This window comes from Vigna unguiculata, chromosome 10 (assembly GCF_004118075.2).
Source record: "Vigna unguiculata cultivar IT97K-499-35 chromosome 10, ASM411807v1, whole genome shotgun sequence".
Lineage (NCBI taxonomy): Eukaryota > Viridiplantae > Streptophyta > Magnoliopsida > Fabales > Fabaceae > Vigna > Vigna unguiculata.
The window spans coordinates 3,512,235-3,584,323 of NC_040288.1; the positions used below are offsets into that span (position 1 = coordinate 3,512,235).

The 72,089-nt window shown below is 38.5% G+C and overlaps 2 protein-coding genes and 1 pseudogene across 7 annotated transcripts; 2 read left to right on the top strand and 1 right to left on the bottom strand.

Moving 5' to 3' along the window:
* Positions 1-17,871: 17,871 nt before the first annotated feature.
* On the top strand, positions 17,872-22,685 carry LOC114166973. The gene is made up of 4 exons (XM_028051856.1): positions 17,872-18,147; positions 22,106-22,291; positions 22,403-22,468; positions 22,629-22,685. The coding sequence occupies exons 1-4, from the start codon at positions 17,872-17,874 to the stop codon at positions 22,683-22,685; spliced, it is 585 nt and encodes a 194-aa protein (XP_027907657.1).
* Positions 22,686-23,110: 425 nt separating this feature from the next.
* LOC114167342 (DNA-directed RNA polymerase III subunit RPC8-like) lies at positions 23,111-37,821 on the top strand. Of its 6 annotated transcripts, XM_028052405.1 has the most exons (13): positions 23,111-23,301; positions 23,413-23,497; positions 23,773-23,904; positions 25,812-25,891; positions 26,109-26,170; positions 26,351-26,466; positions 26,567-26,662; positions 27,202-27,289; positions 28,072-28,159; positions 28,279-28,317; positions 28,456-28,516; positions 28,798-28,887; positions 29,178-29,525. In XM_028052405.1, exons 6-13 carry the CDS (start codon positions 26,356-26,358, stop codon positions 29,250-29,252), a joined length of 648 nt encoding a protein of 215 aa, XP_027908206.1. In that variant the 5' UTR covers positions 23,111-23,301; positions 23,413-23,497; positions 23,773-23,904; positions 25,812-25,891; positions 26,109-26,170; positions 26,351-26,355; the 3' UTR covers positions 29,253-29,525. The 6 variants fall into 6 exon arrangements, with proteins under 6 accessions (XP_027908206.1, XP_027908210.1, XP_027908209.1 ...); XM_028052407.1 differs by lacking the exons at positions 23,111-23,301; positions 23,413-23,497 and adding an exon at positions 37,803-37,821 and having other exon boundaries at positions 23,670-23,904; positions 29,178-29,254; XM_028052406.1 differs by lacking the exons at positions 23,111-23,301; positions 23,413-23,497 and adding an exon at positions 29,966-30,387 and having other exon boundaries at positions 23,670-23,904; positions 29,178-29,254.
* Positions 24,821-25,791, bottom strand: LOC114167344 (annotated as a pseudogene).
* Positions 37,822-72,089: the final 34,268 nt, after the last annotated feature.

Sequence of the window (72,089 nt, forward strand, 5' to 3'; positions counted from 1 at the left end):
CATTGGAAGCTAAGCCACGATCATATTTGTATTTCATTATCAATTTATATTAGGGTTTAATATGTTTTTGGTCCTTTAACTTTAAGTGAATATTGGAATTAGTCAATCTTCAAAGCTTTGACCCAATTTAGTTCCTTAGCTTTATAAATGTCTGGATTTAGTCTTTTTAACCAAAATTTATTAAGTTTATTTTGATGTTTCAAAAGTGTTTCTTTGTTGACATTAAAGTAGAAATGTATCAAATGGTGTAAATACCTCAGATGATATCATGAAACATGTTTGAAACATGAAATAAACTTAATAAAATTTGACAAAAATGACTAATTTGGTTAAATCCACGCATTTTTACAATTGTGAAACTAAATTGAACCAAAATTTAAAAAAAACTATTTCAATTTTCCCTTGAACCAAAAACATATTTAATCATTTGTATTATTATATCTTAGGTATGTTTTTTTATTATATACTTTTTAGTAGAGCATTCACAAACAACGTGACCATATTCCAAACATTTTAATAAATTGATGGAAATAGATCATAAAAGATATAAGCTGTATTAAACTAATGTTTTTCTTTTCAATTATTTTATTATTTTTTAAAAGTTGAACAATTTAAGTGTTTTCTAGTTTCCTCTCTCGCATTAGCTAACTATGGTTTGCACTAATCCAACAAGTTTTCATAATATAAATTTCATGATCGTCCCACTGCATAAATTGATTGTATCACTATAATGTGACACGGTTGACGAAGATAAGCTCTTGAAAGATATAATTCTAAATATTTGACAAAGTTTTTATGTATAAAAAAAAAAAAAACATACTTTCTTACTTTAATTTGATCATGTTGGGCCGAACTAATGGTGAGATGAAGTTTTTGGGATTTATAGGCTAAGTTTTTAGGGGCTTTCTTCATGCACCTCCAAGGATTTCTTCAATGCCATTAATTATTTTTTTTAAATCCCAAAAATATTCTTCTGTACCGTATAACAGTAAGTTTTTTTTTGTTTGTTTCTGTTTAGTTGTATGACAAAAGCATATATAAGTTGTTATGATAGTAAGATATTGAAAGACCACCCAAAAATCTTAAATACCAAATAATATTAATAAATGTAATAATAATATTGATATCATTAAATTTATTTTATAATAATAGTTATAAACTCCTCTCTGAAAGTTTGCTGGTTAGTGCAAACTGTGCATTAACCAACCAATCAAAAGTCACCATTGGGTCTCTCTTTTGATTCAAGATTGAATTGAATTGAAATTGAATATAATATTTTTTTATATAAGAAATAATAAAAAGCAATGTAATTGTATTTTTTATATAAAAATTAATAAATACTAACATTATAATTAATAAATACTAACATTATTATGATTTGGGTTTATACAAAACTGTGGCGGTAAAATTGAAAAATTATAATTATATTAAATATTTATTATGAAGTGTTGTACTATATTACAATTAATTTTAGTTATATTAATTTTTAATTAAAAAATGATTTTTAATTATATTAATATTTAATGAACATAGAGTATAACAAAAATTTAGAAGAAAAAAATAATTTACTTTGATTCGACAATTTTATTATTATAATTATAAAATGTTACGATTTTATGATTAAAATCTTGATTTTGATTATCGAAATAATCGACTGGTGTTCTTTTGTGCAACACCTTCTTACGTTTAAAACATGAACTCATGGGACCCACTTTTGGGATTAATGCTCTTTGAATATTGAAGTGGGAGGCAAGGAAATCACAACGGTGAAAATTGTTATTCGACTACATGAGTGGCTCATATAATTTAGTGTATTTAGTTCTATGTATGATAGGGATATCAAAGAGACGGGTAGTAATTCTCCCGTACCCTACTCATTGAATAAATATTTGTCCCGTATCCGTATCCATATCCGTCGGGTATCCGTTATACGGGTACTCGTCTATTTTTTTCATATCCGCGGGTATCCACGGGTATCCGCGGTTATTTACAAAAATATTTTAAAAAATAAATATTTAACCATAATTAGTGTTTAGATCAACAAGTCCCCTTTCTCCAATTGATTTTTGAAAAACAAACAAATAAAAAATCACTACCAATTTATATTGTAGGTTATTTTTGAATAAAATATTAAAGAAATTACTAACTTCATCAATGCCCACCTCTTGCAACATTCTATAAAGTTTCATGTTATCCAATTTTAATCTAGAAGAGCCTTAAAACATAAGAAGTTCAGTAAAAATTTCTAACAATCACTTAATTAAAATATCTAAGTAAAATTAATTTCATTACCTTCCATGTTGGTGAATAACCAGTCTTAGAGACACATCAATGTCTCCACGGTATATGGAAGTAATTTACTCATTTGTGGGGTAAGAATCTGACCACCATTATTAAATGAAGACTCATAATGTTGTTTACTAATATATATATATATATATATATATATATATATAAGGTAAAGTTTAGCGGGTACGGGTATCCACGGGTATGGATACTATGATACCCGTATCTGCCCCGTTAATATGCGGGTATCAAAAATACTCATACCCGCGGGTAGCGGGTATCCATTTTTAATATCCATTTCCTACCCGTTGCGGGTTTTATCGGCGGATACCCGCGGGTACGGATTTTTTTGACATCCTGATGTACGTGTTAGTTAATGTTTTTGATAATCTTACACTCAATTTTGTTGAAATAAGAAATAAAATTTTAACTTTGAAAATAATTAAAAGAGAGAGAAAAAAAAAGTGAACATTTATTTGAGTATGAACATATTCTTACTTTTACTTAACTTTTATTTAATTTTATCTTATTTTATTTAATTTTATCTTTTTTATTTAATTTAAATTTTATATTTAAATTTTTTTAATTATTTTTTGTTTATTTTTCTTATTTATTTCGTTTTATTCTTTTTTTCAAAAAAATATAAAATCGAAAAATGGGAGAAATGAAAGTCAAGCATATGTTCACTACTCACTACCTGTCCATGCAAGAAGATCAAATCTTCATTCTTTATCCTGTTTTTGAGTTTTGGCACAAGAAAGGAAATTTTGGATATTTGTATCACTACACATGGCAGGCGTAGCATGGCAGCCCTGCGATGATTATTATTATAGTGCTTCATTTAATCTTACATAATTTAAAATTGTGAGATGTAATTCTTTATTTGTTATATAAAAGATTTATATAAAGCTTGAAATACATCAAAATAAGAATACTTCATCTAAATAAAAGTAGTTTCTAATATAATCATAAATATAGACATATATTGTATATCTAACCTCATTAAATTCTTGTGTCAGTTTTTTTCTTTCCTTCATCACAAAATTTCTAACCGCGGCTACGCTCATGACAATCGTGGTAGCCCTGGCTACTTGCTTTTTGGCGTCTTTCAAAAAATGGAAACAGAGGGAAAACGAAGCAACTAAAAGGGGGGAGCTCGAGCAAGAGGAAGAGGATTCACATACTCTCTGGATAGACCTCAAACACATTTTTTTCATTTACAGAAGGGAGTCTGAAATACACATTTAAATGGAGAAAGAGGAAGGAAAGGATGGAAGCACTGAAACCGGTTGGAAGAGTAACTTCAAGAGATCTACAAGAGGTAAACACCGATACTAAGCTCTAATGAACATAAAATCATCTGTTTGATATGATGTTATTATGTTTTATTGGTTGTTGATTTATGATTCTATGTGAATGTTGTCACCTTCATCCATATGCGCTCATATTACCTATACCTTGGTCTTGCAGCCGAATAAAGAGAAAGGAGAAAAACCCAACCATAGCCACTATCATCAACATCACGCTATCAGCTTTCATTATCACCAACCTTCATCTTCAGCCCCCTGCATCCACATATATAATACAAAAACTCTCACCATACTCTCACGTTTCCTTCCAACATCGATTAACCTTCATCTTCATCGCTCACCTGCATAAAAGCCAAAGAAAAATAGTGACCCGACACCACCATCCTCTCCATTTTACCATAATTTTTAACCCAACAAATTTTCATCAGTCGAGCATAATCATCACAAAATCCCAAAATTCTCAATCGATCCATGCCCTCAACTAACCAATCAAAAATCATCTCCCACCAACACATAACCACACAAACACCTCCTTCTCCTCTAAACAGAACCTCAACACCATCTTCACTTGCATAAGCTCTCCTATCCACTCACGCACACAACAATTAGACAATCACAAAGCAAAAGAGTAACTGAGCAAAAGAGTAACTGGAAACAGGGAGCATGTGCGAAAGAGTGAGTACAAGCATCGCCGACGGCGATGCCGTCGGCTAGACAGAGTTCGAGCAGAGGAGTGTGGCCTTGCGGCAGTGGCGAACTCAGCGACGATGGCTTTGACTGGGAGGAGGCGTACGACGGCTGGAATTGGCGCTTGGGCGAATGTCGTTATGGGAGTCACGATCAGGCTCTCTCGTGCACGAAAAAAAACGAAGAAAAAGAGAAATCGTGAGGTCCTCATCCGCGTCGGCGACGGTCTCGATCACGAGCATTGCAGAGGCGGCAACACTGGCCATCCGGAGATGAGCGGCGGTGAGCTGCAGAACCTGCTATGGCTCGCGCGAGAAGGTGAACGAAGAGGTGGCGACACCTCTAATGTTGTAATGTTGGTGACGTCGCCGACGATGCTCTTGAACAGCCATAGGGGTGGTGACGACTCCAGTATGGATCGGAGGTGATGACGTCGACGTGGTTGTGCAGTAGCGACTGGTTTTGTGCTGCGTTGGAGAAGAAGGGCTCTTTGGATTTGAAGAGGGAACCTAATGATTAATGTTTGAAGAGTTGGGCTCAGCCCACTTTTACTTGTGCACCATTTTCTTTTAAATCTTTGCACCCCTTTATTTGATTGGATTGTTGTGCTTGTTTTATGGATCAATTTGATTGTTTTGTTCGTCACACCTTTGTTTTACACTGCATGTACCACCACTTGTTTCAATTTTTATCCTGCTGGGCCTCTTTATTTTTCCTTCTCGCACCTCCACATTTTGTTAACTCACCAACCCTATGTCATGTGATTGTTTTGGACTTGTTTTGTTTTCTTCGTGCACCCCCTACATTTGATAATCATGCACCTCTCTGTTTGTATTTGCTATCTCTGGACCTATTTTGTTATTATGTTGTTGTACTCCCGATATTTACTAGCTCTGCACCCCCACATGTTTGTTTTGGACTTGTTTGTTGTTACTAATTGCAGCCCATGTTTCACTGTACACAACTCATTTACTTCATGCACCTCACACATTATTCAGCACCCTCATATTTTTGTTTTTCACTTTTATTCTTACTTAAATCCCTTTTTTAATTTTTTTTTCTAAAATACAAAATATTTAAAAATTATAAAAACTACAAAATAAAAAAATCTAAAAAATGAAAAATGTTTTCTTCTACCTTATTGTGTTTGTTCGGTCACTCGCACCGTGTGAAACTCATTTTCAAAAATATCGAAAATAATTTTCTCTCTCAATTTTTGGTGTCTGTCTCACCGTTTGAGTCGTGTGACACTGATTTTCAAGTAATTCAAAAACACCAAAAAATATAAAAAGTTCAAAATATAAAAATGCCAACATTGTCCAATAAATAGCTTCATTAAGAACTATGTGATCCTTGATTTTCCACTGTAATATACGTAGGAACAAGCCCTTTCTAGGTTCACCTCCAAAAAATCAAATCATTTTTCAAGTAGTTTTCCAAATATATTTTAAAAGAACTACGTAATCCTGATTTCTCATTTTGAATGAAAATATGTAGGACCAAGGTCAATCCTTGTCGGCCCAAAAAATAAAGAAATATTTTATTTCTTTTTAGTATTATTTGTCTTATTTTTTTGGGAAAAATTAACATTTTGAAAACAACATCAACTTGCATATTTAATAAAGGTATTATCATCGGGCGGGTATTGTAGGGTGCTAATACCTTCCTTACTCGTAACCGACTCCCGGATTTAAAAATATGTTTTTTTTTGCAAACTTATTTTATCTTTATGGTTTTCCATAGTTTTCCAGAAATAACTATGGTGGCGACTCCAAATCTTTTTTCAAACCCGTATCTTTTTTGGTTCGCTGCCACGTCGCGATTTTGGTTGCGACAATAATATATAATGGATGCATTTGGGAGGGGCTAATCGCAGGATTATAATTGCATTAATTTAAACCTTGAAAGTTGATTGCATGAGATAATGCATTCAAGTGTCTCGTACAACATTCACATAACATTGGCTGCTTTATGGTTGAAAATGATATAGTGACACATCAATTTTTACAAGTTCTCTCACAACCTGACGTGTCACTGTCAATTTTTATTTTTTTATTTTATTTAAAAATGCATGCTAGTTTTGTGTGAAAGGCAAAAGGGTTTCCGCTTTCTATTTTTGGTTTGAATGGCAGCGGGAGAAGCATGAAGGGAGAAACCCGCGAGTTTCGTTGTTGAAGTGGAGAGCACGTTCTTGTTGTCCTCAATCGCGACAAACAGACTATTGAAAAGGTGATCAATCTTGTTGAACTTTTATTCTTCCTCTTGCCACCGTTCATTCCAAAACCACATTTTTTCCTTTGTTTTTTGTGTTGGTGTTTTTCATTGCAAGTGTGTGAGTTTACCCAATGGTGGAAACCTTTGTTTGTTGTGTCTCGATATCCAATGCCTTGGAAAGGAGCCATATATTTTTGTTGTAGTGGCGTGGTGAGCTTCGTCGCGTTAGTGTTTGGGGGTTTTGTCTTTGTCGCGGAAGCTTATCAGGGTCCCTTTTTACAGAGGAAGTTGTTCTTGGGTAAGTTTTTTTTTTCTACATTTTGCTTTTGATTAATACTTGTTGAAAAGGTGAGGTGGAAGATTGTATTTTGTTGGGAATGTGGGTTGTTGGGAAGGTGGATTGTTTGGGTTAAGGTTAATTTTTTGTTGTTGTTCGTTTCTAGCATTTCTGTTTCTGAAATTGTTCGTTTTCCTTTGAAAATGCTTTTGCCGAAATTCGTATATGGAAAAAATTGTTGGATTTTGTGTATTTGCTTGTTGTACTAGAATATTTGATTGAGTGCTTGATTCCTGATTGTTGAATGTCTTTTGATTTTGTTGTTGGCATGAAGGTGCATAGTTTTGTTGATTACTATTCTATTACCTTACATGGCTGGTAAATGTAAGCGTCAATCATTAGTGCAAAAGTTGGAGAAGGAAATCAAAAGTAAAGTTAAACCATTAGTGACTAAAGTGAAGACATCAGTGGAGAAGAATGTGAGTGAAATATTACTATGTAGTCATGTATTAGATGGTGCTTGAAGCTGGAGGAGGAGTTGAACATTAATTGTGCACTGATAAGACAGGTTCTAACTCGATGGGTTCAAAATGGTGAATCCTAAAAATTAGGATACACTTGGTACAATTAAGTTGTGAAGATGTGTTAATTTGTTTGGGGTTGACTGCAATAGGTAAAGATGTAATTTTTGGTAATGATGTTTGTGGTGAAGTGGGGTTGTTGTTCTGTAATAAGGAAATGAAAATAAAGGACACGATCGAAAGGATAAAGATGTTAGTTAGTAAAGAGGATCATGTTGATAGTATTAGCTGTCTATATGTGTTGTTGTATTTTGCTGTATTTTATTTTCCTGGGACCTCTAGGATTGTAACGAACATGTCATTTAGGTTATTAGATAACCTTGATAATCTGAATATGTCGTTTAAGAAGAAAAATGGTCAAAAGCAAAAGAAGTATAGACGTTTGAAAAGTTGGGATAATGAATTAAATCAAAAAAGAAGAAAAGTGAAACCTTCACAACTTTAGTCAAGTTAAGCACCTAGACAAGGGACTGAGTTGATAAAGAAACCACCTATGAAGAAACCCCTATGGTTGAGTGCCAAAAGTTGGGCTGAACACTGTCAAAAAAATTCTAAAATAAAGATCTTGTGTCCTCATTCTTAGCATTGAGTGGAGAGTTAGAAATGTAGCAATATAGTAGAAAAGGGTATATGAGGCACGAGAGAGATCTCTTTATTGTAAAATCTGTTTAAATGTTGTTGGAGTTGTATTGCAATATTCTATGAGTAGTTGAACTCTCTCTTGTCCGGGTATGATGCAATCAATTCTAATTCTATGCACTTCTATTTCTTGGAGATTTATCTATGTTTTCACTCAATAGTTTGTGGTTTGATTTATGCTTAATGATAAATTGACAACTTGTATATTTAACTGGTTTGGAAAACTAGTCTCAAACTGTGGTCCAATCAAATCATCCCACTCTTGCTAGGGACTACCATAAGATCTAAAGGGTGTGCTGAATGAAAGACTCTTGCATAGTAAAAAGTATTCGTTGAATCAGAAGTGAAAGAATCACACTGAATTTGAAGTCCTTAGATTCTAGGCTGCAGGAATAAACCTAAATTTACATAAAAATAATAATAATACTCTTAAGACATTGAATGATCAGTGATTGATTAATCACATATAACCCTTTTTTCTATCTTATGTCAAGTTTGAGGCCCAAAGGTTGTGATCAGGCTAGTTTGATGTCATTTCTTTATCTTTGCATCTGACTTTTTCTGAAGACTTGTGCCTGATGATAGATGATTAGAATATAAGATGTTAGATGGGGACACATTTTACTTGAGAAAAATCTACATGTTCCACATATGTAAAGGTATCCCAGTAAAATAATAATAATAATTATTATAATAAAAGTAAGAGGATTCCTAATTTATTCAATGATCTTTAATTTGTAATTTGAGTCTAAAGACCAACACGCTTAACCAATGGCAATTTATGCTTGCAAAGAGATGTCGACAATCTTCTCCTCGCTCGTCAAAAGGACGAGGAATGGATGGACGAAATGGTTAAACAAAACAAGACCCAATCGCTTGAGCTGGAAACGAACGAGCAAGAGGTGATGGTGCAAACATGAAGCCGGTTTGCAAAAGGCTCTTGACCAGGCATCATACTTTTACAATTTCCCGCTCGATGAATGAAGGTTCAATTTTTAGAAGGTTTTCTACGAAGGAAAGTTGATGTACCTTCAAGAGATGTCGGTTGAAGATATTGATCCCGAAGTTCCTCATCTTGACCAAACTGTTACCAGCCAGAACATTCTGCAGGAAGAATCATAGTTGTTTTTCTTTTTAGTTGATTATTTTTTGTTTGTCAATAGATAGTATAACGATCAAATTTTTGATATTAATCATAGTGATAAGGCAATCATTTTGCATCTTCCACCACACCAAGTTTCCTTCGGTGAAACTTCTCGGCTTGATCTTATTGTCGTATCTTTGCGCGACCATTCGCTTGCAGGCTTGACACCTGTAGTAGGACAGAGGACTTATCGCGATGCCCGCAGACCAATTTACGATGTCTCCGTCGCTGACGTTCGTCAAGCAGGCCACGTGGATTGGCCACCGGCTATGTTATATAACTCAACTCGCAAGTGATCAACATTCATGTTCATATTCTGCATTTATCTTGTAAGAGTGGACTCTCCTGCTTGTAGTGTAATTCTTATCTTACTTTCATCTTACTTTTGTTAATTCCCTCCACTCAAAGTTTTCAACTTTGAAACTGTGTAGAAATACATTAGATTGGAGTCTATATAATAAAACATGCATTGTTACAACTAAGTTCAGGTTGGAAATGTTGCTAGCACTATTAACAAATTAGCAATAGCTTGTTATCTCCTTAAAAGAAGGTAGAATAAAAGAGTATGCATTTTGAAGGGATGCTGATGGTATTCTAAAAATTGAACAAATATCATTATAAATAGATACAATAATTTTTACATTCAACAAATTTTTACATTACTTTATATTTATTATTTTACTCTTCAATATCTCTTTATCTTTATAAATTTAAAAATTAAATTTTTAATAATATAATACCCTTATAAAACTAAATTATAAACCGGTGCAAATATATAAAGAAACTGTTTCGGGTGTAGGGACCAAGCACCTACTAATACCACTCCGATTTTACTCTTTTCCTCTCGATACTTTCTCTCCAAGTAATAGGCTAAAACCTCCACTCCACGCGATCTTCTTCCTTGCTCGATCGGCTGAACAGACGATCGGTGTACCTGTCTAAAAGGCTTCGATGCTTAAGTAAGATAATGGACCGATCGGTCGATAATCGTAACTGCTGTAATAAATGCAAAATTAAGATCCTCACCAACCTACCTTTGGACCCTATTTATAGTTTTCGGTGTGGGCCTATAATTAGGGCTCCTTAATCACGGCCCAATGATCCCTTAATTGTGATTACTGACTTGTTTAATTTTAATTAATTCGGCTGACTGGTCCAGGTTTTTCGTTTGGTCAATCGACCGATGGTCGCTTGGCCCGGCGGGTTATCTTTTATGAGTTAGCAGCTTTAAGCAATGAAACGTATTTAATCTGTGTGGCCGATCGACCGATGGTCCCTTTTATGGGTAAGTAGTAGCCAAATGTATTCTATCTGTGTGGCCAATCCACCGATGGTCCCTTTTATGGGTAACAACCACGTGTTTCAACCGTGTAGCCGATCGACCGATGGTCCCTTTTATGGGTAACAGTCACGTGTGTCATTCGTGTGGTCGATCGACCGATGGTCTGTTCAGTATGCAAGCCTTCCCAGCCTTGTTCGATGGACCAGTGGGCTATGTGATGCCGATGGTCCGATTGGCCATACAGTACACAAGCCCTCCCAGCCTTGAGCGATGGCGAAGCTGAAGGGAGAAGGTTTACAAAGATTGCTGTGCCGTGGGTCGTGCCTGTCAGGTGGAAGGCAAAATGTCGCGATGCTTGGGCCGTTCATCTTCGTGTGATCGTTTGGTCCTAGTGTTGCCATGTGTCCTCGTGACCTTTCTATAAATAGAGGTGTGTGGCTCTCGTTATTTTCACGCTCTCTTCTCTCTTTCCATCCGAGTCACCGATCGTCTTTCTCTTTCTACAAGTAATAATGGCTTCTAGCTGGTCGAGCTCAGACGGATCCTCCGGTGGGGTAGTCAAAGTCTGTGGGGGCGGCAGGTCGATCTCCGCCCTGTTCAGTTTGTCCGAGGCAGGAACGTCGCTTGGTGGGGCGTCGTCTTTAGCAAGCTCTCCTGTACATAGCAATAATGGCAGTCCGACCGAGGAGCCGATCGACCTTGCGGTGGAACAAACCAACACTCCAGTGGAGAGTGGGGATGTCATTAGCATCTACGTTGTCGATGAGGGGGAGGAAGCGAACTTACCGATCGTGCAGGGGTATGACTGGGCACCCTATGAGCCACGTACCCATGAAACTAGGTTTCGATGGGGGAACAACCTTGGGGATCTGGTGGAGCGGACCAAGGTCTTTGGAGACGATGTGGAGGATGGGTTCCTTCGCGTAAAAGTCTGTGCGGGCAATGAGAGGGTGTGCCACGGCAAGGGGGGAGGGGCGAAGCTAGATTTTTCTATGTCTACGCTTGCTTCTTCTAGGACTTGGGTCTGACCGGGCCGTTCGCTGATTGGCAGATGGCGGTGTTGCGGGAGATCAAATGCGCTCCTACCCAGATACATCTGAACGCCTAAGCGTCGATGCAGGCCTTCAACGTCCTTTGCCGAGTGGCCGGTCTGACCGCCACCATGCCGTTGTTCCTGCACTTCTACAAGACTCGACCCACTACATCCAAAGGTTAGGTCTCGTTCCTAGGGGCGAACAAGAGTTTGTTCAGCCTTTATCTTACGTCGTATAAGGGCTTCAAGATCGGTTTTTTCAAAGTATCGATTCCCGCTCGGGGTAGGAAGTTCATCTTTGATGAGGAGGATCGACCGAAGTTCCCCCTCTACTGGCGCAAATGCCCCCACCCCCTCGATCCTTGGGCATAGGACCGTTTGACCCTTGTCGAGCGGGCCAATCTTGCCGTACTCAAGACTTTTCCTGACAAGATCCCACCAAGGCCGCTGATCCAATGTCTCCGCTCCCCGGACTTACTTGGGACGGTTTATGGTTAATTGTTCTGATCTTCCCTATCGTCTTAGGGGTCACTATTAACTTATCTAAATTTTTTGCTTGTTTGCAGATATCATGACTTGCACGACGATCTCCAATGCTGATTTCATAGCCCGGGCAAAGACTCGACGCAGGGCAGAGGATTCAGCAGACGATGCTGCTGCCCGCTCGAGCGTCCAAGGTGATCCTTCAACGACTCCCTCTCCTGCAACAAACGCACCGACCGGGGCATCAGGCGTCGGGGATAGGCCACAGCCCCAGATACTTGTTATTCCCCCCATCACCACTGTTCCTGCCACCGCGGGGGAGAACGGGAAGAAGACAAAGAAAGATGACTCCCCTGCTGGTCGCTCGTCTAAACGAAGCAAGAGAGCGGAAGCTTCGGGATCTTTGGCCACTGCTTTCCTCGGTAGCGAGGTTCGGCTAGACGAGGAGGTCTCCTTCCACTTGGGCCCTCGCGTGAAAGACATGTTGAAAGATGTGTCTGAGGAGGAGGCGTTGTGGACGACCGGGGAGCTGAGCCTGAGGCTGTCCGCAATCTGCACTAAGTTTCCCAGGGCCGATCGGAGCAGGGTTGAGAGTTTGGAGAAAGAGCTCACAGCGACCAAGGTAGAGCTCCAAGAGGTGAAGGCCTCTACTTCAGACTTGAAGTCTGAATTCGATCGGCTAAACGTCATGAAGGCCGAACACGCCAAGTGTGCCGACCTGCTCAAGGCGGCGGACGATCGCGTGAAGGAGGAGCAGTTGAAGGCCAAGGAGGCGACCGACGAACTACGCAAACTCCAACGTCGCTTCGATGACTTGTCGTTGGAACACATAGCTTCCGTCCGATCGACTGGGGATTGGCAGAAGAAAGCAAAGGAATATGAGGCTGAGCTGCGCATTGCTGATGAGCAAGTCTATGCTCAGTATGAGACAGGCTTCCAGAACGTCGTTGATCAAGCCATCTACTATTATCGCTGCCCCACCGACCGGTTTGACGTCCACTTGGGGGTCGTTGTGGGCTAGCTGACAAGGGTTTACGAGGCGCTCGATGAAGTGACCATTCCTGCTCCCACGTCGGTCCCTGCCCCTCTTGCAGCCAATCCTTGACTTTAACTTTGTTTTTTATTTAGTTGTACATTTTGATATAACCGATCGGGTTCGATCGGCCTTGAGGTCGATCACGCTCGATCGGTTATTATGCCATTTTTGTTGAACAATTATACATGTATGGCAAAGTATATTTTCTTCTGTTCTATCGGATTATACTTGATTATTATTTGCTTATGGCGATCGGCCTCGTGTGAATGTCTGGGCGACCGGCCCATTTTTTACCTTTGCATTACTTGCGTCGAATATTTAGGGCGATCGGCCCATTTTACTCTGATTATGCTCGTGTTGATACGCAGGGCTATCAACTCTTTTCTGTTTAGATAATAGTTAGGGCGGTCGGCCCGCTTTTACTTTAGTTTGCGTTTAGGCGATCGGTCTTTGCTTTTTGTATTCGTTTCTTTACTTGGCTATTCGTTCCTTGTTTTAGCCGTTTTTTATTCTCATCGGTCTCTCGGACTTTGATGCTCGTCTTAATTGCCTTACTTTAAGCTCGGACGATCGGGTTTTATCCTTTTCATGCGAGATTTATTTTCAACCCGTTCTAATTATACCGATGGTGTTAATTACGATCGGCAGTTTATTTTTGACAGCGCGTGTCACTAATTTTACCTTTGGAGTTAGTTTGGTCGGTTGGACCAGTGCTGTTCGAACGGGGCTTCCTTCTGGAAGCTCGCCCTTTGATCGATCAGGCTCGTGTTCGGGTCCCGTAGGGAGCCCCGTCGGTTAGTTGGTCACTGTTGTTTGACACGCTTGTTTTATTGATGGTAACGCAATCAACTGTAATACATTTTCAAATGCGAAGCGTTCCAAGTGTTTGGTATTTCCTTTCCGCTCAAGTACTCCAACCGATAGGCTCCATTGTGTAAACTTTCGGTTACGCGGAACGGCCCTTCCCAGTTTGGTGCTAACTTTCCTTGAGCTGACTTCTTGCGGGCCTCGTTGGTCTTCCTCCAAACCAAGTCTCCCTTGACGAAGCTCCTCGGCTTTACTTTGGCATTGTACCTCCTCGCCACCATCCTCTTGCATGCTTCAACTCGCACGGTCGCTCTCTCTCGCCGCTCGGTGGTCCAATCTAGCTCCTCTCGAATGCGTCCACAGTTCACATCGAGGTCTTGCATTTCCCGTCGGAGCGTCGGTTCTCCCACTTCTACTGGCAGCATAGCGTCTATCTCGTATGTTAGATTGAACGAAGATTCTCCGGTCGTCCCGTGCGGGGTGCACTGATAGGCCCAGAGGATCTGCAGCAGCTCGTCCACCCACGTTCCCTTGGCTTCTCCCAGCCTTTTCTTCAGCTCGGCCACTATGACCTTGTCCATGGCTTCGACTTGGCCGTTGGTTTGAGGATGTTCAACCGAGCTGGTGAGGTGACGTATTCCTACCTGCTTTGTAGAAGTCCCTTAGCTTTTTGTCGATAAACTGTCGACCGTTGTCGGTGATGATGGTATGAGGTAGGCCAAACCGACAGACGATGTTCCGCCAGACGAAAGAGTGGACCTGCCGAGCGGTGATGTTGGCCAGGGCCTCTGCTTCAACCCACTTGGTGAAATAATCTACTGCGACTAATATGAATTTTTTCTGTATCTTGCCGATAGGGAATGGACCGACGATATCCATACCCCATTATGCGAATGCCCAGGGGGCCGTTAGGCTATGCAGCTCAGTGGGGGCTCTTCTGACGTCGTTCCCGTGCGCCTGACAACCCTCGCATTTTCGTATCATCGTTTCATAATCTTGCTCCATGGTCGGCCAATAGTACCCCGCTCGGAGTATCCGAGCCTTCATCGTTCGTCAGCCGGTGTGCATCCCGCAAACGCCATTATGTACCTCAGTCATGACGTAGGCTGCTTCTTCTTCTGATAGTTATTTGAGGAGCCGCGCTGTGAATCCTCTCTTGTACAAATCCTCTCCAATTATTATGAATCGGAGCGCACGGCGCCGCTCGAGCGGTTTCATGTCTTCCCCAACGTCATTTCTTCTTAGAAGCTCTCGAATTTCGCTTATCCAGTCCGTCAGCGATGGCTGAACATTCTCCTGCCGAGGGCTTCATCAGGGTTTGCCTGATGATGGTCTTGAGCTGGCCCTTCTCCTTTCCTTCCGTCAGTTTGGATAGCCTATCAGCCCAAGCATTTTCCGCTCGGGGTATATGGTGAATGGTTACTTCTTCAAACTCCTTCATAGCTTCTATCACTTTGTTGTAATACTGAAACAGCAAGTCGTCTTTAACATGGTATTCCCCTTGCACCTGCCCGACCACCAGCCGTGAGTCGGTGTTGCATTTCAGCCTTCGTGCCCCCAGGTCCTTCGCCAGCCTGAGACCCACGTTCAGCGCTTCATACTCTGCCTGGTTATTTGACGCTTTGAACTTGAATTGCAGAGAGTGATCGACCGAGAAGCCGCTCGGTCCCTCAATAACTATTCCCGTTCCCGCGTTACGCTTGTTTGACGAGCCATCGACAAAGAGTATCCATGTCTGCTCTTGAGGGGAGATTGATCCGTGGAGTTCTGCCTAAAATCTGCCAAGTGTTGTCCCTTGACAGAGCCCCTCAGCTCGTACCTGAGGCCAAATTTCGATAGCTCTACCGACCAGGCTATCATCCTCCCAGCCAGGTCAGGTTTCCTAAGTATCTTGACAATGGGATGATCGGTACAGACGATCAGCTGGTGACTTTGGAAGTACTGACGTAGCCGTCGTGCGGCTGTTAATAGCGTCAGGGCTATCTTTTCTACCAACTGGTATCTACTCTCCGCGCTCTACAGAACCCGACTGATGAAGTATACCGGTCGCTGCTCTGGGCTTTCCTGCACTAGAGCTGCGCTGATTTTGTCATCCAAAACAGACAGGTATAACTGAAAAGAAAGTTCATCCACCGGTCGGCTCATGATCAGGGGACTGCTGATCATCGCCTTGATTTCTTGAAAAGCCTCTTCACACTGATCGTCTCACTTATTGGTTGTCTGTTTCTTCATGATTTTTAGGATCGGCTTGATCCTCTCTGTTAATTTGGGCAGGAAACGTGCTAAGGACGTTAGACGACCGACTAGCCGTTGGATCATCGCCTTGATTTCTTGAAAAGCCTCTTCACACCGATTGTCTCACTTATCGGTTGTCTGTTTCTTCATGATTTTTAGGATCGGCTTGATCCTCTTTGTTAATTTGGGCAGGAAACGTGCTAAGGACATCAGACGACCGACTAGTCGTTGGATTTCGTTGAGATTTTTGGGGCTCCTCATTTCCATGATGGCGGTGCATTTATCGGGGTTCGCTTCGATCCCTCGAGCGGTCAGCATAAAACCCAGGAATTTGTCGGCCGGTACTCCAAACACGCACTTCTCCGGGTTGAGACGCATATTGTACCTGCGCACCTGGTGGAAGACCTCCTTGAGGTCGCGAACGTGATCCTCGATCGTCTGTGATTTCACCACCATGTCATCTACGTACACCTCCATGGTCCGACCGATCTGTTCCCTGAAGATGCGATCCATGAGCCTCTGATAAGTCGCCCCAGCGTTCTTCAGGCCGAAGGGCATAACTTCGTAGCAGTAGTTAGCCCGATCGGTGATGAACGCTGTCTTGGATCTATCTGGACCATACATGGGGATCTGATTGTACCCTGAGTATGCATCCAGAAAGCTCAAGAAATTATGCCTGGACGCTCCATCGATTAGCCGATCGATGCTGGGCACGGGGTATGCGTCCTTCAGACAGGCTTTGTTGAGGTCCGTGAAGTCTGTGCACATTCTCCATTTTCCACTCGCCTTCTTCATCATCACTACATTCGCCAGCCATGTGGTATACTTTATTTCCTTCACGAACCTAACTCCCACCAGTTTCTCCACCTTTTCATGGATCGCTCGTCGCCGCTCCTCACCCATCTTCCTCTTGTTCTGGGCAACCGGTCGGGCCTCCTTGAAAATCGCCAGCTTATGAGACATAATGTCGGGGTGGATGCCCGGCATGTCGGCTGACGATCACGCCAAGAGGTCCCTATTCCCAACGATGACCGCGCTCAAGAGCTCCTCCTCGTCCGGTTTCAGAGCACCTCCTATCTTGGTGACTTGGCATGGCTGCTTCCCAATCGACATCTCCTTGGTATCTCTGCCAGGCTGGATCCGATCCTCTGTATTCGTTCGGGGGTCCAGATCGGTCATGGCCACCTCCGAACGGTGCTGTTTTTTGGGACGGCTGTATGGGGTGATCCTTAATCCAGCAGTGTAGCATTGCCTTGCAATCTGCTGGTCCGCGTGTACGGTGCATATTGTCCCTTTGTCCGATGGGAACTTCATGGCTAGGTGCAAGGTGGAGACGATCGCCCCAAAGACGTTCAGGCATGGCCTCCCTAACAAGACATTGTAGGAAGTGTTAGCTTCAATTAAAATGAACCTGACCCTTACCTCCCGTTCGTCACTCCGCGAGCCGATCCTTGTGCGGAGGTCTAAGAATCCCCTCGTATCTTCTCGCTCGTCCGAGAATCTGACGATTTGCTCGTTGTATGGGATGATCAGGTCTTCGGACAAATTCATCTTCTGAAAAGTTTTCCAGTATAGGATGTTGACCGAGCTTCATTGATCTACTAGGACCTTCCCGATCCCATACTCCGCTACTTCGATGGAAATCACCATCGGGTCATCATGATCCTGGTCGGGCACCTTGAAGTCTTCATCAGTGAAGGTAATGGGGAGCATCGATCGCACCTTCTTCTCCACCAGGTGGACTGATTTGAGCGCCCTGACGTGTCTTTTTCGAGCGGATGAGCTCGATCCTCCTCCGGCAAATCCTCCCGAGATAGTGTTGATATAACCCCTTAAGGGTTTGTCTCTGCTTCTGCTATGGCTTCTCGGGCTTCGATGTTCTCTAGACGATTCCCCCCTCTGCCTATCGGGCTCTCGTTCTCGTCGCCTCTCCCACTTCGCTGGACCTTGCCTTCAGACCTAGCTCCTGTTCCTGGCTGGGCTTCGTTGGGGGCGATCTTGCCGGATGTATTTCTTAAGGTGCCCCTGGCGGATCAGCTCCTTTATCTTATCCCAGAGCGTGTGGCATTCTTCAGTGGTATGGCCGATCGTCCGATGATACTGACAGTGCTTGCTGCCATCGGCGTCGGGGAGGTGGGGGTTTTTTCCTGGGAGCTGGAAGTGTGTCGGCGCTGAAGGCCACCTACAAGATCTTCGTCCTAGGGATGACCAAGGGGGTATACGTAGTGAATTTGGGTGCTTTCTTCTCGCTAGGCCGAGTGAGTGGTTTGCTCGGTCGGGGGGCATTTTTTTGCGAAGCTGCATCCTCCTTCTCTCTCTTTTTTCACCCGGAACTCTTGCATGTCCTCCATCTGAATAAACTTGGCTGCCCGTTCCCTTATTTCTTCCATCGTTTTTGGTTTCTTGCGGCTTCTCTTATCTGCGAAGACGCCCGGCTGCAGGCCGTATGAAAAGTGATGTCGGGCGATCTCATCACTAAGGTCCTTTATCTTGATCGACATGCGGTTATACCGATCGAGATAACTCCGTAGGGATTCTCCGTCTTCTTGGCGAATGTTAACCAAGTTGTCCACCGTCAGTATGGCCGGTCGTAGAGGGGCGACCTGCGTGCTGAATCAGGCTTTCAGAGTGGCGAAGGAGTCGATGTTGTTGCCCGGCAACTCAGAGAACCACTCCAACGCTTCCCCTGTTAGGGAAGTCGAGAACACGCGATACCAGATCGGGTCACTCACTGCATGAAACATCACCTGGTGTGTGAACACCCGCATATGATTGTCTGGATTGGTCATGCTGTAATAAATGTGAAATTAAGATCCTCACCAACCTACCTTTGGGCCCTATTTATAGTTTCCGGTGTGGGCCTATAATTAGGGCTCCTTAATCACGGCCCAATGATCCCTTAATTGTGATTATTGGCTTGTTTAATTTTAATTAATCCGGCTGACTGGTTCAGGTTTTCCGTTTGACAGATCGACGGGTTATCTTTTATGAGTTAGCAGCTTTAAGCAATGAAATGTATTTAATCTGTGTGGCCGATCGACCGATGATCCCTTTTATGGGTAAGTAGCAGCCAAATGTGTTCTATCCGGTAAGTAGGAGCCAAATGTGTTCTATCCGTGTGGCCGATCGACCGATGGTCCCTTTTATGGGTAACAGCCACATGTTTCATCCGTGTGACCGATGGTCCCTTTTATGGGTAACAGCCACGTGTGTCATCCGTGTGGCCGATCGACCGATGGTCTGTTCAGTATGCAAGCCCTCCCAACCTTGTTCGATGGACCAATAAACTATGCGATGCCGATGGTCCGATGAACCATATAGTACAGAAACATTTTCCTTATAATAATAAGAGGCCAATTTCTTTGACCATTGTAAGGCAAAGGCACATATACAGAACAATGTCGTCGATAATTTTGGTCTCCCTGTCGGACAGAGGAAGGCCCCTCTATCCCTAAAATATATATATAAAATATTTGGTACTCTTTTTTTAAGCAAACTCTGCACTTGTGCTTATAAATTGAAGCAAAGAAGAGAAAAAGAGAGAGAGAGGAGAGTTTAGTCACATTAGGTAAGGTACAAGAAAGACTGATTTGCTAATAATTTAAAATAATAATAATAATAATAATAATCTATAATAATATATTTGTGTTGACATTTTGTAATTTTCGTTTTACTCTTAATATTATTTTATAAATAGTTTATTTTAACTATTATTCTAATATTTTTTATTTTGTATTTTAAAAATTTATCATATTTTACTTTTCTAATTAAATAATTACTTTAAAAATTAATTATTATTTTTTATTAACTTTAATTTAAATTTTTATGAAAATTAAAAAGTACGAACAATAACTTTTCGTTAATAATAATAATAATAATAGTAATTATAATTGAAAAATAATAGAAAAAAAGTAGATGTAAATGCATACAAAAACATTTAAAATGTGAACAGTAACAAATTTTGCTTTCTTCTTAGCTCACTAGTTATTTGAGGAAAAGGGATCTGGTTATATAGGTATCTAAAATAATTGTATTGTAGTTATATGTTTTAGTTATGGTTCGAAGTTCATCAAACCATAATTCAAACATTTTACCTCTGCATTGCATTCCCTCCAGCTTAACTTATTTACTTGCTTTGAATTCATCTTACTTTTTCAGACAATGACAATAGATTTCCTTATACTGAAAAATGGAAATGGTGACAATCCTGTAATAAATAATGTTAGAATTAAAAGTTAAAATCAAATTACATAAAAAATTAAAATAACTTTGAAAAAAAGCACAAATACCTGTGGTGTCAAATGGAAAATCGCCATTTTTCCATCAACAAAAGCAATGGACCACATATATTTCCCCAAATACAAATATGACTAGACAATCCACATAATTAATGCTTCCCGTAGTTTTTAGTCTCAGATTTAACTATATATTTAGTCTCGTAACAAAATTTAAGGTACTGAAATAATTTTAGTTTCTAAACAATAAATTTAAGTAGAGGTCACAAATAAATTTTATTTTCAATTATAATGAATCAGATAATATAAATCCATTAGTTAATTCATTAAAAAATGAAGTAATAATCTGATCCAAATGAATCTATTTAATAAAATTCTATCTAATCCATTATGACTAGCTTTACTGGAACTGAGGATACCAAATTTATATTAACAATCAAATTTCTTACCCTTCTATACTTCTTTCAAAGACAAATTCAATCACAGTACACTTCGATCGATCAATTTTATATTATTTTAGTAATATATTAATCACAATTAGGACATATTTAAACTGAGCTTCATCTACAACATCATCCTAAATGAACAAGATCAAGAGAAACAACAACCATTCAATCAACAAAATAAGCATGAACAACATCAAGATGAAGTTACTCATTATGCAAATTATTAGGAATTTAAAAAAGTTTGACTTTAGATTATGTTTAAATTTTATTTACATTTGGATCACTAAAATTTGAGTATTGGATCTTGGGGATGACTACAAACAAAATGTGGTCCAACATCTTTGCTTTTCCTAAACAAAATGGTATGAAAGTCTTTGAAAGATGAGTCAAACTCATAGAAAGTAAATTTTGAGTTTACAACGTTCTCGAATGAAAATGTTGAGACCGAATGTAACGTGACTTTAGTGGGTCATTTTGAAGTGATTTGGGAACACCCATTGAGGACAGTTCATTCATGTCATAAGAAATTCAGCAAACAAAGAATCTAGAAATATATATTAGATTGGAGATAAAAACATGCATTGTTACTACTAAGTTGAGGTTGGAAATGTTACACAAGGACACAACTTTCTTTGAGCATTCCACAAGGCAAAGGATGCATATTAGAACTTTGTTATGCCTGTGACAGTGACAGGGACAGAGTAGGGGCCTCTCTGTCCCTAAGCAAAATCTACGTAGATACTGTGCTTATATTCAACCAAATATAGAAAAAGGAGTGAGTTCATTGATATAAAAGGAGGATTTGCAAAAAATCCCTACTTTTTTCCTTAATTCCTTCTTTTAAATTTTACTTTCTATGTTCTTTGGGGTTTGATCAAACGTATCTAGCTTGCACATGGCACATGCACATGTAGTTATCTGTTCGTAACGCCGCTATGAATGGCATAAAATCTTCACAAAAATGTAGGACATACGTGTGTGTGTGTGTCTGGCACACATAACAAGAACAAGAACAGCATGCGGATTTTTGATTTTCTTTTTCTCCTGCAATTCCGCAACTATTCCTCTCCTTTTTTCTGTGCCATACTATGACAAAAGCAACTGTCATGAGAATACAGCAGATTTATGTCAAGGTGCACTGTTTTCTTGTCTCATATTGTCTTTCCCATGAACACCCCTTTCTTCATAAACCTTTTTTCTGCGCATACTATAACAAAATCAACTGTCATGAGAATACAAGTGAGTTATGTCAAGATGCATTGTTTTCTTGTCTCATCATAAACCCTTTTTCTTCACAGAGTCCAACTTGTCTACTGTCTAACTCAATCTTTTGTGTGGTCCTTGACAGAACAATCAGATACATAGAAAAAAAATACACATTATATCTAAAATCATAAATTTTTCCAACAGAAGCAAGATTCTTGGCAAGACCAAGTAGTAAACATAAGACAACCAGATATCAGTAATTGTAATAAGAACTCTGCTCGTGGATTTGAAGTGATCGACAAAATGAAATCGGCTGTGGAAGAAGTGTGCCCGGGTATAGTCTCATGCGCTGATATCTTGGCTCTAGCTGCAAGAGATTCAATTCAAATCGTAATGTCCGCCGTAATGTTACCTCTCTTTGCTGTCTTACAGCTGCAAATTGTTTTACTATTTTTCTGGTAAGTGCGTTCAATTCAATTCCTTGCTCTTTTTTTTTTTCAGATTTCTTGTGATGCACCTGTTTCCCAGGCTCTGGAATCGAACAAAACCATTTGTAATGAACCGTTGGTTCGTTAACACAAACGGAATTCAATACATGAATAACGTTAATGTTGTGTTTTGCCAACAATACGACCACTGTTTGAAGTTCAACGTGGGTGGTATCAGTATGTTTGCCCACATTGCATTTCCTTTCTATCTGTGAAAAAGACTGAATTTTTCTTAGCAGGGAAAAAGACTAGCAGTGATTCAGGTTCAACAGTTGTTTCTGTGGCTCCTCCATTAACCTCCTCGTCGGTGGTGAGTTTTCTGTTTTACTCTGGTTATCATCTCAAAAACAACCGTGAATTTCATTTGGTGTTTTCAATATTGTTTTCCTTTTTACTTATCTACATTCATATCTCATTTATTTTTATATTCGGATTACATTTAGTCGTATACCAAGATCTAAGAAACATTTTCATCCAATTATATTTTCAAACAAAAATAAATTTTATTTGCTCTAAAATATTTTCTGTTTCTAATTTCTTATGTTTTGCCATTAAATCTTAGTAAGATCAGTTCAGAAAAATATTTTCTTTTATTATATATTAAATTTTTATCGTATTTGAATATCTTACTCTAAATTATTAAATTTTGAATGACCTTAGCTTTAAAATATTCACCTTGAGATAGTCAGTCTTTAAGAAAACTAATATATTTTTATTCAACTTAGAAAGTCTGGAAAGACCGAAGAGAGGAGACATATTCCGCCAGATCTGATAACAGGGTTGACATCAGATCTGATAATTGTTTCTCATGAACCCTGGTTCTTCGTTCCCTCGCTTCACCCTTCTACTAATAATGGTACCGATCATCGTCATAGCTTTCTTACACCTGCTAAATCTTTTACTTCTTTATCGGTAAGAGCGTTGCAATTCCCTCCCATGTCTTTCCTTTGTTTCAGATCTTTTCTGATATACATGTTTCCCAAGGCTCTGTAATCGGACTAAAACTGTCAAATTTGATTTCAGCGGTTGCTTCGTCAATACAAATGGGATCCAATTCCTCAATAGCTTATTTTGCACAAGGCGGCCACTGATCGAAGTTTAGGGGCTGGTACGTCTGTTCACATTACCTTTTATTAATAATAAATTTAATTAATAGAGAATTTTTTAACTTTAGTTAAAGTTTCAAAAGATTATTTCAAAACTTCAATAAAATACACATGTCTTTTTCGAACTTACCAACTTTTTTATCATTCTTAATTTCTTTCTTTCTCATTTACTATTTCACTCTTCTCTAACCCTATCTTCTCTTACACTACATTTATTATGTGGTTCACTCGTACCCTAATTCCTCAATTCCTATCACTTACACTTTCATTCCTGAAGGGCCGGAACCTCACTTTATCGCTCATGACCGCGCCGCCCCCAGAACTCACCCTATTGCTTGCGAACGTGCGCCTCCTGTACTCTTGACCGTGAGCCCTCTGGAGATCGGGGAAGGAAAACAACGCTAACCAGGTTTACTTTCTTCTAATAGGAATTTATCATTCCCGTCTTAATTAAGTAGAAACTGACTCACTTTGTCTCTTCATCCATCATTATTTAAAAAAATAAATTATCAATCTTGTATTGTTAAATGTATTGAATCATATCTTGAAATGAAGCATTACAAACTGTCAAATCTGGCTTAAGTATTGGGTTAGGTTTCTAGGAAAATTGAATTTCAGAACATACAGAAACTCCAGATTGAGATTTCGATGTTATGTGAAAGGAATCTTTGGTCCCATTAAGACATACTTCTTTAATAGTACTTGTATGTATAAATAAGAATTTACTTCACATGAAAAAAAAATTTGTATAAATAACATTCTAATTCAAATAAGGTCACAAATAAAATTATATAATGTTCACTATCATCTTCATCCAACTCTTTTTGGGATGAAAGTTAAACATTCTGATTACTCGATCTCGTCAACAACATCATCTGCCTAGTTACTCATTCATCACCTGATCCAGTGTCATCAAAGGAAAGATCCAAAGTCATCAAATGGAAGAGTAACAACTTTTGGAATTTTTCTACTTTTCAATTTCAAATTATACATCACATAAACTAAATCATTCATTTGTAAGTCTAAAATGAAATATAAAATTTTAGTAAAGATATAAACATAATAATAAAAATTATAAATTATAAATAATTTAAATTGTCATTTCATATGAGCTCCACTGATGTTTATATCACGAAGAGTTACAAGTTAAATTTAGAATTCGTAGCAAATATCTTTAATTTCTAAGTTCTATCCCTTAATATCTTTCACTATTCCCTTAAATTTAATGTTTTTTTCAATCTTTTGCATCTTCCATTCCAAAAAGTCCGGTAGCAAAATGAAAATCAATAATTTGCAAATTAATGTTTTTCTTTTTGCCAAATTTGTTACCAATCTTCTCATGCATGTATACAATCCTTCTTTCACCTCTCCACCACCATCATAAGATGATTATTGTGGAATTCTGGTACATTACACTCATTCTTCATAATGGATGCCAACATAGCATTAGCATGCCAAATATTAATCAGACTACATTAACTCTTACACACTTATAATAACATTTCAAATATTACCACGTTGGTACTATTTTACAGTGTTGATCTTATTGAATAGTAGCAAGTGATGAGAGTCACAATCGACCCTTTAGAAAATTGACGCATAATGTTTTCAAATTGTCCTTGTCTGGTTTTAGTAATGCCGCCTTATCCTTTGCATCCAAAGCAAAAGCTTCCTAAAATATTCCAAACAAAACACCATAAAACTCAACCACATAGACAGATTAGAAGAAACAGTGCAAGACAAGACAAAAAAAAAACATGAAATACCTGGACCAAATTTCGGGTAATAATACGGTCTATAAAGTGGAAGAGGATGTCGTGGGTGAATTCTGGGTGGCCTTGGATGCAAAAGATGTGATCTCCATAGTTGAACATCTCAATTGCAGTCATTTCTGAGGAAGCAATGAGGTGTGCTTTAGGAGGGAGCTCTAGAATCTGCAGTTCAACATAATATATATACCATAATTCGAAGAAGAAGAAGAAAAATAAAAAGTTACAGAGACACTGACCTCGTCCCTGTGGCATTTGTGTATGGAAAGGTGTTATGGGAGGTTGAGAGAAGAGAAAGAGAATGGCAGAGATGATGAGATGTTTATAGATTTAACACCAATGTCCCAACCCTTCGGAGACCTGCCCACCTTCCCTCCCAATGCACGCCCAATTCTGTGAATGGTATTGAAAAATGTGTTGTCACCGCAATATTGTGATTGTGTTGCTTTATATTGCTTTGGGATATATTCATGACAATCATAATTGTGTTTGGAGTTGCAATTTAAAAGCATGGTTTAACGTTATTCAGTTGTTTACATTTCCACAGGTAGAAGTAGACATTGAGGTAGAGTCAACCGAGTCCTTCCCCATCTCAGAAGAAATCAGAATCAAAGCACAGAGTTTAAGGTTTATAACCTTGCTCACTATTTTCATAGAAGTCGTTAGTTTTTGTTCTTTGTATTATGGGAGCAGTTGCTTTTTGTGACATATTGAAATTGTCTAACAAATGGTGAAACTAAAGATAATAATTATTTCATATGATGCTTTAATTTGAACCTTCCAGCAAATATTTTTCTGTTTCTTCTGTCTGCTTCTTTTCCTTACTAATATTTCGCTGTTGCAGGGAACAAGAACGTAAAAGGAAAGAGCAGGAAGAGAAAAAGATTGGAGAGAGAAAGGGAGAAGGTATATTTTTTCAACTACAGTAGCTGTTTATTTCTAGCTTTTTTTGCTTTGTACTCCTTACACTGCAGTGGACAGAAATTGCAAATAAGAAAAATATATGTAAATCAAATCACAATGTACACTTTCATTCTTTTTTGGTTGTATTTACTCTGGACCTTAATATTCTGTAATTTGGTTCAGGCTCAATGTTCTATCTCAGTCAAATTGAACACAAATTGCCCCTGCCTCCTCCTCGTCTTGTTCTTCCCATTCGAGAAGCCATTCACATGGAGCTTGAAAAACTTTTCTTAGATAAGGTTTTTTTGTTGCTACTGTTTTCAGTTTCCGTTTTGAACCATTATTGTGTAATTGACTTAATTTGCTGGGCATCATTTTTGTTTCCTATAATCATGCCAGGTTATAGCAAACTTGGGCCTTTGCATCTCTGTCTATGATATCAGATCAATTGACGGTGGGTTTATCTTCCCAGGTGATGGGGCTCCAACCTATACGGTATGAATTCATGGGTTTGTTTTGAACTTGTTGTCCTGCATTTGATGAGAGTTCAAAGTTTGAACGCAAACTTTTATGTTTAAAAAGTCATCTTTGCTTCTCTTAAAGTTTAATCCTTAAATTTTGATTAATGGCCACAAAATTGTTGATATGCTATTGGGTTGTATTGGAACCTGCAAAACGATTGTACTTTCTTAGCACCCCTTATTTACTATTTATGGTGTATTTTAAGGTCATATTTAGATAGAATTTTCTGTAAGTATTTATAACAAAAAATATGAGGTAAAATGAGTTTAACTCCAGTAAGTTAAAGCCAACTTATGCACTTTGACTTATAAATAAGTTCTCATCTAATTGTCCAAAATTAATGTGCATAAATTGATTTTGAATTGTGGAAGAAGTTTGATTCATCATACTTTTTAGTTTTTTCTCCTATTGAAAAGTTTATCCAAACAGTGCCTAACTTAGCAACCTATGGCAAAAATGATGATATATTTAATTGTGTCTATGAAATAACTAAATTCCAATATTTCTGGCAGGTTGTATTCAATTTAATTATGTTTCGTCCATTTGTGGGGGAGATTATCACTGCAAAGCTTATTTCATCTGATTCTAATGGCTTACAATGTATGTCTCTGTTTTAGCTACTTGATTTTATTTTTTTCTGTTGAAATGCATGATTTAGTTCCTCAATAGTTCGTTGTTCTATGATGCATATTGCTGGGAGGAATCGCTTTTATGTCATACTTCTGTTTCATATATTTGTTACATTTTACTCACAGCACAATACTTTTAGATACCGATTAGAGAAGGGAATTGTTTAGTCAATATTGCCTGAAAACTTTTGTATTTTCTTCCTTTTATGTTTTGGTTTGTTGGGTTGGGCTTTCATCTTAGTTTCTCTTTCTCTTTTAATTAAAATCATGATATTAATATAATAATATTAATAAAAAAACAAATATAATAAACTATTTAAAGTGTAACATATAATATATAAACTAAATAATAATAATAATAATAATTAGACAAAAGATTAAATAAATAATAACAAATAATACAATAAATTAATTAATATTAATAATAAAATAATTTCAGAATGTCAGTCATCATGCTATTCTATTCATTAATTTTGGCTCAGCTGCTCCCTGCTCCTATCTAGGAACGATAACTATGAATTCAATTGAAGCTAAAAGTGTGTTCTAAAAGAATAATGTGACTTTTCTATGTAGTTGTTACCAAAGCTAGTTTTTGTATTTCTGTATCTGTAGTGTGACACTGAAAACAACCTCTTTTTTGCTTCATGAAACAAAACCATCCACTGTTTGCATTATCTGAAATATTAACTGATTGTCAAATATTGATTTATTCAAGATAGTCCTGCTTAATAATTCTGAATCTGTGGCTGGCAGTAAGTCTTGGATTCTTTGATGACATTTATGTCCCTGCACATCATATGCCCTACCCAAACCACTTTGTTGAGGATGAACAAGGGAAAAGGTGATGTTTCCACTCTCTAGTTTGACTTTTTGAATTATATTTGAACTGAATACAAGCAATCTTTTATTATTGTTGTTGTTGTTATAATTATTATTATTATTATTATTGGTTGAATATAGGGTATTTTCTAGCGAAGAGTCAACAACTAACTCTGTGAGGTACTGAGATTAATTTTAGGGCCAACATCGTCCATCATCAGTAGTATTCTTTACATCCTTTTATTATTTTTATGTAATGCATACCTCATTATGTATGATCAACATTATGCTTATCTGTTCTTACTGAAATTACATCAGGAAAGGAGTATGGTTTTGGGATTTTAACGAACAAGAATATCCTATTCAAGAAACTGACGTGGTTAGCATTCTTTGCCTCTTTTGTTAAACTATATGATTGGAAACAGGCCCGCAAAATAACCGGTACAAGTATATCTTCTGTATAAAGCCTCCAATAAATGAGGTTTCCAGATTTTAAAAGTCCACAAATTTGTACCAGCCTTTTATTAAAATTGTGTCTTTACTTTCAAATATTAGGGGGAAGAGGGGCTGAATTTTCATGATTAGTATAGAGGTCCACAAATTTTAAGACAGGTCTGACTGGAAAACAAATAAGCTAAAAATTTGTTACCGATATGGCAGATCAAATTCCGAGTTCAAAATGTGAGTTATCCACAAATTCCGGTTGAGCAACCAAAAGAATCAAAGCCATTTGCACCTATGTTGGTTACTGTAAGTATTTTATTGATCATCAAACCATTCTTTGCCTATACTTTATTCATTACCTTGGTTCATGAATACTTAAAACCACATAAGATCGATGTGATGTATAGTCGAACTGTACAACCTTTCTAGTTTTAAGCATTCACAGATATACACGACAAAGGTTGGGCATATACAAATTGTTATGGGAAGAGATTGGCTGAAACCCTATTTAATAAGCAGTATTAAAACAAATAGTCATGCCTGACTAGTATTACACATTAATGGTATAGTGACCTATCATGATTTTTATTTTGTAGGGATCGTTGGATCATGATGGTCTGGGTCCTGTTTCTTGGTGGTGTGCAGAAGAGATTGAGGTTGATGATGAGTGAAGGTGAGTTCAAAAGGTGGTGAAATTTTGGTCTGAGTGAAGATGTCAATCCTAAGTCTTTTCTTCAGCCTATAAGATTAGGTTTAGAAGCTGGTTTGGTCTGATAGAAGTAGTTTGCTTATGCCCCTGAAGATTAGGTCTTGTTTAATTTCTTTGCTTTGTAAATTGTTTAATTTAGTTCAATAGAATCATTGTTTGTCTTTGATTTCACCGTCCTGAATTCCTACAATGCTGGAGGATGAAATGCAATTTATACATCTATTTTTGGGATCCATAATTAATGACTTGCATTATATATTTCACAATTAGTTTAAGACTTATGACTGGGTATTTAATTAGGGATTTAAAGTAATGTTTTTATAAAGCTCATATTAGGTATCATTTATGAACTATGACATGACATCTTAGCTAGATAGACATTCCAGAGTTCATTTATCATCTACCATCTCATGAAAAATATTGAAAGGAAAAAAATACAATATCATGGGAGGACCAAACCAAACTCATCATTTAAAAGAAATACAAAGAAAACTTCCTATAAAAAATTACACAAAAGGAAACATAGGGAGTTGATACCTATAATGAAAAAGAATCTAAACTGATAAAATCAGGGAGGTAAGTAAACCACTTAAACTCAAGCCTCCTATCAATGTAAACATTAGCTAGTTTATTAACACACTGATTCCCTTCATTTTCTCCATCTATCTCTGACAGAGCAAGGAACAATCACAGGAGAAGTAAAAGCTTGACACAACAAAGAAGAATCACATTTTAGCCAGACACGCCTATACCCAACACCCCAAGAAAGCTCAATGGCTAGAATGACTTCCGTGATTTCAGCATATAAGGAATTGTGAACACCCAAAAAGAAGTGTAGCTCCCATTATACTCACCACAGCTACCCCTAAAGATACCACCATAAGCCGCATACCCTTGGCAACCTTCAAAATAGAAAAGTGAGTCATATCATTATTCATGTAATTCTTATAAGCAGTACGTGACAGTCTGATGTAGCCTTTGATAGTGTGAATGACAGTGTCTAAACTTATACATTGTTGAAATCTAGCGTAGTTTCTCACCTTCCAAATCATCCACAAGGAATAAGTAGCAGCAGCTATACCAGAAAATTTCCTGCAGCCAATACTAAATGTATACATCAATAGTACATTCAAAAAATAAGCGAGAAATGATTTCCTCTTGCTGTCTACACAAGAAACACACAGAACACAAATACAGTCCCCTAAGCTGGACATCGTTTTCAGGTGGTAACCTAAGATGAAGCAGCTTCCAAAGGACGTAAGATTTAGCCGGAGGGATGGTATCAGACCATATCAAATTCCCCCAATCACAAGAACCATGAGAAGTGGAAAAAAACTCCTAGCCACCTTCTGACTGAGCATACCGGAATCATCCAAAATCCAATTAGGAATATTAAGAGCATCTGTGGCAACAATTTTCTGCAAAGCCTCCAAACCAGGAATACTGCATAAAGGAGAAGAGACCAACAAGAGCCACTCCAAACTTGAGAAACCTTAGCACAGAGTTGAAGTCTCTCTTCATAGGAAACACCAGAAAGCAAAGAAAACACCTCCTGGAATACCATTGGTCATTGCAAATATTTATCTGATTACCTTCACCTACAGTCCAATAAGTGTTTTCCAGAACAGTGTGATACCAATTATTAATACCAGGTCAAATCGAAGAGGATTTATATAAAGCAATTTTTGGGTATTTGGACTTTGAGAACCTTGATCTCATTAGAAAAATCCAAGGCATAGAGATATAAGCAAAATACAAGCCAACTGTAGAAGATAACCTTTATTCTCCACAATTGCTGCCCCCGTTCATATATGCTGGCAAGAGAGCTGATTCCAATTAACAATGACAAGACCATGCTTACTAACATCAGCAGTCCATATAAAATTTTAACCATTTATCCACCTCTTTTAGCAAGTTAGCTGGTCATTTATAAACTTGAAAACTATAGGAAAGAAAGCCAGTAATGATAGAGTTTACCAGCTGAATTCTGTCCATCATACTCAAAGTTTTCCCTTTTCAAGAGGTAAGCTTGAGCCTAACTTTATTAGCAAGAGGTTGAAGGAAGTGAGATTTAGGAGCCCCCACAAAAGTAGGCACCCATAAATAGTTAAATGGTATAAAACCTCTATTGCAGCCAAGAATACACTTAACTCCTATTAAAGGCAGAAGAATCATCAGCAAGAAAGTAAAGACTCTTAGTGAAATTCATCATTGGCCTGAGGCTGAGAGTAGTTTCATGAGGTTAGTCAGGGTACTCTTATTAGCTCTGCAGAAAACAAAGATGTCATCAGCATAAAGAACATGAGAAGGAAAAGAAATTATTTTAGGACCAACCATAGGGCGCATGTTCTGAGAACTGATAAATTGAGAAATCCCTCTACTCAAAACTTCTTCAGCAATACAAAACATAAGGGAGAGAGGGTCCCCTGACCAACCCCACAACTGCAAGAAAAGTGACCAACAAGATTATGATTAATCCTAATTGAAAGAAGAACAGACTGATGAATCTGTATAATCCATGGATTGAAATTTTGATGAAAACCAAACCGCTGAACCACAGTGTCAAAGGTTTTCTTGATGTCAGTTTTATAACATACATCTTTCTTATCTCTTCACTAGAACGGCAACTGGTAGATAATTATTTTCATCTTCAATAATGAGCAGAAATCAGATTAAACATGGAATCATTGCGAAGGGGACTATGCTAGAAGCAGTATTTAAATCCTTGTAAAAAGATAAAACGTGACATTAAAGCAGTTTAAAAGATTTTATTTATGCTAAGAGTTATCATCCTATTCAGTCAAAACTTTTAAATAATTGGAAAAAAAAAAAACTTGGTTAATCAATTAGAATATTTATGATTTTTTAGGGAGGACAACGAAATATGTTTTTATTTAATTAGGATTTTTCGCATCTGTAAAAAGTTTGTCAGCATTAAATCTTATACAGGTATAGAATTTTTTATGAATATTAATTTCATGACATTCTATAATGATGTACAAATAATGTACTTATCAAGTGATGTACAAGTATTACAATATTTTAAGTTGTAAATTTTTATTAGGGTATATATTTTAGTGAGGATATGAAGTATTTTATGATATAATATGTTAAATTGGATAGTAAATTTTAAAATAAATTGAAAATTTTAAATTGTATAATAGTAATTAGATTATTTAAAAATATTTTGTTTTTAAATTTTTACTTGAGAAAATGGATAATTGAAATTTTTTATAATTTTAGATTGAGGTATTTTTTTTTTTGTATTTGTTTTTCAATTAAATTTGATTTGGTGTTCGTTGACTTGATTAATTTAAGTACTTTTTGGTTATTTTTGTATTATTTTTTATTTAAATTCTTATGATTACTTTTATTGTGATGAACCACTGATACATTAGTTGGAATTTTTGAATAGGAAGACTATTTTTTATGGCTGTGAATTATATTTTCAAATTGACGTCTCGTGATTATTTCTTTATTTATTCTATGTAATGTTTTTTTTTATAATGTTATGTTTTTGTGAACAATTTATTAGGTTTTTTGTTCGAATGCTAAGTAAAGTTTTGGCCAATGTTTATAATTATTATTTTTTCTAAATGCCAACTCATTTAAAAGTTGATGATTTGTTTTTTATTCAGCATTAAAATAATTCTTAATAAATTTTTATTGGAAAATTACATTAATTAATATAGACAAAAAGTATCAATATTAATATTTTAAAATTATTAACAATTATTTAATATTAAATAATTTATTATATTTAATTGCAATTAAAATACATAATTTAATTTTTTTAATATATCTACTTTTCTTATTTAAAGAAAAATATTTAAAATTGATAGAGGGTTATCCCTACATTCTATACAAGAAGAATCTGAAGATGAACCTTTACAATTCAAAGGATCTTATAACAATGATAAGGAACAAGAGATTGGAAGATCAAATTTATTTATGACTTTTAATGCTACAAGCAACTGCAAATTTAAAGGATATAAAGATAATGACATGGAACACATTTGAAGGATAATTTTTAGAAAAATTAGTTTATATTTTAGAACTTTAAGTTTTCCTTCAGAAATTAGTTATATTTCCATGTTTGTGGACTTTCTTTTATAAACTAGTTTTTTTTAAGGCTCGGGCCTTTTATAAGGTTCTCAAATTTTCTTAAATTTATGTGCCTGTATATAGAGGGTACTAAAAACTGATGTAAACACTTTTGAGTCATATTATATGTATTTGTATTATTTGAGAGAGAATTCTATTGGTTATTAGATTAGAACTCTAATTCTTATCAAAGATTCACATCTTTGTGGCGAATCTTCCATTGGCTTATCAATATGCTAGATTGTGGCGTCCTCCATTTATGTCTTATTATACGTTATTCTCTTATTTACTTTTGTTGTACCTCTTAGGATTCAAATTCAGACGTGCAATCCCGATATCCAGACAAGCTCGACGACCCAAACGATGATCGAAACAGGCCCGATGATCTAGACTGACCCGACGACCAGGACGGGCCTGACGCCTAGGACGGACCTAAGGATCCAGACAGGCCCGATGATCCAAATAGAATTGACAATTCAAACAGACTCGACGATCCAAATAGAATCGACAATTCAAACGGACTCGATGATTTGGACGGCTGCACAACTCGAACAAGCCAAACGACCCAAATGGGCTTGTTGACCCAGACGGGCCCAACAACTCGAATGGTCTCTACAATCCAAATGGACCCGACGATCTGGACGGGCCCAACGATCTAGATGGGCTCGAAGACCCGAACATGCCTGACTACCGAGACAAGTGCAACAACCTAGACTGACCCGACAACCAAGATGAGCCTTGACAACCAGGATGACTGGGACGACTTGGATGAGCCTAACGACCCAGATGGGTCCGTCGACCTCGATAGGCCTGACGATTCAGACGGGCCCAATGACCAAGACGGGTCCAACGACCCGAATAGTCTCGCTAATCTAGACGGGTTTGACGACTCAGATGAGCCCAACGATTCAAATAGAATCGACGATTCGAACGAGTCCGACGATCTGAACGAGATGGACGACTGGGACGAGACCGATGACACGGACGAGCTAGATGACCGCGATGGGCCTGACGATTCGGACAGGCTCGACGACCCAAACGGTTCTGAGGATCCGAATGGGCCCGATGATCGAAATTGGCCCGTCTAGGTCCCCAGGCCTTTCCTAATCTTTGGCACCATTCTTGTCGACGTGCTCGTCCGTGTTGTCAGGTCCATTTGTGTCGTCGAGCCCGTCTCGGTCGTCGGTCCTGTTCGGATTTTTAGGCTTGTCAGGACAATTCGGGTTGTTTGGTCCGTTCGGATTGTTGGGACCGGCCAGGTGTTGGGTCCATTTGGAATGTCGAGCACGTTTGGTTCGTTGAGACCATTCGGGTCGTCGTGCTCGTTCGTGTCGTTAGGCTCGTCCGAGTCGTCAGGCCCGTTGGAGTTGTCAAGCCCATCCAGGTCGTCTAGTCTGTCTTGGTTGTTGGGTCCATTTGGGTCTTTAGGCTCGTCCTGGTCGTCGGGACCGTCTGGGTCTTCAGGTCCGTTCAGTTCTTTGGTCCTATCGAGGTCGTCGAGCCGTTCAGGTCGTCGTGCCATTCAAGTCATCGTGCTCGTCCAGGTCATGGGACCCATTTGGATGGTCTGGCACGTCTGAGTCTTTAGGCCCGTCCGAGTCGTTGGACTCGTCTAAATCGTCCTGGTAGTCTGGTCAGTCCCGATCGTTGGGCCCGTCTAGATCTTCGGACATGTCTTGGTCGTCGGGCTTGTTCTGGTAGTCAGGTCTGTTTGGGTCTTCAGGTCCGTTGGGGTCGTTGGGTCTGTTCGGGTCGTCCATCCTGTCTACGTCCTCTGGGCCATCTGGATGATTAGACTTGTCTGTGTCTTCAGACCCGTTGGGATCGCTCAACTTGATCTTTAACTCTGACTTAATGTAGTATTTTTAAGGGGCCTAACCCACCTTAGCTCCGACCCCAATAGAGTAGGAGCTTTGGGGGCTGAGGCTTTTGTTTAGCCCCCTCATTTAGGAGCCCTAAAAGGGGACTTAATGAAGAGTGAGTCAGGACTGACTCATGGATTAGGGGTCAAATTGACACATTTATCTCTCAATGGTTTTTTTGTTTGTTTGTTATAATAAATATATTTAATTTTATTTAGATATATATTAGATTACACGAAACGATAATAAGTAAGATCAATAAACATGCAATATTATATTATAATAATATATAAATTTGTCAAGTATACGTAACTTATATTAAAATTTAATACTTGAGTTGCATGGTGATTTTTAACTTTGAATACCTTTAACCAGCTTTGAAATTGTTAGGTTCAAAGATTACAAAAACAACAAAAAAAGTTTGAAATAAATCACACAGAACTGGTAATAGAAGTATGTATATGCAATGGACCAACCTATACAACGAGTTTAGTTCAGTGAAACAGTAAAATCAGTAAACTGTAAGGATAATGCAAAATACGGATGAGGTGGAGTCCGTTATTAGCAAGCCAGTACAGAGAGGCCACGTGGATGAGGGTGTGGAAATCATGACCAAGAAAAAAAGCACACGATCCAAGAAAGAAAGTGGGTGGCTGAAGGATTACGTGAAGAAGTAGTTGGTATAAATAGAATAAATGTAAAAATGAAAAAGAGGGAAAAACTTTTCGTTAGACTCTTTCTTCTCTCTCTATCTCATATACTGTTTTCTGGAAAGTGGTACGGATATTCTGTTTGGAGAGAAATTTTCCTTGTTGTCATGGAATGAGAATATTTCCTAATTTCGTTGCTCTTATTCTGGCTAGTATTGCTTTTGTTGAGTTAATTCTATCTCTTATTTTTGTTGAGTGCTTACATTGGTGCTTTCATCTTCTACCATGGCCGAGAATACTCGATTGAAAGAGTTGCAAGCGGAGATGGCTCGTATGAAGGAAGCGGTGGTCAACGTTAAGCAATTAACCACTATAGTGGCTACTACAAATCATGAGTTGCAGAGTCTAATTACATCTCTTAACGAACGTCAGAGGGGTGATTCTACTCGTTTTGAGACTTTGGAAACTACTATGGATGTAGTGTTGAAATCGATTCAAGCTCTAGGCACAGGTTCGCGTGCCTTTTCACATTCTCCTTCATTTCAAGTACGTAATGTCAAATTAGATTTTCCGAAATTTGATGGATCTGAGGTATTGCAATGGATTTTTCGAGCGGAACAGTTTTTTGATTACTATAATACCCCGGATGAACAACGATTGCTCATTGCGTCGGTGCACCTAGACAAAGAGGTGGTACCTTGATTCCAAATGCAGTCCTGCAATCAAGCTTTTTCGAGTTGGGTCGCTTTCACTCGTGCTTTGGAACTGGAATTCGGACCTTCACCGTATGAATGTCCTGCTCAGATTGTGTTTGGGAGTGCTAACTTTGTAACTCATTTTGGTGTGAATTGTGTTTGGGAGTGCATTAACTGCATGATTGCTTGTTTAATTGATGTTTGAGACTGCTAATGTATGAAATTGAGTGGGAATGGTCTTTGAGCGAGTTTGCATGTGCAGAACAAGGAGGATTTTCTGGTAGTTTCGCCTAGGCGAGTTGGTCTCGCCTGAGCGAAAATACCAGAAGCTCACCTCTGTCATTGTGCGAAATCTCGCCTAGGTGAGCTGGAGTCGCTTGAGCGAGATAACCTCTCGTCTAGGCGAGCCAGCTTCGCCTGAGCGAGAATTCGTCCAGAACTTCTTTTTGCCACTGTAAGGGCTCTCGCCCAGGCGAGGGTAGCCCGCCTAAGCGAGATAACCTCTCTAGCTTAGGCGAGACCCTCTAGCCTAAGCGAGATTCCCTGCAGAAGATTGGTTTTCCCACTCTTTTGATTTCTTGGTGCTTGGTTGGTTGCTTTGAGATGATGATGGTTGATAATTGCATGTGATCCTTATGTATGTTAAATTATATGAAGGAATTGAGTGTGAACTTGATGTGAATGGAAGTATGTTAGAGTTAGGATTTCAAGGGAAATCCTAAGGTTTGTGGTCTAGTAAATGTAAGGGCATGAGGACTCAGATTGGTGATATCCTGACGCTTCCAGTAACCATCAAGACTCAAGTAGAGTATGATGGATTACGTCGGGGGAAGTAGCAGGAGGTCCTGGTCTATGATTCCGATCCATCATAGAGGTGATGGGATTTACCTTGAGAGTGGTTGGGTGAATACCCCTTGTGCCAAAACTCTGCAGAGTTTAGGAACCATCTCAAGTGCAAGTCACCGAGAGCTCCAATGCCGCTTACATAATCCGGATATCGAGTCTAGAATGATGAGTGGTGTTGTGGTCATGATTAATTTGATGATTTAATCGATTGTGTAATAAAAGTCTATTTCCTGTCTTAGTATAAAAATTTGCATGAATTGCTTTTTGTTCAAGTTAGCTTACCCTTCTAGTTTTTATGGTGTTCTGTGTGTCTTCTACTTTTGCTATGATCGTCCTTATCGAATGGCGTGAGCAGATAAAAATGCAGGCGAAGATACACCTTTCCTGGACAGGCGTTGAATGGGTTTCCAGGGCGTTTCCCGCTGTAGTAGTCACCCGTTTTCCTTAGTGAATGTTTAGGATATTTTATAACCTTTTAGTGGTGTGGACTGTACATGTTGATCAGCGTATGTACTTCTTTTTGGATGACTGTATTAGATTATGCTGGCCTATGACATCATCTGCTCTAAACTATTAAAATCTAAATGTTTTGTTTAATGGTTTAAAAGCTATAAAACGGGATGTTACATCAAGACCAAGAAAACAAATTTCCCATTGGCTCAAATATTACTTTAGTGCACAAACGCATGAAAAATGGTGCCCAAAAAAGCCTGGTGCATCTTCAGTTCTCCGGAAACATGTGATTTTATTATTATTATTATTATTATTATTATTATTATTATTTTAGATTTTATTTTTGCCTTTATGATTATTAGTATGATCTACTGTACTAAACATCGATAGTTGTTTACGGGATCCTGGTAGAGGATTTAATCAATAATCGATGGCATTGTGGAATCACTTACTGATTGAACAATGAAGTATTAGGACTGAAATGTGCAATGTTTTTGTTTCGTTTGAATCCTTGATTACAATATGAACTTTCTGGTTCATATTCTTCTCCCTAGCCACCATGTTATATGCTAAAACCACATATTTATGCACTGCAAAAGCAACTAATAGTTGCCTTACATTACTACATAATCATAATCAGAAGATATTGGATCTCCTATATGTTATGCACTCCAAAAGCAACTAATAGTTGCCTTACATTTTATTTTATTTTAACGACATTTCATATACATTTTATTTTAATATAATATATAACTCAAAAAGTATAATTTAAATTTTAATCATGTAACTTTATTATGAATTACTAATTAATTAGTATCTTATGATTCAAAATAAATAAAATCATATTTAATTATTATTTTTTAATTTTATTATTTTTAATATAACAATAATTATATTAATTATATAATAGAAGAATATAATTACATAAATAAATAATTGATTTAAATATAATAATTATTATGTTAAATTTTTTATCTGCTGGCCACTACGCACGGTCTCATACTAGTGACTTACTGAAACACAGAACAGGTGCAAAATTTTTTCACATCCCTCCCTCAGACACTGCGCCAGACACATTCCTCACACACTCTGCGGCTCTTCGCGACTCTCTTCTCTGCGCCATACCCGCGTTTCTCCTCCACCCACGTCGCCGCTGGCCACCACGAAACACGAAGGCAGAGTGCAGCAGCCCATTCACGGCGTCTCGTTTCTCCTCCACCGTGACATCCACCACGTCGCTGGCAGCAGCGAGTAAACGCAGCGCAGTGCACGGAGAACGCAGAGCCACCATCGGACTGCGATTCGCGGACGATTCCGACCGCCACGACTACCACGAAGACAGGTTTGTTCGTAATTTGCGTTCTGTTCCCTTCTTCTCGATTTGTAACCTAAACTTCTGATTTTCGACGTAACCCTAAATTTCTGATTTTCTGATTTCCGACCACCACGACCCATTCTGTGAATTTTCCCCCAATTGTGCTGTTCATCCCGTTCATCCGTTAATCGCTGTTCATCCTTAAATTTTTCCCCCAATTTCAATTTCGTAGGAATATTAATTTAGTTCTGCGCCTTTTATTTCGCAGGAGATTCTTATAAAATTTTATTGAAAAGATCTGGATTCTCATGTTAAATTTAATCCTCACGTGTCAAAGGAGTGTTTATTCTCAACTAAAAGAGAATAGGATGCTATGGATTCCACCAAAAAAGAAGGGCTTAATCAGCGTGGGTGGACTTGGCATCATTTGTTGATAACGTAAAATACTAATAAATTTGAAGTACTAAGAAGAAAAATTCGGATTTACCTAAGATGATTATTGTGGAATTCTGGTACATTACACTCATTCTTCATAATGGATGCCAACATAGCATTAGCATGCCAAATATTAATCAGACTACATTAACTCTTACACACTTATAATAACATTTCAAATATTACCACGCTGGTACTATTTTACAGTGTTGATCTTATTGAATAGTAGCAAGTGATGAGAGTCACAATCGACCCTTTAGGATATTTTATAACCTTTTAGTGGTGTGGACTGTACATGTTGATCAGCGTATGTACTTCTTTTTGGATGATTGTATTAGATTATGCTGGCCTATGACATCATCTGCTCTGAACTATTAAAATCTAAATGTTTTGTTTAATGGTTTAAAAGCTATAAAACGGGATGTTACAATTTTGGTATCAGAGCAGTGATTTCTCTAGGATCTGTAGGTGTGAGCTTGCTTAGCTTCTGTTGTGTGTTCCTTATAGTGTGTTGGTTTGAGTTGTACCTGTCGACTAATCTGATGGTTCCTCCTTTGTGTGCTCAGAGCTATGGCACCTAGACCTCCTCCACCCCCTGTTCCAAACCCAGATAATCCTCACTGGGTGGGAGCAATCGAGGCGATGATAGCAGCCATGCAGCAGTAGAATGCTAACATGGTGAATCAGCAAAATCTAGCCTTGCAACAGATGGAGTCTGCAAGACTAGCAGCAGAAGCGGCTCAGCAAAGGCACATGGAAGCTCTGCATCAGATAGGGGAAAACCGTTTAGCCGTTGGTTCTTCCCAAGCTTCACTGCCCCGAGTTCAAGAGTGGAGTTTGGAGGATTTCCTACAACACCATCCATCCCGCTTTGATGGCAAAGTTAGTCCGGATGGAGCTGACCAGTGGATGCGGGACATGGAACGAATCTATGATGCTAAGAGATGTCCTGCAGAGAACAGGCTGGCATACACTGAGTACCTTCTTGCTGGAGAGGCCGTGCACTGGTGGTCCAGCATGAAGATGATGCTGGAGGACAGCCATGAGACCATCACCTGGGAACTGTTTAAGAAGAAGTTCTATGCGGAGTTCTTTCCAGACAGCGTGAGGTATGCGAAGGAGGTTGAGTTCTTGCAGCTGATGCAAGGAGACATGTCAGTGTCTGAGTACGCTGAAAAGTTTAAACACTTGGGTAGGTTTCACACCCTGAAGATGGCAGAGGACTGGCAGTGTAGAAAGTTTGAGAATGGATTGAGGGGTGACCTCAAGCTCATGGTGGCCCCACTCTCTATCAAGGAATTCCCTGCCTTGGTAGAGAAGGCAAGAGTGATGGAGAAACTTAAGGCTGAAGTTGAAGCTCAGCAGAAGCCTCAGCTGAAGGTGGGAGGACCATCTGGGTCCACGAGCAGACATGATGACAGAAGGAAGCCATACTCTAGGCCTCAACCCCAGGGGCCCAGAAGATTCCCGCCTCAGCCCCAACAGTCCCAGCCTTTTAGGCCCCAGTGCTTCCACTGTAGGGGGCCTCATCTGAGGAGCGCCTGCCCCCAGCTTCCTGATAGGAGGACATGCCATAGATGCGGCCAGGTGGGCCACTTCATCAAGGATTGCCCAGTTGATAGGAGCACAGTGTCGAGGCCTTCATCACAGCCTCAATCACAGCCATCGAGGGGAGGTGCGAGACCACAAGAAGTGGGCAGAGTGTATGCCGTGACGGGTGCAGAGGCAGCTGGATCAGGTAACCTTATCATCGGGTCTTGTGTGATAGCTGGTAGGAGCTTGCATGTTCTGTTTGATTCGGGGGCGACACATTCTTTTGTGTCGGAGTCTAGAGTAGTGGAGTTGGATCTTCCGGTGAAGGAGCTCCAGTATGACCTGGTGGTGTCCACACCTGCTTCTGGGTTGGTCAGGACCTCGACCATGTGTGCTAGGTGCAAGATCGAGGTTGAGGGGCGCAAGTACCGGGTAAACCTCATCTGCTTGCCCTTGGTGGGACTAGATGTCATCTTGGGGATGGATTGGCTATCTGCCAATCACATTCTCATTAATTGCAACGAAAGGAAAGTGTTGTTTCCTAGCTTAGAAGATGAAGACCTGTTAGTGTCCTCACAGCAGGTGGACAAAGCAATAAAGGAAGGGTCTCAATGCTTCTTGATTCTGACCCAGTTATCCGTGGAGACTGAGGTTGGACCCTTGGAGGCGCCTGTAGTGGGAGATTTCTCAGATGTGTTTCCTGAGGAAGTGCCTGGCCTACCCCCTACTAGGGAGATAGAGTTCTCCATTGACCTGGTGCCAGGAGCAGGACCAGTGTCTATCGCACCCTACAGAATGGCTCCTGCTGAGTTGTTGGAGTTAAAGAAACAGATTGAAGAGCTGCTAGAAAAACAGTTTATCAGGCCGAGCGTATCACCTTGGGGAGCGCCGGTGTTACTGGTTAAAAAGAAGGACGGTAGTTCCAGACTCTGTGTGGATTACAGACAGCTGAATAAGCTAACCATCAAGAACAAGTACCCTCTGCCAAGGATTGACGACTTGATGGATCAGTTGCACGGTGCGGCAGTGTTCTCTAAGATTAATTTGAGATCAGGATACCATCAGATTCGAGTCAAGTCTGATGACGTGCAGAAGACCGCTTTCAGGTCCAGGTATGGACACTACGAGTATGTGGTGATGCCGTTTGGTGTGACTAATGCCCCCGCTTTGTTCATGGACTACATGAACCGAATCTTCAGGCCATTCCTAGACAAGTTTGTGGTGGTTTTCATAGATGATATCTTGATTTACTCGCGGACTCCAGAGGAACATGCGGAGCATCTGAAGATAGTTCTGAGCATACTAAGGGAGAAGCAGTTGTATGCAAAGCGGTCAAAATGTGATTTTTGGATGACTTCAGTTCAGTTCTTGGGGCACATGATATCGGCTCAGGGCATAGCAGTAGATCCGTCTAAGGTAGAAGCTGTGCTAAATTGGGAACGCCCTAAATCAGTGACTGAAGTAAGGAGCTTTGTGGGGTTGGCAGGTTACTATAGGAGATTCATTGAAGGATTCTCCAGGATAGCAGCCCCCTTGACCCAGTTAACCCGCAAGGATCAACCTTTTGCTTGGACCGACAGGTGTGAAGAGAGCTTTATAAAACTAAAGCAAAAGTTGACTAGCGCTCCAGTGTTGGTGATTCCTAATACCAGTAGACCCTTTGAGGTTTACTGTGATGCTTCTCATCAGGGTTTGAGATGTGTTCTGATGCAAGAACGGAGAGTGGTGGCCTATGCCTCCCGGCAGTTGAAAAATCATGAGAAGAACTACCCCACGCACGACTTGGAGTTAGCAGCAGTGGTGTTTGCACTAAAGATCTGGAGACACTACCTGTATGGTGCACAATTTCAGGTTTTCAGTGACCATAAGAGTTTGAAGTATCTGTTTGACCAGAAAGAGTTAAACATGAGATAGAGGCGGTGGATGGAGTTCCTGAAAGACTTTGATTTTGAGTTGTTGTACCACCCGGGGAAGGCGAACGTGGTGGCTGACGCCTTAAGCAGAAAGGCAGTTCACGCATCTCACATGATGGTCAGAGAGTTAGATTTGGTGGAGCAGTTTAGAGATATGCAGTTGCAGGTGATTTTAGATGAGGGAGTCATTAGATGTAACCATCTCACAGTGTCTAATGATTTCCTTAAGCTGATAAAGGAGAAGCAACCGTCGGACCCCAAGCTACAGAGGACAATAGAGTTACTCGGTACTGAGAAAGCCAAGGATTTCTTGATGGGAAGTGATGGGGTACTGAGATTCAGAGGCAGAGTTTGCATACCTGAAGATTTAGAGCTGAAAGGTATGATTCTCGAGGAAGGGCACAAGAGTCGTTTTAGCATGCACCCAGGCATGACTAAAATGTATCATGATCTGAGGGAATCGTTCTGGTGGTCGGGCATGAAGCAAGATGTCGCTCGATATGTATCGTCATGTTTAACCTGTCAGAAGGCTAAGATAGAACACCAGAGACCAGGGGGAATGCTTCAGCAACTTGAGATACCCGAGTGGAAATGGGATAGCATCGCTATGGACTTTGTCACCCATTTACCTCGGACTGTGAGGAACCACGATGCTATGTGGGTGATAGTAGATCGCCTCACCAAGAGTGCTCACTTCCTAGCAGTAAACTTGAGGATGTCTATGGCGAAGCTAGCACAGTTGTATATCGGTGAGATCGTGAGGTTACATGGTGTGCCATCGAGTATAGTCTCTGATAGAGACCCACGATTCACCTCCCGCTTCTGGCAGACGCTGCAGGATGCTATGGGTAGCAGGTTGGCTATGAGCTCCGCCTACCACCCTCAGACTGATGGACAGTCCGAGAGAACCATCCAGTCTCTTGAGGATCTCTTGCGGACGTGCGTGCTGGATCATCTGGGTGTGTGGGATGAGATCCTGCCGTTGGTGGAGTTTACATACAACAACAGCTTTCACACCAGTATTGGCATGGCGCCTTATGAGGCCCTTTATGGCAGGAGATGTAGGACGCCTTTATGCTGGTATCAGGATGGAGAATCAGTGGTGGTGGGACCAGAGCTTCTGAGGCAGACTACTGAGAAGATCAAGCTCATACAAGAAAGAATGAAAGCATCTCAAAGCAGACAGAAATCATATGCTGATCAGAGGAGAAGACCTTTAGAGTTTGAACCAGGGGACCATGTTTTCTTGAGGATTACCCCGACTACTGGCGTGGGGAGAGCCATCCGTCAGAAGAAGTTGTCTCCTAGGTTTGTCGGTCCATATCAGATTTTGAGAAGAGTTGGACCATTGGCATATGAGATTGCCCTGCCCCCTCCCTTGACCAACCTCCACCCCGTGTTTCATGTTTCACAGCTCAGGAAGTATGTACCAGACCCTTCCCATATACTTGAGATAGAAGATCTACAGATTAGAGGAGATCTTACAGTGGAAGTTCAACCCGATAGCTTAGGAGATGTTCAGTTGAGGCAGCTCAGAGGGAAATCCATCAGACTAGTCCAGGTCATCTGGGACAAGAGGATAGGTAATTCCACTTGGGAATTAGAAGAAGATGTGAGAAAGTCGTACCCACACTTGTTCGCTGGTAAGTCTCAATTTTCGGGTCGAAAATTTTTGTTGTTGGGGAGAATGTGACACCCCTCTTTCATGACTTCATAAGAACAGAAAGCTGTCTCCATTCCTTCTCACTTTCTCACCTTCTCTGTTGTCCAAACCCCCTTCCAACCTCTTTTCCATAATTCTGCTATCTCATTGTGTGCCGGATTTCGTGCTCAGATTCTGGAAGGACCAGCTCAACAGAATTCCCAGCCGCTTCCTCTCTTGGCCCCCATTCTCCTAGGTCCAACTGAAACTTCTGCTCTCTCATAGTTTGCTTGGTTCCACCAAATTGAATTCTTGACAAAAAGGTAAGGGAAGCTAACTTTGTAACTCATTTTGGTGTGAATTGTGTTTGGGAGTGCATTAACTGCATGATTGCTTGTTTAATTGATGTTTGAGACTGCTAATGTATGAAATTGAGTGGGAATGGTCTTTGAGCGAGTTTGCATGTGCAGAACAGGGAGGATTTTCTGGTAGTTTCGCCTAGGCGAGTTGGTCTCGCCTGAGCGAAAATACCAGAAGCTCACCTCTGTCATTGTGCGAAATCTCGCCTAGGCGAGCTGGAGTCGCTTGAGCGAGATAACCTCTCGTCTAGGCGAGCCAGCTTCGCCTGAGCGAGAATTCGTCCAGAACTTCTTTTTGCCACTGTAAGGGCTCTCGCCCAGGCGAGGGTAGCCCGCCTAAGCGAGATAACCTCTCTAGCTTAGGCGAGACCCTCTAGCCTAAGCGAGATTCCCTGCAGAAGATTGGTTTTCCCACTCTTTTGATTTCTTGGTGCTTGGTTGGTTGCTTTGAGATGATGATGGTTGATAATTGCATGTGATCCTTATGTATGTTAAATTATATGAAGGAATTGAGTGTGAACTTGATGTGAATGGAAGTATGTTAGAGTTAGGATTTCAAGGGAAATCCTAAGGTTTGTGGTCTAGTAAATGTAAGGGCATGAGGACTCAGATTGGTGATATCCTGACGCTTCCAGTAACCATCAAGACTCAAGTAGAGTATGATGGATTACGTCGGGGGAAGTAGCAGGAGGTCCTGGTCTATGATTCCGATCCATCATAGAGGTGATGGGATTTACCTTGAGAGTGGTTGGGTGAATACCCCTTGTGCCAAAACTCTGCAGAGTTTAGGAACCATCTCAAGTGCAAGTCACCGAGAGCTCCAATGCCGCTTACATAATCCGGATATCGAGTCTAGAATGATGAGTGGTGTTGTGGTCATGATTAATTTGATGATTTAATCGATTGTGTAATAAAAGTCTATTTCCTGTCTTAGTATAAAAATTTGCATGAATTGCTTTTTGTTCAAGTTAGCTTACCCTTCTAGTTTTTATGGTGTTCTGTGTGTCTTCTACTTTTGCTATGATCGTCCTTATCGAATGGCGTGAGCAGATAAAAATGCAGGCGAAGATACACCTTTCCTGGACAGGCGTTGAATGGGTTTCCAGGGCGTTTCCCGCTGTAGTAGTCACCCGTTTTCCTTAGTGAATGTTTAGGATATTTTATAACCTTTTAGTGGTGTGGACTGTACATGTTGATCAGCGTATGTACTTCTTTTTGGATGACTGTATTAGATTATGCTGGCCTATAACCAACGGGTTTCACACCTTCTAGTAATTGGACAAGTTCCCAAACTTTATTGTGTTGCATGGATTTATACTCTTCCCTCATTGCTTCAATCCATTTTTCTGAATTAGGATCCTGTATGGCTTGTCGGACGGTGATTGGGTCATCTTCCATCACACCATTGTTAGGATCTTCATTTTCTTGGAGAAATACAACATAATCATCTGAAATGGCACTTCTCCTTTCTCTCATGGATCTCCGCAAAGGTGCTGGCTCATGAAGCATAGGTTATTGAGGATCTTGAGTTTGTTCTTCACGAACAACCAAATCATCTTGAGTATGGTGTTCATCAGCAATGTTTTATGAAGGTTCCGAACTTACTTCATCGAAAGTATTTGTTTGAATCGATTTTGGAATTTTTACCGATTTTTCCTCTAAAACAAATTTCCTAATCTGATTCTTCCCCCCAAACTCAATATCCTCAAAGAATGTAACAGTCCCTGTCTCAAAAATTGTCTTTAATATGGGATCATAAAATTTATATCCCCTGGATCTCTCAGAATAACCAATAAAGTAACTACTTACTATTTGGGAGTCCAATTTCTTTTCATTTGGCTTATAAGGCCTTGCCTCAGCTGGACAACCCCACACATGGAAATGCTTTAGACTAGGCTTTCGCCCAATCCAAAGCTCATAAGGTATTTTGGTAGCTGCTTTAGTTGGTACTCTGTTTAGAATATAAGTTGTCGTCTTTAGTGCCTCTCCCTAGAGTGACTCTGGTAAGGTGGAATGACAAATCATGCTCCTTACCATATCCTTAAGAGTTCGGTTTCGTCTCTCAGCTACACCATTCATACTGGGTGATCCTGACATGGTGTACTGTGGGACAATTTCACACTCCTCTAGGTACCTGGCAAAAGGTCCTAGACACTGTTCACCTGATCCATCATATCTGCCATAGTACTCACCACCATGGTCAGATCTAACAGACTTAATTCTTTTGTCGAGTTGAATTTCAACTTCAACTTTAAAAGATTTGAACACATCCAAAGACTGTGACTTTTCATGTATAAGAAATAAGTATGCATATCTTGAGTAATCGTCTATGAATGATATAAAGTATTGTTGACCATTCAAGAAGGTGTAGGAAATGACCCACAAATATCTGTATGAATCAACTCTAAGACGTCTGAAGCTCTATATGCACCTAATCTCTTCGCTTTGGTTTGTTTGCCCTTAATGCATTCAACACAAACAACAAAGTTTGTGAAGTCAATGGACTCTAAGATTCCATTTGACACAAGTCGTTCAACTCCATTTTTAGAGATGTAACCTAAGCGCTTGTGCCATAATCATTGGCGGACCAATGAAGGGACAGGAGGGAGCCGTGGCCCCCCCAAACTTTTTTTGAAATTTTTTTAATGTTATATGAAAATTGTTTTATTTTTTATTTTATTAATTATGTATAAGAAATTTAATTTTTTTGAATTTTTTAAATAATAAAAATATATATTGAGAATTGATAAAAATTAAAATAGGTATCTTTTTATTTATTTTATAAAATATAACATTTAATGTTAATAAATAATAAAGCATAAATTAAATTTAATAAAAATAAACAAATTTATTAAGATATTTTTTATTTTTTCTCTCACTGTTTTTTGAGTTTCTCACATATTGTACCCACTTTAGACTTTTACTTGTTTTGTTTTCTTTTGTTTATGAAGAAAAAAAGAAACTTGAACACAAATTCATTATTTTGTGTTTTGTTTTTGTATGCTTTATTCTATTAATGAAGAAAAAAGTAATTTTTTTTTCTCAATTGATAGTGAAATATTAGTTTAATAATTAATATTATTTTTTATCTTACGAGCATTTGGTATATTCATTTTTATAAATATAGAAGAAAAAGCAATGCACCAAGTGTTTTTTAATAACTGGTTTATAATTGTGACTTGATTATCATATATTTTTCTTTTATTAATTACGTATCGCAATTTTTATTTAGATTATGATAAATTATCTTTTAGTATTTTTTTTAAAACATAAGTATATTGATGAAGAAATAAAAGAATAAATAAATTATTTAAAAGTGATAAAATGGAAGCTACCATGAGGAAGAAAATAGACAAAATCAATCTTTGACAAAAATAGGAAGTCAATTACATCTACTTGATTGATTTTTTAATCCGTTTCGTCTTATTTTAACTCTTCTTGTTTCTACAACTATATCAGAAAGATAATTTTCTATAGTGAAAATTATCAAAATAAGATTGCAAAATAAAACGGAAGATGAATTTTTTTGCTGACGATATGATTATTTATATTAAAAACAAAATATAACTAAAAATTTTAGTATTGATTCAATTATTATTGAGTTCAATAATCTTACGGATCTATAATTAAATATATAAATTTTAAGTGTATTTTGGCACCCCCATAATTATTGAGCAAGTTCCGCCACTGGCCATAATGTTCCTGATTGAGTATTGTCAATTTTACATTTAGTACCATGAGATTCTGTATTGAAGGTTTCATTATAGGTGGTCACAGTATCAAGCAAATATAGATTATCATAAGCCAAAAGTGAACTAGTTCCAACAATATTTGAATTAAAAGACAAACTAAATTCATTATTTCCAAATGAACAAGAATAACCAGATTTGTCCAAATAAGAAACTGAAATTAAATTCTGTCTAAATGATGGTACAACAAAAGTGTCTTTCACATCCAAATAAAAACCAGTACATAATAATAATCTAAAATGCCCAATAGCCTCCACCTCCACCGATTTGTCATCTCTAACATATATCCATCTTTCAGAATCAGTTGGCTTCCGGTAGTTTAGGCAACCCTTCAAAGAAACACTGATGTTAGTAGTTGCACCTAAGTCTAACCACCAAGTGTTACCAGGTACTGACGCTAAATTGACCTCAGAACAGACCAAAGTAAGAAACATACCTTTCTTTGCATGCCAAGCATGATATTTGGCACATTTCTTCTTTACGTGTCCAGTCTTAATGCAAAAGAAACATTTGCTTTTCTGAGATTGTTTCTTTTGTTCTGGACCCTTAGCAGCTTCCTTCTTGGGATCCTTCGATCTCTTTCTTTTGCCCTTAGCCTTTGAGGTGCTTGCAAAATGAGCACTTTCTATCTTGTCTTGCTTTTGTCTTTCCTCTTCTTGCACACAGTATGAAATGAGCTCATTAAGAGACCATTTATCCTTCTGACAATTATAAGATACTTTAAACTGATTAAACTGTGCAGGAAGATAAATCAACACCAAATGAATGAGTAAGTCATCTGAGATTTCAAGCTTTAGTGCCTTGAGTTTGAAGACAATATTAGACATGCTCATAATGTATTCCCTGATATTTCCTTTGTCTTGATATTTCATGGAGATCAAGTTCTAAAGAAGAGTACTTGCCTCTGCCTTATCGCTTTTTGCAAAGCGCTTCTCAATCTCAACAAGGAATTCTTTGGCAGTTGTTATGTCTTCAGAAACAGTGCCCCTAAACACCTCTGGGATGCCGCGCTTAATGATCATTATACTCATGCAGTTTGAGCGATCCCACTTCTCATGATCCCTCTTGTCTTCGGGAGTACTAGACGCCGTAGGAGTAGGGGGTTGCTCAGTCCTTAATGCAAGATCCAGATCCATGCAGCCAAGGATAATTTCAATGTTCTCCTTCCAATCCTTAAAATTTGTTCCATTGAGGATCGGAACAGAATTCACATTGGCAGATACAGAAGCAACTGTAGCTATATATAAAATAAGAGGAATAACTTATTATGCTCACATAATAAAATAAATCATTATAAAAATATTCAAATAATGGTTTAACCCATCCCAAGACACCCAATGCACCATTAATATAAAGTCTTTGGACAATAATATTAACTACTAGGGTTATCTGGTTGTAATGATCAAACATTGACAATAAAGCACGCCCAACAACGAACCAATCTTTGGATTAATTTATCATCGACAAAGCAAATCTTTATAATTATCACATGTTTATCATTACAAGTGTATATGCAATCCGGCAAAATATTAATCTTCCTTTGGGCCGATCAATACCCGCATGAACGTACATAAACACCAACATTTAACATTTTTCATGAACTATCTACTCAAGAGAGATCACTTTGGTGACTTCTTGATTCAATTAATTCATTTAAAATATTAAAGAAAACCAGGATTTGATTATTTATTTATTTATTTATTCCAAAACCAAATATATTTATTTTATATATTAAACAACCAAAGAATATATAAAATAAATAAAATTATATTTTATATTTCAAAAAATAGAAATCCTTATGTTCAAATGTCTTATTTGAACCCAAAATTCAAAATGAATTTAATTAATTCAAGGTATAAATACACATTTGGTACCCAAACTTTTTCGGAAAGTTCAATGTGGTACCCGAACTTTAGGAATGTTCAATTTGGTACCCCAATTTTCTAAAGAGGTTCAATTTGGTCCTCTCCGTTAAGTTGAAGTTAACACCGTGTCCGTACAGGACACGTGTCAAGCCATGAAATTTTAATTTTTTTTTTAATTTTTTTTAAAAAAATTATTTTTTTTCAAAAAATTAATTTTTTTTTCAAAAAATTAATATTTTTTTTCAAAAAATTTAAAAAACTGCCACGTGTCAGTTTATCATCGTGCCACGTGGCAGCTTACAAGCATGACACGTGGCAGTGTAATAGTTGTTTTCAATTTAGTACCCCAATTTAAATTTTTGGTTCAATTTAGTACCCAAATTTTTTAAAATGATCCAATTTCGTCCTTTCCTATTTGAGACCAAATTAGTAAATAAGCTTAATTATAATTTATATAAACATGTTAAAATAATTGTTTTGAATTTATACATCAAATCACAACACCTAAATATTCAAATTATTTTATTTTTTACAAGCGTAAAAAATTTCATGTATAAAAAATTACAAAGGTTAAAATGAAAAAAATAAAATAATTTAAGTATTTAGGTATAGTGATTTGATGTATAAATTCAAAACAATTATTTTAACATGTTTATATAAATTATAATTAAGCTTATTTACTAATTTGGTCTCAAATAGGAAAGGACGAAATTGGATCATTTTAAAAAATTTGGGTACTAAATTGAACCAAAAATTTAAATTGGGGTACTAAATTGAAAACAACTATTACACTGCCACGTGTCATGTTTGTAAGCTGCCACGTGGCACGATGATAAACTGACACGTGGCAGTTTTTTAAATTTTTTGAAAAAAAAAATTAATTTTTTGAAAAAAAAAATTAATTTTTTAAAAAAGAATTTAAAAAAAAATAAAAATTTCATGGCTTGACACGTGTCCTGTACGGACAGGGTGTTAACTCCAACTTAACGGAGAGGACCAAATTGAACCTCTTTAGAAAATTGGGGTACCAAATTGAACATTCATAAAGTTCGGCTACCACATTGAACTTTCCGAAAAAATTTGGGTACCAAATGTGTATTTATACCTTAATTCAATTAAGGGTTTTTCTTATTCGATCTCCTTCTCCTCATGCGCACAGAACCATGCGCACAGAACCATACAAGAACCTTGAACCCTAGCCACCATGTTCTACGAAGCCGCCATCGTAAACCAGATCTGCCTCTCTGACGACCACTGCAGCACTCGAAAAAATAGGGCACCAGATATGCGACGTGGTGACGCGATCCACCATGGCAGCTCCCTCGCGAGTCCAGGTCGCGCACCTGCTACCGCAAGCAACCACCACTGCAAGTCCAGAACGGTGTCGTTGCAAGTGCAGAATCGTTTTCGCTACTACGACAGAGGTCCCGCGACTGCACCATTGGAGGAACCACCGTCGACACACCATTACCGGACCTACCCTAAACGCGGAACCAAAACGTCGCTGACACGAAACCTCCACGTGTAACAGATCGGCGTTGCCAGAGACGAAGACGCGAAACCCCCACGCAGCCGTTGCCGCAGCCGGAGACGAAGAACGTTGACGAAGCTATCGCGAGTCGCACCACTACAACCACACCGCCGCTGCAGAATACACCTCCACACACCTGCAGAAAACCAGAAATGGAGGTTCATTCGCAGGGGAAAAAAGGTTGTTCGTCGCCGATGAGAGGAAGAAGACAGCGTTCGTAAAAGGTGCAGAATTAGGGTTTTAAGAAACCCTAGGATTCTCAATTTGGGGTTTTTCTCCTAAAATCAAAATTGGGATTAAGGGTTCTGAATTAGGGATTTAGGGTTCTGAATAAAATTAATTAAATTACCCAAAGACAGACATTAATCAAGTATGGGTGGCTTTGATACCATATGTAAGCAAAAACAAAATATGATCCTAATATTGATCAATCATAAGCAATATCCCATACTGATAATCATGCTGTAAATAATAAATGGAAGCGTACCTGAATTGGCCATAACGATGATATTAGAGCACTACTGATACAGTGATCTTCCTCTTGTAGAGCACCTTTATTTCCCTTTGGTTTTCTTTCTTGATGGGATAGAGAGAAAGGAACAGGAACTTGAAAAATACGTTATGACTACTGATACAATTATCTTTCTCCTGTAGAGTATCTTTATTTCCCTTTGGTTTTCTTCCTTGACGGGATAGAGAGTAAGGAACATGAACTTGAGAAGTACGTTATGACTCTGTGTGCTCTCAGAGGGGGACCACGACCATTTATAAACTGAATTACTTAAGTTTTAGTATTTCTAATTTGGCCCCTCATCAAATTAGAAATTACTAAATGGTTTCTATACAATATTTTTTTTCATGACATATGCCTTTAGCCAAATCTTTAATTTAGTCAGATCACTTTATTATTTGGCTTAATAAATAATGGCCCTAACACATTTAATTATGTATCATATATATGCATGACCCAAAATTACTAACATCTTCATCCATCTTTGCCATTCTCTCATTCCTCCACCCCTCTTTGAACCATTCGTTAGAGCGTGCACAAAGCGGAAGTCTGCGCTCAACCATCACTCAACACAACCAATATCATCTAGTCAGCGAGATCACGATGAGCTTTGCCCAATGGTGGCGTCAACGATTGAGGTTCATCGTGGTCGCCACGAGCTTGTCCTCTATGTTCTTTACACCACCTAAATGTTGCAAAATCAACCTTGGGTTTGCAAAGCAAAGGGTCAAGTTCTTGTCTAGAAATGCATGCATTGCTTAACAACACGTATGCATGTTATCTACGTCTCCATCGCACAATCAAGATCGCCTAATCCAGAACTTGAATTCACGTTTTGGGGTGGCGAAGACGGAGAAGCTCAATGTCGGTGACACCGCATTGGCGAAGTTGTCCGTCGACGAGGTATATAATAGCCATGCATGTGGTATATATCTACTGCGTCATAACATGCACTACACACGCACATCACCATTGTTAATACTGATATGTAAATAATGCAGATAACAAATGATTTGCATATTATTGATGTGCGACACAGTTTAAATAAGAACTGAATCAGAAATAACAGAAATAGAGGAAATAGAGGAAAAAATCCCTAAGATATCTTGGTAACCACCAAGATATTATTCTAAAACAGAAAATATTAACGTCTTCACTTCCTCCCTTAAACTAAATGGTATGAAGTGAGGCAATTAGTTTATATCAGTCATATCACACACTCCTAGCAGCTTTCGAAGCTTCTCAAAAACATCAACCTTCAATGGTTTGGTCATAATATCTGCCATATGTTCTTGACTTTTGCAATGAACTAATTCAATTATGCCTTCCTTTGTAAGATTTCTTAGGAAATGAAACCTAACATCAATATGTTTACTTTGGCCATGCATGACAGGATTTTTAGACAATTTGATGGTTGAGTTGTTATCACACATGATAGTTGTGCAGTCTTCATAGTCATGTCCCAACTCCTTTAGAATTCTCTTAATTCATACTCCTTGACAAGCACAAACAGCAATTGCTACAAATTTTGCCTTTGTGGTGGATAAAGTTACAATTGCTGGTTTCTTTGAACACCATGAGACAACACTTGAATTCATTAAAAACACATAACCAGATGCGCTTTTTCTATCTTCTATATCTCCTACATAGTCACTGTCTGTGAATCCCAACAACTTACCATCTCCTGCTGTCTTATAATAAATTCCATAATTTATAGTACCTTTCAGATATCGTAGGGCTCTTTTAGCTGCTTGGAGATGAATGTCCATTGGTTTTGCCATATATCTGCTTATAAGGCAAGTGATAAACATCATGTCAGGTCTTGTGGTGGTGAGATACATCAGACTTCCAACCAACTGCTTAAAATAAGTTTCGTCAACAGTATTTCCGTTTTCATTTTTGCTCAATCTGCAACCAGGAACTATTGGGCTGCATACTGCATTGCTATCTAGCATCCCAAACCTACTTAATACTTACAGTGCATACTTTCTTTGACATATATAAATGCCATCTGGCCTTTGCAACACTTCAATTCCAAGGAAAAATCTCATCTTCCCCAAATCAGACATATCAAATTCTCTTAACATGGAATTTTTGAATTCAGATATCATAACGGCATCATTGCTAGTGAAAATTAAATCATCAACATAGATACTTACAATAATAATTTTTCCGTCTTGATTTTTCTTGGCGAATAGAGTTTGCTCACTATCACATCGCTGAAATCCTTCAACAATAAAATGGGCTTCAATTCGACTAAACCAAGCGCGTGGAGCTTGCTTTAACCCATACAAGGCTTTGTGCAACTTGTAGACCAAGTGCTCACTACCCTTCTTTTCGTATCCTCTTGGTTGCTCTACATAGACATCCTCATTTAATTCACCATGTAGGAAGGTCGATTTAACATCTAATTGAAAAATTTGCCAATTTTGATGAGCAGCTAGAGCAATAATCATCCGCACTGTATCCATTCTTGCAACTGGTGCATAAACCTTTGTGAAGTCAACTCCATGCTTTTGAGAATTCCCTTTGGCTACCAATATAGCCTTATACTTGTCAATCTGTGCATGCTCATTATATTTGGTTTTGTAAACCCATTTCACTCCAATCTTTTTAACTCCAGTAGGTAGCTCGGTAAGTGTCCATGTATGATTTTTGGTGATGGATTTGATTTCGTCATCCATAGCCAATCTCCAGCTGGAACTCTTTACAACATCTTCAAAACACGCAGGATCACTTGACACCATTAGTGCCATGTGGATCTCATCCTCTGATAACCCTTCACCACTAACATAATCATCTATCCATGTAAGCGGTTGTTTATCTCTTTGCCTCTGTCTGTTTGGAGATTGCTGAGACACTCCATCTTCACTTCCACCAGATACATCATCTTCTGCTACTCTTTCATTATCATTCTCAGGCTCACTGTTATTCCATTCCAAATCTGGTACTGCTTGTATCTCAGTTGTAACATCCCTACTGAAAATTACTTAATTAAATAAATAAAATAAAATATTGAAAATCAATCGACAAAATTTTATTATTTCCAAACGCAGGAAAATTCAAATTATTTTTCAACGCCCCATAATTTAAACATAACTAAATAATAATCTTATTACAAGTTTTCAAAATCGAACATAATGAAAGAACATCATAAAAAAACCTAGCTCAAGAGCCCCCAAGCTAGCCCTCTCTCCATCTCCATGCATCACCAGCATCACCTGTAACATCATCTGCTCCCGTGTAACGAATCACACGATCATCGTCAAACACAAACAGAAAGGGTGAGCTCAAAATAAACAATCAATTAATTTAATAAACTTAACAATACACCCAATTATTTTATTCTAGTTAGTTCTTGGCCAAAACCTTAATGCCCAAGGCTTTTCAACCTTCACAACACACCAATAGTTAGCCTCAAATTCAGGGTTTATGATGCTCACACGAACCTGCCTGCTCGTGGTCCTGCCTCTACGAACCTCCTCACTCGTAGCCCTGCTCTACGGACCTACCCGCTCGTAGTCCTGCTCTACGAACCTACCTGCCCGTAGTCCAACACACGTGATCCACCAGCTACGTACCTCCCCGCATGTAGCATCTCTCAAGTGTTAGTACAAAACATACGAACCTACCTCCCTCGTATCCCCACATGAGAGTAACATGATATGAACCTCCCCGCTCATATCATCACGTGTTCACCACCATCCATGAACCTACCCGCTCATGGCACAGCATCCTCTGATCCAAGTTTCACATCACAACATGATAACAAAAACAAGAAAAGCACACTACGCTACACAAGGTACATACTCAAGTTGGTCTTAGGGATTCCAATGCTTCCACGAACCTGCCCACTCGTGGTCCAATCTACTAACCGTCCCGCTCGTAGTCCAACTCTACGGACCTCCCCACCCATAGTCCAACACACGTGATCCACCAGCTGCGAACCTTCTCGCTTGCAGTATCTCTCAAGTGTGAGCACGAAACATACGAACCTCCCCGCTCGTATCCCCACACAAGAGTATCAGGATATGAACCTCCCCGCTCATATCATCACGTGTTCATCATCAGTCATGAACCTACCCGCTCATGACAACATCAAGCATATCCCAGACCAGGACCAACACAACAAGTCATGCAAAACATATCACAACACACCCTGCCACTACACCATCGTCTAGAGCAGCCTAAGCGTGACTAGGCGAAATTGCAGTACAGACCGCCTAGCGGTTTCACATCACCGCCGGGCGCCACAACTCACAAGACATTCCTGTTTCCTAGTATCGCCTAGCGGTTCAGTCTACACCGCCAGGCGCTACACCAGTAATGTGACACTATTAGTTTTAGGTACTCTAATTCATTTCCTAGAATTCAACCATTCAATTCTCAAACATCCAGAAATCAACATACACATTCATATATTCCAAATTACAACATCACAACACATATGCATCTTTCAAGTATAAGCACACATTCCTCTCTTTTATAATTCATATATACTTACCTCTTAAATCAATTCCAACACACACTTTATTTTCCCCTTCCCATTTTACCAACCCTTTGCATGCTTACAATTCACATACCCGACAAAAGACACAATGAAAGTTATATACTTATTCTGCATGCCCTCGCAATTCTATTACATTTAAAGTATGATTATCATGTTCCCATACTTTTCCAAAACCCGTCATGATCATGCAACACTCGGTCATAGTGATATCATCAATAGTGGCCTTATTCACACACTTATAACATCATACATTCGAGCTAACATATATATATGTTCATATATTCAACATGGCTCAACAAGCACTACTAAAACATACTCATCAATCACACATCTATATATATATATATATATATATATATATATATATATATATACATATATATATATATATATATATATATATATATATATTATACATTTATATATATATATATATATATATATATATATATATATTATATACATTCGTCAATCAAGGCCATACCAGCACTTAAGCACACTTAATCATCCATTGATAATCATACTATTAGGGAATTAAAACAACCAATCATGAGTGATTTATATCTCTAGCTGCAGACATCAAATTCCAATCTCCACCATTCAAAGTGAATAAAAACATGTTATAAATCGCCTGTCAAAATTTCACCTAAATCAGACAGTTAACAAATCGGGAAACGCAATTCTACGAAAACTGCGCAAACTAGAAAAATATGTGGCGCCTAGCGCCCAGAAAATCAAAGCTTGGCGCTTGGCGGTATCAAAGCTGCGCCTGGCGGTATCGAAGCTGCGCCCGACGGTTCCTGCTGTGTGAAAAGTACGAAAAATAGCATTTTTCAGACTGTTCGCATCGCCTGGCGGAGTCACCCTTGCCGCCAGGCGGTTCATCACAAAAAACCCAGAATTGGGTTATTATTCATGCGTCGCCTGGCGGCACATCCAGATCCGCTAGGCGGTTTCTTGAAATTTTTCCAGAAACTCGAAAACACCACAATGTGGGATTATACAGGGCATCATGATCATACATTACAATACCAAACAATCATAAAGCATGTATATACGTGAAGGAACTCCCCTAACCTGTTAATCCTTGCTTAAAATGGAGGAATCAAGAATTCTGTTGTGCCACCACTAGTCCAACATTGGCCTTCTTCCAGTACACTTGATGCTCTTATCAATTTCCACATAACACTCACCTTCAGACCCTCTTTTCCACTATCAAATTCGTTTTTCTTTACCCCTTCACGTTTTTCTCTCTTTCTTCACCCAAAAACTCTCTAATTAGACCCTTAACTAAGCCTTAATGCTTGTTAATGATAGGGGAAACGAAAATGGATTTGAATTAGGTGTTAATGACCATTCAAAGACCATTATTGGTTGTCTCCCAACCCACTAAGCTGCCTCCCTTGGCAGCTAGGGTTTTCTGTCTTTTCATCTCCATGCCAAAGGAAATTTTGGCAAAAAGAAAGTTAAATTCGTTCTTAGTAAGGTTTGAACCCACAACCACTCAATTACAAAGTCAATGCATAACCAATTCAACCAATTCATGTTTCATGATAATTCCTATAATTTTAGGATTACATTATCACTACTCAGTTCAAACATAACATTAAATAATACACTTATTAATATAGCATACAATTAGCATACATAGGACTCCAACCCAAGTCCTTTGGACATAACTAAGTACTCTCAACCACTTGAGCTAGTATTATTCCACATTATAACAACCCACATTAAATGCCATAAAGGCTCCCACGACCCGCATTTATTAAATAATGATTTATTTAATTATTTAAATTTCTTGGGTCTTACATCAGTCCAGTCCCATTGCTTGTCTTCTTCAAATATCACATCTTTGCTGATAATAATTCTTTTAACAATTGGATCAAACAACCTATATCCTTTTGATTCTTCACTAACTCCCAACAACACACAAGTGGTGCTTTTATTGTCGATTTTAGTTCTCCGCACGTTAGGAACATGTGCATGTGTTATGCATCCAAAGACTCTAAAATAACTAACTGAAGGTTTCAAACCGCTCCATGCTTCCTCAGGTGTAACATTTTTCATAGCCAGCGTAGGACACCTGTTTAAAAGATAAATAGTCCAGTTTACTGCCTCTGGCCAAAAAGACTTAGGAATGCTTTTACATGATAACATGGACCAAACAGTATTCATCACTATTCTATTCTTCCTTTCAGCAATGCCATTTTGTTGTGGAGTGAAGGCAGTAGTTAATTGCCTCTTTATCCTGTGCTCTTTGCAGAATTCATTAAATTCATTTGAATTGAATTCTCCCCCTCTGTCTGTTCTCAGACATTTAATAGATATTTCGGCCTCCTTTTCAACCATAATCTTGAAGCATTTGAAAGAGTGCAATGTTTCTGATTTTTCTGCCAAAAAGTACACCCATGCTTTTCTACTGTAATCATCAATAAATAGTAGAATATACCTTTTGTTGCTATTAGATGTTAGAGTGATGGGACCACATATGTTTGCATGAATAAGTTCCAGATTATGAGTTGCTCTCCAATTACTCTGCTTGGGAATAGGATCACGATGTTGCTTCCCTTTGATACAATCGGTGCATATTTGAATTAATAGGGGAAGGTGAGGGAGGCCACGTACCATGTTCTTGCTGAGTAGCGTTCTCAAGCCACTGTAACTCAAATGGCCATATCTGCCAAAGATGTGATAAATCCTCGGTGCTTGTGTGAAAGCATTGATTAACTGACGACAAAGGCAACAGGAAGAACATCTTATTGGCACTCATATTGGATTGAATGATCATACCCTTCTCTGGATTAAAAATCTTGCACTCTCCTCCCTTGATTAGAATGGCCAAGCCTTTCTCTTGGAGTTGCCCCATACTTAAGAGGTTATTTCTCAACTCTGGAACATAATATACTTCAGTTATTATTAGATTTATTCTGCCTAACGACAACCTTATGCTCCCTTTTCCCATCACGTTCATCTTTGTGTTGTTGCCCAATTTCACGGAATGACGAAAAGTTTCATCAAGGTCATGAAATAAGGTTGAATCACCGCACATGTGATTTGAGCATTCTGAATCAAGGAACCATGCTTCTTTCCTTTTAAACTCAGATGATTCTTCATATGCCATTAATATGAGTTCTTCTTCCTCGATAGTCTCGACATGGTAGGCTTCTTTGTTCTGAGGGCATTCATAGCTAAAATGGCCGAGTTGATGACATTGATAACATTCAACGGTTGCTTTGTTGAAATATCCACGACCACGACCTCAACCTCTTCTTTGACCTCTTCCTCTTCCTCGATGACCGCCTCGGCTCCCTTCAACAACTTGCAAAGCCTATTCCTTCATTGAAATTTTTGTTCGTGTACCACTAATGAGCTTTGTAGCTCATTAATGGAAAGATCATCGATATTACTAGACTCTTCAATAGAACATACAATGTAATCAAATTTATCTGTTAGAGAACAAAGGATTTTTTCAACCACCTTGACATCAAGCATCGATTTGTTCAACCAGCTTGACATCAAGCATGTTGCAATATTCTGTATTAACATGAGGTTGATACCTCATTAAGAGAAGAGGACTATAAGGCACCACATTTCCATTACTAAAATATGTCCATTTTTCTCTACAAAGAAACCATCATCTCTACGTTTATATACAAGATATCCATCTTCATCAATTGTAGTTGAATGTCTAAATTCTTTAGGAAAAAATTTAGAAAATTGAGCTTCCTTCATGCATGGTGAGTTGAATCTAGCATCTCCGCATGGATCATGTATCAATATGTTTTAACTGCCTTTTGAAAGTTTTGGATACAAATCTGGACGAGGAAGTTCAACAAAGATTGATCTATGTGCTTTGCATTTTCTAACTTGTTCGAGTCAATCAACCATAATAATATATCAGCATGTGGTAAGCCTCTTTTTCTGAAATTCAATTGTATACATTCCTAAAGTCATAAAGTAATCATTAGTTATAATACTCTCCGGTAATAAGTCTAAATTATAGAAATATAGTATTGTGTGCCTACATTAACTTTTCCAAAGAAATTATTCTTCTTGAAATCTATCATCATTTGTTCTAACTTCATTTTAAAGACTCTACAAACAATGTCTGGCCTATCTGAAGTAATTAATCCTTTTAATTTAACCAAATCACGAATTTCATACCAATTTACATTATATATGATTGTTATAAACAAATCTGGATATTGAAATCTCTTACAAATGGTCATAACATCTTGCCAATTATTGAACATGTATCTCATACCACCTGTAAATGAAGCTGACAAAACTACACGATTGCCAATGGAAGAAGGATCAATTTCACCTTTGTTAACCGCTTCTTGTAACCCATTTAGAATATCAGAACTAATGAGTTTTTAATTATTTCATATAAAAGACAACCTTTGGGCTTCAATCATAGCGTAGGAATCCACTAAAAATTGTTGAAACAATCTACGTGAATGTACAATGTTACCAAATTCAACCTTTCTATCTTGTATTCTAAAAGCAATGAATTCTCTTAAAGAAATGCGAATTCTCTTTTGAATTTGAGTGTATTTGTGATAGTCTCTAATTGAAATATCCTTGATAACCATCCTCTCCATATGGAAACATGTATGTTTTTCATGTAGTCTTGTTAACTCACCACAATATTTCTTCACAATGATGTCTCTTCCTACATCTAGGGTGCTCAAATCACCAACTAGTAATGCTGCCACTTCATCTGCTATTGGAGTATTGTATAATACTCTAGGATCCTTAAAGCGATGTTTAAATAACCTCAATCCAAAATCTAATTGCTCATCATCATGTATAAAATCTCTTACTCTTTTGAACCTTTGAGCAAGAACATTGTGTTTGTCAATCATCTTTGACAAATCTTGTGTCAATGATTTATCAAATTTGGATTGTTGTATATCATACCTACAAAATTAGAAATGAATGAGTTATAAAGGCAATGTTCGATAATAAAAAAATAAATGTATTTATACATACCCAAAGTGACTAACTTTGTTGGTTGTTTCATTTTTTATGTCATAAATATATAGTTGTGCAAATTTTGGAGTTGATCCTTTTTCTAGCAATAAACTTTCAATGTGATGGTAATTTTGACCACTCATAATAAATTGAGGAGGGCCAAATCCATCATTTGTTGATGAATGAATCTTAGCACCAATTGAAGTAAATGAGATTATGTTTTTGTAACTTCTTATGTACTGTCAGAAATGTTGGCCTGTAGTGTCTTCACCTTGAAACAACTTTTGAAGTAATGTTGGAGGTTTATTCAATAGTGGAAGTTGAACTTTTCCTTTCTCACAACATACAGAGAAATCAACTTGTTTGAATCTTCTTGATTTATCATATCTTTCTTCATACCATTTCCAATGTTGGTTTAGTTACTATTTTGCCTCATTTATAATAACACAATTTTTCCACTTACCATTTAGAGCACAAACTTTCATATATTTCCTCATCAACACCAAGAGATTCACGACCTGTCATTGCTCTAATTGATTCATACTATTCTCTCCACAATGCATCATTGATTTTCCCATGTTCCCTCACATCCAGAAGCAAAACTACCACCCTGACCTGCATTGTCGCTTGGCGGCAGATTAAGCCCCGCTAGGAAGCACATCAGTTTCTGGGGAACCCAGATTCTGTTGAACCTAACACAGAAATCCTAAAATCCCAAATTGCCTTTTTCTGCCTAATTCCGCAATCCAATCAAGTAATCATGCATTCAGAGGATCTAATTATCAACTTAAAGGTGATCATAATAATTCTTTCTGAAATTCATACATTAATTAATGTCATAAAATAAAACCCCCAAATTTCCAAACCCTAAGGTAAGTGTTCATACAATTTCCTTCAATTACCTTCCAATCACCACGTAATCCAACAATTCTAGCATCCACAACCAACCAACAGATATAAGTCCCTATTTCCTCGATCGGAATGGACCCAGAAACTCCAAAAACATCAAAAATAGAGCCACATTGCTCGCGTCGCCTAGCGGGTGTTCATCACCGCCAGGCCATTCATCAAAAACCCAAAACTGGGTTGAAACCATGCGTCGCTTGGCGGGTAGTTCGTGGCACCAGGCGATTTCTCGCATGAACCCTGAATTTGCTCAAAATAGGGATGAGTCGCTTGACAACTTTAAAGGTCTGCCAGGCGGTTTCTGGAAAATTCCATAAACCCAGAATTTTGAGAAGATTCGAATGGAAACATGTAATCTTACCATGCGATATCCCAATGACATAAAAAAATATGAGTTCAACTTCCCTTACCTGGATTCCTTGCTTAAGTCTTGAAATTCCTCAATTTCTCGTGAACCACAACAATTCCAACACTTGTCTCCTCTCCAAGCTTGCCCTCAGTCCTTGCTAGCCTCTCCAAGCATTCCAAAATACACTCCCTTGACACATTTTCCCTTGGCAGTCTCAAAGTCCTCTCTTTCTTCCTCAATTGGTTTCTTAATTATGTGTTAATGAAGGTTAATGACCATAAAACAAAAATTGACATTAAAATGAGTGTAATTTCCATTCAAGATCCATTATTGGTTGTTTTTCCAGCCCCTTTAGCTGCCTTTACGTGACTGTTAGGGTTCCCAGCCTTTCTCATCCTTGCCAAAAGTAATTTTAGCAAAATGAAAGCTTATTTTGTGCCTACCAATGTTTGAACACATAACCATGAAACCTCCAAGCAAGCGCACAACCAATTCAACCAATCCATGTTTCGATATAATTCTTACTCATCTAAGAATATAATATCATACACCACAACCAACATATCATTTAAAATAATACAATTAAAATAACACACAATTTCGCATACATAGGACTCAAACCCAAGTCCTCTTAACATGACTAAGCACTCTCAACCACTTAAGCTAGTAATTTTCCACGTCATACATGTTAGTATTAAAAGTCATAAAGGCTTCCACTACCCGCATTTATTAATTAATTAAATTTCATGGATCTTAAAACAAGAATTTTAAATCTGAGACAAGAAAGTAAATGGTGCAGAATCATAAAGGCACTAGAATGATAACACAAAGCAATAAAGGAAATTTAAAATGATGAAAACATAAAAGCTGAAAACTGGTTTAGTGCTCAAATTGTGGCCCTCTTGCACTTAAGAAGACATCTCGGGAAGTTATGCCCACTTTGGGGTCATTTGGGTTCCTAAAAGGAACTAAAATTGTGTGGAAAATATGAACCAAGTTTAAACAATATCACAACCACACAAAATGAACATAAACAGAAACATCACAAACAACAAAACGAAAATCTAAAGAGTTGGATGTAAAGGCTAAATTGAAGACTGAAATGTAGTAAAGGAATTTTAAATGACTCAACATGTAAAAATGATTACATTAAATGCAAAAGCAAAGATTAAACCAACAAAATTCAGAATTGAAAAATTGGAAGCATAACATCTCACTGTAAAATCAGAACAAAGTACACAAGTTTAAGAAATTGCTAGAATTTAAATTGGTGAAGAGAGTCTCACTCAACCCAATCCCGGCCACTTTGTGCTCGTGATGGGTCGAATGAAACTGCCCAACACACTAGAGTAAACCTAGTGTTTGAAGGCCGCTTTGTGCTCATCAAAAAAGAGGAACCCCTTAAATTCTCTCTCTCTCTCTCTCTCTCTCTCTCTCTCTCTCTCTCTCTCGCTCACAAGAACATTGAACCCTAACTTTCACAAGTAATTCTCTCCCACACACTACCAAGGCCCGCTCAAAACAAAAACCTAAATCTCCCTTTTAAACCCCTACGAAAAACTAGAAAAGAAAATAAAAAAATGCCTAACCCAATTCCTTGTTCCGAACCAAAAACATTTCGCAGCCCTTGAACCATCTTCATTGCACCCAAGATCAGCCTTGATTTTGCTCCATCACGCATCTTCTCGCGTCATCCTCGCTCTCGTATCAGCCCAATCGTGCATTCATTCTTTTTGTTCATGCACATGGTTTGCATTTGCGGTTCATGATGGAATGCTTTCCTACCTTTTGGATTAGATCTCGCATACATCAAACCAAGCATCTCTGCAAAAGAAAAAAAAATGGGTTAAGGGCTCACATGCAATTCAGCAAAAGTAAAGGACTTCCTCCTGGCAAACAATGTTTTATTAAAAAGGGAGATCTAAAGAGGACAAACTAAATCAAACAAAAATTGCTATTAAAACTGATCTTTTAAACACATTTTAATAAAAACCTTTTTTTTTTCTAAATAATCAACAAAAATCAATTAATTAAGGACACAAAAATATCTATTGATACTAAAACTAAACTTTTAGAAAGGAAAAACACTGCAAAATGGAGTGCTAACAATGGAAATGAAAATGGGTATGTATATATTTACCCCGTCCCTATACCCGTCATAATACTCATCTCTCTCATTTTCATTCCTGTTTAAATTATTAAAATACTCATAGTCTATTAAATAACAATAAGATGTTAGGGAAGCATATCGTGTAGCCTAGCGGTATTGTGATGACGGATACTTCAAAAGATGTTGCTCGGACTATCCCGACACCCTTTGTCCAGAAGACGAAAGAATTCATTGACATTGAGAGGGATAATCCTCCCTTCCTTAACGTTTTACCTCTAAAGATAATTCCCTCGTCCAAGTACAATCGACGAGATGAAGGCAAGAAGAAGAAAGAGAAAAAGAGAAGGCATGGTGATAAGTCCTCCTCAACTCGCTCTCCCAAACAAAGTCGTCGGGGTGGTGAGACTTTGACTCCCTTGGCCGAAGTGATATTCGAATTGAGCTTAAGCTCGATGGTAAGGTATCCTTGAATCTTAATGAGAAGAAACTTTTCAAGGGTCTTTCAAGAGCTTAGGCTCGGTGGTAAGGTATCCCCCTCATTCCCATCCCTACCCTCATCGCCCAACTGAAGGATGCAGTAGCTGCTTGTGTTAGGTGCTCCAAAGTTAAGGAAGCTGGTAGCATCTTCTGGCGTGCCAAAGGTGTTAAAGGTCAGGTTGGGGGTTCGATTCCCACTGGCAACAACCCACCCAGTATGAATGGACGGAGAAGGGTGATGGGTTGGGGTGCATTGGGATGCAGTAACCTGACATGGTTGGGACACCACCCGGTATGAATGGACGGAGAGGGGTGTGTACGCTAGGGATGTTACATTGTCAATCAAGCTGACTAAATTGACTAATGAGAAGAAATGTTTGACCAATGATAATCGATGCTTGCAAAGATATTTCGACTATCTTTTCCTTGCTCATTAGAAGGACGAGGAACAAATGGATGAAATGGTTAAGTAGACAAGACCCTATTGTTAGGAATACAACTGTGAGTCTAAGTCCCACATTGACCAGAAATGAGAAAGTAGAGCACTATATAAGAATAAAGACACATAAACTCATTGCCTTAAGGTTTTGGGTTGAGAATGGTGTCAATGTCTTATATGGTTGGGCTCAGGTCTCATTGGTGTTTGATCTCCCTAGTGAAACCCCCTCTATAATTTGTAATCCTAACAAGTGGTATCAGAGCCGATGGTTAAAATCGGCTCAGACGAGTGCAGTATGGTCCTAGTATCGAAAGTCTTCCTGACAGTATGGGTCAGGTAAACGTGTCCCGTTAAGAAAAGAACGGCGATACAGAAAAGGGCAGAAAAAGAGTACTCGTGGTTGGGAATGCTTCCGCTGGAGGGGGAGTGTACCAATGTGGTTGAAGGGACTCACCCTTGAGGGGGAGATTATTAGGAATACAAGTGTGAGTCTAAGTCCCACATTGACCAGAAATGAGAAAGTAGAGCACTATATAAGAATAAAGATACATAAACCCATTGCCTTAAGGTTTTGGGTTGAGAGTGGTGTCAATGTCTTATATGGTTGGGCTCAGGTCTCATTGGTGTTTGATCTCCCCAGTGAAACCCCCTCTGTAATCTGTAATCCTAACACCTATTGCTTGACTTAGAAACAACCGAGCAGGAGGTGATGACGTAGCATAAAGCCAGTTTCGAAAAAGGCTCTTGACCAGGTGGCATACATTTACAACATCTCGCTCGACGAGGGAAGGTTCAATGTTTATAAGGGTTTTCTACGAAGGAAAATTGATGTACCTTCAATAGATGCTAGTTGAAGATGTCGATCTCGAAGTTCCTCATGTTGGGAATCCAAGTGTGAATTTAAGTCTCACATTGACAAGAGATGAGAAAGTAGAGCACTATATAATAATAAAGACCCATAAACCATTGCCTTAAGGTTTTGGATTGAGAGTGGTGTCAATATCTTATGTGGTTGGGCTCAGGTCTCATTGGTCTTGTTCTCCCCAGTGATACCCCTCCTTATAAACCTAACAAGTGGTATCAGAGCCAGGTTAAAACCGGCTTAGACGAGTGCAGTATAGTCCTAGTATCGAAAGTCTTTCTGACAGTGTGGGTCAGGTAAAGCTTGTCCCGTTAAGAATAACGGCGGTACAGAAAAGGGCAGAAAATGAGTACTCGTGGTTGGGAATGCTTCCGCTGGAGGGGGAATGTACTAATGTGGTTGAAGGGACTCACCCTTGAGGGGGAGATTGTTAGGAATCCAAGTGTGAGTCTAAGTCCTACATTGACAAGAGATGAGAAAGTAGAGCACTATATAAGAATAAAGACCCATAAACCCATTGCCTTAAGGTTTTGGATTGAGAGTGGTGTCAATACCTTATGTGGTTGGGCTCAGGTCTCATTGGTCTTGTTCTCCCTAGTGATACCCCTTCTTATAAACCTAACACCTCATCCTAACCAGATCGTTTTTCGCCAAAACACTCTGTAGGAAGAATCATAGTTGTTTTTCTTTTTAGTTAATAATTTTTTGTTTGTTGATCGATAGTGTAACGATCAAATTTTTGATATTGATAATAGTGATAAGACAATCATTTTAGGATCTATTTTTTTGTACACAACTATTGATGGTTAGGAATGGCTTTGTCAGTTCTTTCTGCATCCTTTTGCTTTTGTCCTTGTATAAATATTTGTTAATTTGATGTGATTATACTTATAATCGTTAGTGATGATTGGTAGGAGAATGCTTTATCGAAACCCATTTTCATATAAGTACTTGTTTTTATCTTTAAATATTTGAATTTAGATTTTCTCGATCGTTGTGGGTTCATAGTTAGGTGTTTTGCGGACTCGTCATCCATCTTCACTTACAAATTTCCATTATTAAGGAGGGGTTCCATGATCGGAACGCGCCCTGGCCTATTTTATTATAAGACTTGGTAGGGATTCACTTTCATGATGATTAGCCTTGACCATGATTTTGATGTTGATCAGGATGGTTTTATTAGTGAATGCTCCCTTAACCGATTGCTACGTGATCGAAAGGGGTTTATTGTTTAAACTCTCCCTTAACAGACTGGAATGCTAGAATGAGAGGGATTCTTGCTAGGAACTCATCCTTAGCTGATTAATAACTTATATTTGAAAAGAGCAAACAAAACTGCATATAATCTACGTTTTATTGATGTATGTGTCTAGTTAAAACCTTTTCTGCCAAAATGCACCATTGGAAAAAAATGCTAGTGGTATGAATTGGTACAACTAACTGGAGTAAAATTTAAGATGAGATACATTTTGTACCTCCTTGGTGTACTCGACGTCTGGATGACCTACGTGTCCGACCTAGGCCTAACTATACATTACATCCCAAAAGCTCACCTCACCTTTCCTAGGCAACGACTATGAGAAACAACACATCCTCGCGTGAAGATCGGGGCCACATCAGCCCATGAAGACTCACTTCCATGAATTTAGAGGAGGTTGAGATCGAGTCAGACGGAGGTCAGGTATAAAGAGGGGAGCATCACCTTGTTAAAGGGACAGGTCAGACTGGCTAACACTATTGAGAGAATCTCAACCTAATCTCGACCCCATCCTAGCCTCATCTCAGCCTCATCCTAGCCTTATCTCGGCCTCATCTGACCTAATCTCAACCTCATCACGACCTCATCTCGGCCTCATCCTAGCCTCATCTCGGCCTCATGCCGACCTCATCTAACCTAATCTCAATCAACACGACCTCATCTCGGCCTCATCTTAGCCTAATCTCAGCCTCATCTCGACCTCATCTGACCTAATCTCAGCCTCATCACGACCTCATCTCAACCTCATCCTAAATCTTAAATTAGTTGTTCTGCTTAGTGTCCCTTTGACACTTTGACGAGAACACATTTCAAGTGTTGGGGATGACTTTGCCGTTGAGGTGCTGAATCTGGTATGCCCAATTTTCCAGGTTCTTAGTAACTTTAAGGGTCCTTTCCTGTTGGCAACAAGCTTTTCATTCGCTTCATTCATTTGCAGTGAAGCTTCCCAGCTTGATCTTATTGTTGTATTTTCGCATGACCATTCACTTACAAGCTTTTACTCGTACGGTGCAACCTCCCTCCGTCCGGCTAAGTTATCTAACTCAACTCGCAAGTGATCGACATTCATGTCCATACAGAAAAATGCGGTTGAGAATTTTGGTCTGACTGTCACAGTCACAAGGACATGGGAAGGACCCTCTATATATGTGTGTGTGTGTGTGTGTGTGTACCTGGCTAGGTTTGGCAGGTCGACAAATCACCGAGGCTAATCACTGAGATCAATAAATTAAGAAAGGAAGTTATTGTCTCGTTAAGGACGGGGTTATAATTAGGGTCTCCTTAAGAACGAGGTTATAACTAGGGTCTCCATGAGGACGAGGTTATAACTAGGGTCTCCTTAAGGACGAAGTTACAACTAGTGTTTGCACAAGGGCGAGGACGAGGGATCAAGTTACAGCAAGGAGGTCGTCGTTAGGCTGACCCCTTGTAAAAAGCTGAAATTGAAGAGATAATGTTCACGAATATGTGCTGAGGATATTAGATTAAGATAAAATTGGTTATTTAAGTTAAGAAGGATATGTTAAGAGGATATATTAAGAGTATTTTTTAGTTATTATTTGAGGGGATCTTATAGTTATTATTTAGAGGAATATTTAGCTGTTATTTTATCTTTAAGGGATGTTATGCAGTTATTATAAATATTATTTAGAGGAATATATATAAATAATAGTTTGTACACTTTTTTAAGCAAACTCTGCACGTGCTTATAAATTAAAGCAAATAGAAAAAAAAATATAGAGTTTAGTCACATTAAGTGAGGTATAAGAAAGACGGTAAAAAGAAGGATTTTCTAATAATTTAAAAAAAAATAATAATAACAAAAATAATAATAATAAAAATAAAAATAATAATAAAAACAGTGGATGTAAATGCATACGAAAACATTTAAAATGTCAATTTTTTTTCCTTTCTAACACAGTTTTGAAATAATTTACCAAAGTAGCATACTGTGCAAAAAATTATCAAAGTAGCACACTTTCATTTTGAGGTCAGAATTCTGTCTCCAAGTACATGAATTTGGATCTTCGTTGGCCAAATTGTTTTTATGTTTACTTGTCGGAATTCAGTTCCGCAGAACCGAATTTCAAACGGGTTCTTTATTTTACTTTTAAAAAAGTTGGTAAAAAAGATTATATATTAAAAAATGAATTGTTTTATGAATTATTAGAATTAATAAAAAAAAATTATTATCATGAATTTACAGATTTAGTATTGTTTTTTTTTTTTTATAATAGAAGTTTGAGAAAAAATTGTATGAATTATAGTAGAAATAATAAAAGTCAAAATAATTATTATGTAAAATTATTATTTTGAGCTGGTATTACAATTTATTTTTTGTTTATTGAATATTTTAAAAAATTGGACTTTCTCTCTTTAAAATGATTTGCAAAATTAATATGAAAATAATTGAGGCATGCATAGAAATTCTAAGTGTTGCTTTAGCTCTCATCCAAGTTGATCAGCCATGAGGTTTCCTCCTTAGGTGGGTTTGCTTCTGCACTTGGGTAGTCAACTTGGTGATCAACAATGAAGCTTTCCTCCTTAGGTGGGTTTCCTCTTAAAGCTCAATTGCCATTTTGGAACTTGGGTAGTCATGGTTGTTTGCTTGTAGGGTCGAGAATATATCGGATAGATCCTAGGCATGCTGGAGGGGGGTGGGTGACTTCACCATCATGTCATCCCCGTATACTTCAACGCTCTTGTCGATTAGGTGCTTGAATACCTTGGACAAGTCTCTAGTATGTTACTCCAGCATTCTTGAGGCCAATGGGCATAACCTCATAATAGTAGTTCGCATCCTCTTTTGTGAAGGCAATGTTTATCTTACCCCTCTCAACCATAGGAATCTCATTGTACCCTAAGTAGGCGTCCAAGAAACACAACATGTTATGGTCGACAACTCTATCTAAGAAATGATTAATACTAGGCAATAGATAGGCCTCCTTTATGCAAGCTTTTTGAGGTTCATGTAATCTACGCATTGTTCTTCACCAACACCATGTTGGCTACCATCTTGTATAAAGTGCTTATTTAACGAAGCCAACCTGTAACAACTTTTGGACCTCAGCCTTAACGACCAACCTTCTTCCTCCCCTAACTTTCTTTTTTTCTGCAACACTAGCCTAGCTTCACTAAAGATGGAAAACATGTAGGAGGCTATCCTCGGGTGGACCTTTAGGAGGTCGGTCGTTGTCCAAGCAAACAAGTTAGCATTACTGGCTAGGACTTGGCCTATACTTCTCTCGCCTTCTTCATTTATCACCACCCTTATCTTTAGGCCTCATTTTTCTTATAGGTGTAAAGGATGATGTCAAGGTATCAAATCAATCAATGGAGTAAGGGGTAAGTGAGTGAACTACTCTAGGGAGGCTCCTTTCAAAGTGGTAGGAATAGCTTTGCCCATAACAACATCATCAATCAAGTATAGAATGACTTTAGTAAT

Bases quoted from the DNA above. Each gene is read 5' to 3' on its own strand.
- LOC114167342 (XM_028052405.1), top strand. From the start codon at position 26,356: ATGTTCTATCTCAGTCAAATTGAACACAAATTGCCCCTGCCTCCTCCT. The intron at 28,318-28,455 runs GTACTGAGATTA...AAATTACATCAG, and splicing joins TCAACAACTAACTCTGTGAG to GAAAGGAGTATGGTTTTGGG. The intron at 28,517-28,797 runs GTTAGCATTCTT...CCGATATGGCAG, and splicing joins CTATTCAAGAAACTGACGTG to ATCAAATTCCGAGTTCAAAA.
- LOC114166973 (XM_028051856.1), top strand. From the start codon at position 17,872: ATGGCTTCTCGGGCTTCGATGTTCTCTAGACGATTCCCCCCTCTGCCT. The intron at 18,148-22,105 runs GTGGGGGTTTTT...TTTTTCCAACAG, and splicing joins CTGCCATCGGCGTCGGGGAG to AAGCAAGATTCTTGGCAAGA. The intron at 22,469-22,628 runs GTTCGTTAACAC...TTTTCTTAGCAG, and splicing joins CCATTTGTAATGAACCGTTG to GGAAAAAGACTAGCAGTGAT.